Below are 72,089 nucleotides of genomic sequence, written 5' to 3' on the forward strand. Positions count from 1 at the left end.
TCAGCTGGAGAGTACATAATAGATTCTTACTCTTACAAGCAAAGGTCTGTACCTCCGGAAATAAAAACTTGTTGAATGTAGGACAGTTTGGTAATGTGAAACATATATTAAGAAAGCTATATATTGGCTAAAGAAGATCCTGGCAGTTACAGCTAGCTAAGAATCTGACTCTAGGCATCAGAATTTTTTGTCTCTTCTCTGGGCTGTACAAGTGACATAGGATATAATTTAAAAAATAAATTATTCAGAGACAGCCAATTATTCTATGTTTCTCCGATTGTCAAAAGCCCCCTGCTTTGGACCACCTAAATTAGGCGTTCTAGTCTAATTTGTCACCTAGAGCTCCCATGGCTAGTTTAAGGCATCACTGTATAATACTCTAAAGAATCAGATTCTGGGTAGTGCTTATTCATGCTTACACCTCTGAGAATCTTTTTTGTAAAAAGAAGGGAATCTATGCATTAAATGTCTTATCAAAGGCTTTCCCTGAGCCATACATCTCAAAGTCAGTCACAGGAAATTGATTATTAAAATAAATACCATTCTAAGTTCTAGCAGCTTGGCAAAGGTTCCAAAAAAGCTTCATTTTAGCACTAACAGATAATGCCAAATATTCTGAGGCCACGTCTTCTCACCTGATTTGCCTCTCACTTGTATTTGGTTTCTGTGTACTTTGTCAACAACACACCTTAGAGCTCCGTGGCAGCATAGCCAAGCCAGAAGTCTTATTGAGAAGACTGTTAAAACAAATCTCGGAGTTTGGTCAAGGCGATGACTTAGGAGAAACCTCGTGGACGTGCCCCAGCACCGGCTCTGTGAGCAGCTGAGGCGCCGTGGTGCTCGGCGCTGCCCGTTGCCRGCTGCAGCCCCGTCCTCGCGCTGCGGCTCGCAGGGGACCTGCTGGGCCCTAAATAGAAGGCAGGCATTGCAGGAGCCCCGTGCAAGGTGAGGCATGCGAGGCGCCTGCCCCAGTCAAACTGGTTCATTTAGGGTTGCACCAGCGTGGAGGAAGGAGGATTAGGTGTGCTTTTTGCTGCATGAGTCATACACACAGTATTTTCCTGTCAGTTCCTGTACTAATTAAAAAAAAATCCACTGCTGCAATTTATATTCAAAAGAGTTGCTGTAACAATGTGGGTGAAGATACTGCCTACTCTTTTTACTATAAATATGCTTTTTACTGCCTTTTTTCCCCTTCCATGCCTTTAGCTTACTAAACCGATATCAGTATTACCTACAATAAGAAAAAAAGAAGAGTCGACTCTTTTTCACCTCCTCTTGGCTTTGGTTCTTTGAAACTGCTGAAGCCTTTCCCTTCCCGCTCCTTTTGCCGCCACACAGTCCCAGCAAGTGTTTCCCAGGTCCATGTGGATTGGCAGGCTAATGGAAAATGGCAGCAAAAATGAGGCTTGACACAACCCAGCAACTAGGCCTAAAATGAGGCGTGAGGTAGCCGCCAGCTGCACGCACATGCTCAGCTTGGATTCCAGGCTCTCTTCAAACCAGGTGCGGGGTGTTAAATTATCTCCGCTCAGAAACTGATAGCTTGATCCTCATGCAGGAAGACGCATATATATCATCTGAGCATCACCACTACCAAGTGCATAAGCATCACTGAATAACGCAGTGGGAAACAAACCATCTATCAATCAAACCCTGCCAGTAAGGCCACAGTTCACCAACTTCCAGAAGAGATTTCCAGGCTGAAAAGAATTTAGCAACAAACACACTTGGACAAAGTTGCAGGAAGATATATGAAGCGGTGAAACGCCTGCACCTTCAGAGAGGAGGAAGGCGGACTGTGGGATGGGAAAAGAGAGCACTACATTAAGAGGTGAGTAATTTTTCTGACCATGCTTTCTTCCCCTGCAATTCTTTTTTATTTATGTATACACTACATACATAAATTTTGGAAGGGGGCAAGATCCAAGAGCAGATGTGATAACAGGCAATAACTGGTGCAGGGGGACCCTGCCACAACTCTAGTGAGCGCAGTGGGCGCTAGGGACAGGGGAACAGGGTGAGATGGAGACATCATCAGTCCACACCAACTTTTCCCAAATGATAATGAAGCTATCAATTTCTGAAAAATGGTCATACAAGAAAAAGTGACAACTCCAAAGTGGCAAGGGATACCTGCTGCGATGTGGAGCAATCTGGACAAGCTGTAAAAGACAAACAGCGGAAAATAATTTAGAGAGAAGAGAGGAAAAGTGATGGAGGAAAGGCCCATGAAGATGTAATATGTACAATGATCTATAAAATCAAGTTGTTGAACAAAGCCTCTTGTGGAGGGGCAAGACTTTGCAAGTCTGCTGTCCATTTTCTTCCACAGAGAGATAGCATTTATTATGAGAAAAAAAAAAAATGTGGCACATCTGATGATGTAGTATCTTGCTCTCTCACTGCTTCAATGTAGCCCTATTTCTTTGTCCGCATTGCCATATACCATGTATTCTCATCTGGTCTTGCTTCATTTCTTTCTCCTTTTTCTCACCAGGTCTTTCCCCCCTCATTATGGCATGCGACACTTCATTAATGCAAATGCAAATTGCGAGTGTCAAGTGGGCAGCCCGAGCCCAGGATGGGCACCTGTTGACTGAATGGTTGATATACTTGCAAAGCAAAAGAAAGCAGCCACTGCCTTTGTTCCCTTCCAGCTGCCAAATCTCTAGACCCCTTACATGAGGGTCTGAGTGCGTTTTGAGTGGGGTTTTCAGAGCGCCTAACCCCTGGCTCAGCTCTGATCTCACTAAGCTGACAGTTAATCAGCTGCAACATCTCAGATCTCTCGAGATTTGCAACTTCTTGATCAAGGCTTTTTTGTTTTTATGGACAGTTTTGAAGCTTGGGCATGCTGGAGGGAGATGTTAACTACCATTTTGGAAAGAGAAAGGAGTTTTGTAAACATATACTGTGATTATACTCACTCTTAGGTGCATCACCTTGTTTAAAGGCAGCTAATTATTAGTCTAAACTACCAAGATTTATTCCAGATAACAATCACACAACTCTCAACTGTTCATTGTGCAACACAGGCCACAAACACTCTGGACTTACTGTGGTTGTGCAAATGCCCTTAATTGCTCTCCTGGTTAGTCCTAAAAAGGTCGTATGTCTCCAAGGTAACAAATACAGGCCATTTCTCATTCCTCCAGTGGAAAGTTTGGATTTTTTGCACTTCTAAGAGGGGAGGAAGGGGGGGGGGGGGAAATCAGGTTGCCAATGCTTTACTGCCGGTATGTCAAAATTATATAACGATACTGAGTATGACGTATCTGTAATCATGTATTAATTTATTAGCATATTCCTAATAAGAGTGCTCTAAGGAAGAAATTCTTTAGGCTCATTATCATGTGTAGAGCTGGGTGAATATTGATACAAGTTTTATGTGAATATTGGTTCAGATTCTAATGATTTTTTTCCTTGGGTGAAAGTTCTCATCTATTTGGAGAGAACCAAATTGCTGATATTTGCTTCCAGTCAATCCCCAAGAAAATGAGCACACACCCCCAAACAGACAAATTTAAGTCTCACTTGCCATGAGGATTCAGACCAGGAAGTTTATGATCTTGAGCTATATTCATTCAGAAGACAAAATGCAATTTATGATCAATTACAACAAAGCAGATGTTGGATTTCAGAGGGCAAAACAACACATGAAAGAAATGACAAAGGTCAGGTCATTCCAAATGTGTAATGCTGAGAAAATTCAAGTTTTTCCAGAAAACTCAATATAAATTTGTTAGAAGTTTTTACTTTACTCTGTGTAATACTGAACCAGAAATGCACTATTGACAGGACACATGAATGTTCCCTCCTCATTTTAAGGCAGAGCCTTTGTTTCACAAAACCACAACTTTCAAGCATTCCAGCCTCACCAGGATGAGCAGTTGAGATTGCAAAGCAAATTGAACTATTCTCATGCTGCTTTGCAAAAGTGAGGGAAAGCATGCACGAAAGCTATGATTTACATTCAAAGTAACCAAATCATGTCATCATATAAGGAGACAGTTTCCTTAGAATATCTAAGACCACTTTGAATAAGATTCTGACCATTGTCAGCAAAAGTAATTTCATGCCCATAAGAGTTAGTAAGACAGTGACAACTTAGTAAAGACTTTTTTTTAAGTGTGCTAGGCTATTTTTTGAAATAACAAGCTTTCTCTGATCTCAGTTTCTCAAACTGTTTAGTCTTTAAACACGTGAGTGAAAAATGCATTCTCTTTTTGCACAACAAGTGGCTGATCACCTTTAGCATGACTGATGCCGACACCAATATGGGGCTACTTTTCCTACGAGAGCATTGCCGCGGTCCCTCCCTTCACCTGGGCCAGTCGGAGGCTGGGCGCAGCCTGTACCTACTGAACAGGAATGTTGATATTAGCAGAGGGAGTCTTATGAAGAACACAAACGCATGGAAAGGAAAAAAAAAAAACAGCAATGATTACAAGAACATTTATAGGCTGTGCATACATGACTGTACTAAAAGCCCTACAAAACTCACTACAATGCCGCTTGAGTCACTAACAAATTGAAGCACTTTACAAAATTTGTAGCTCTTCAATAATTTTGAATCACTCTAAAGTGCTCATGCTCCAAACCATAAAGTCTTTCTTAACCACTGCAAACGTATAAAAGGCACATCATCAAAATGACGGTAATCAACTCCTTCAATCTCAGGTGTGAAATTGTTCTGTATTTTTCCCTTGTCATTTTTGTTATTCACCAAGTGCAAAAAAAAAAAAGTGGTCATAAGGACACAAGAAAAAAGATCCATTTTCTACATTCCTATGTAATCAAAATTCAAAAAAACTTTGTAGATAAAAAAAATCACAGTTATCTTATGCAAGGTTGGCTAAGCTATCATAAACTTTATGTTTTTTAATATCCATCCCATGCACAAGAAAATCTGTGAAGGGGCTTAACAATCTCCAGAGAGATTTCCTTTAATAGTGAAAGTGTTTTATGGTGGGGAGAACAGGGCAAAGATGCATACTCAAAGCATGTTCTGCTGGGTACTGAAAGACATAATATATTTGTTAAGCTTAACATTTTTCCTATAACTCACACCACACAGCAGAGAGCAGTATTGAATTGTCTAGATCAGATGTTCATTACTAGAAAGTTGCATGAAGAACGGATATCTCACTTTAACCATTAAACCAAAAAAAAAATTGGTGTGTGGGAGGGGAAATTTCAGAATAACTCCAAATAAAATGAAAATATTTTTTACCCCAACTAAAAAGGTCAGCTACAAAAATCCAAAACACTTCTTTTAAAAAAAAAGCATTTGAATAAAAGATTTTTACTTCTGTATGGAAAAGAAAACCAAATATATATATAAAAAAAGAATTTTTGCCATAATTACTCATTTAGTTCACAAATATTCTTAGTCCCCCAAGCAGTGTAGGACTTTGGCTTTTGATTTTTATTAAAACATCGCTTGCCCTTATGCTGTTCACCACCGACGTGCGCACACACATTAGGCAAGTATATGCATTTCTTCATGCACTGTTATCACAAAAACGCTCGTGTCTCTGCCTGGCCGCGGTGGAGGCCTCGCGCCGCTCTCAGAGGCAGCTGCCCAGGGCCAGGTAAGTTCACTCCAAGAGCCAGCATCCAAGTTCAGGTTTCTCTCATGAGAAACCTCCCTGAGAACAGGGTTGAAGGGAGATGTCCGGTTAAAATGGATTATAACGCAGCAACACAGCATGGTGTATGAGCAATCTTACGTTTAAAAAATGTGAAACAGAGATGGCTGCAAAAAAAAAAAAACAAAAAAAAAAAACCACACACATATCCATGCGCCTCACCAGAACTGGGAGCAGCAGCTTTGCCCCCCTCCTCGCTCTCTGCCACAGCCAACTAAAGTAATCAGATAAACTAGGTCAGCATAAATGAACAAGGTGAGCCAGCTGCAAACTAAATGGGCAAAACAGCAATGAGCAAGATAGCTCGGAGGGCATATGCACCAGAGTTCAAATCTCCAGGGAACAGCTTCATGCAGCTCTAATCAATTTTTAAATGTGCTTATTCTTGGGTTTTACAAGCGAGTTTAAAACTAGTATTTCACACTAATTTTGGAACTGTATTTTGCATCAAATGACACAATAAACTTGTCACTAAATTGCAAAAATTTCAATTAAGCTTTCTTCCCGTGTTAAAATTAACCCAAAGCCATTCCTTTTGATTCAGCCAGGACTAAGCACTCCTTGGATCCCGTGTTTGCCTTACAGAGCTTCCATGCACATAGTGTGAAAATATACATATTCCAGTGACACACAGGTGAAAGGGAAACCGTGTCAGAACACGTTACCCTTGCTAAATTCACTCTAAATACAAGAAAAAGTGTGGGAGGAAGCAGAACCAGCAGAGGAGTCCTGCAGAAGACCGCTTGAAAGAAAAACAGAGGCACACCTAAGCAAATAGCATCCTTCGGGTATTTGGCGAGCACGAGCAGTGCCGTGGAAGGGAACCACATGTGCCGTGTGAGGTACGGGAGTGATAAAACTCTCACGTGCGCCGCCTTTACCTTCCCCTTGGCTACGGCGGGACGGGGCCATGCCCAGGGCCTGGGTTTTGGACGGCTCCCTCCCAGCACGGTCTCACCCCAAACCCCCACCTCAGCCCATGACGCAGGAGGGGAGCGTGGTATATTCTGGTTTGCCCCTCACCACAGGGGCAAAGCCCAGCCCCAGACCAAGGCAAGGGTGTCCTAAAATCACACTGCAGGGGTGGAGGGAAATGAAGAACCCAAATTTTAAGTTGGAATAGGCCCAACACTGCTGTGCCTAAACCCACTGCTGATTTGCTTCTGCTTAGCCGGCTGGATATATGCTCAAGTTTAAAAGTCACCAGCAGAGAAAAACAAGACCAAGGTCTCTGTACAGACTTAAGAGCTTACCTTGAGGTAGACAGGTTTGAAAACTTTGGCCTACAAGTCTCCCTCTTCATGTTTCCAACTACGTAGTGGTCTAATATTTACCCACTAAACAAACTATTTCCATTGCTAATTCAGATTCATTGCAATTTTGTTTGTTCAGCAGCGGAAACTTAATTTTAAAACCTTTTTAATTGAATGACCTGCTAGAAGTATATTAAAGTGATTTCATTATTTTAAAATTTCCTAAGGAAAGGTCATTTGCATAGTGATCATTTTTCACGTGCAACAGCACCAGCCATTTTTCAACCTTTAGCCTCTGCTGCTCCCTTCCTCCCTTGCACTCATTCACATTTAATTTTACACCAGGTAGCAGACGGCTCTTTGTCCATAATGGTTCTGAGAAGACCCTGCAACCGTGAACTCTACTTGAGGCATTTTAAAAAGTGTAAAAGTTTCAGATTTTGTACTCAAGAATTTCACAGCTTCACCTCATTTTCTCTTGCCCTCACTGTGCAAAACCATGCAGGTCCCCCAAACCAAGCACGCAACAGAAGGGGGGAAGCAAGATAAGCTGCGATAAACTACTAATATACAGACGAGAGATTTCTTGCAAATGATTCTGTGACAATAACATGGCTTTCTGAACCAACGCCCAGGAAAAACATTTTGGGCAGGAAAAAAACCCAGTTGACCGATACCTGGGAGTTTGGGTGCGTTATTTACGGGTGCCCTCATGCCACTGCTGGTCTTGCGGCCTGACGAAGGGGCAGCGGCACTGGGCTTCGGCATGTGCAGTCAGTTGACCCCAGTGCCTGGGGAGGTCCGGGAAACACCGCAGGGAGGGCAGGGGCGCACGTCCCTCCCGGGGCGGGGGTGCAAGGCAGCGCGGCACCGCGAGCGCCCGCCTAAGCTCTGCTTTTGTCCAAAGGCACTTAGTGACTCCAAAGCCCACGGTGTTTTCTGTCGGAGTGTGGAGACGGCTGGGCTGCCGGGGCATCCCTAGCGCTGGGTACCCACGCTCAAGCCTCCTTCTTCCTGAAGCCTTGTCCATCCACTGCTCCTTTGCTTCAGACAGTGAAGGATTATCAGCAAATCCATGCCCTCGTCAGTAAAAATGGAGATGGCCAAAAACGGCAGCCTAAACAAACATATATTTATGCATTACACACACAGAGTCAGGAAACTCCTTTGAGACAAGAAGCTATTTACAAACACAGAATTTAACCAGAATATAAATACGTGTAATGTTTGTATTATTTTCCAGAGGCCACCCTTCACAACCACAAGCTCATGAAGCATGCTGCATGTCTAGCCACGATGGAATATTGAGTGAGGAGATTGCCCCCCTAACATGAAGTGTACTCACCATTCCTCACACTGCTGAATCTTTTGCTGAAAAAATAAAAACCAAGACAGTAAGGTTATGGTTGAAGGCAGGGTGTAATGAGCTGTCTTTGTTCAGGGAGATACTTCAGTATGTGGTTGAAAGCTCCTTTCCTTATACTCTTCAACAGTACCTTGCCCTTTCCTCAAGGGGTTTGTATTTTTCAGGTTTGATTTCATTATATTTCGCTTGCGACAACTAGCGAAACATGCTTGCTTGATGTTGCTTCTAAAATCCAGTATTTTCACACTGATGCTGCCACCTGGCACTTTTATTTGAATATAGACTGATGAAACCATTAGTAAGTATATGTGTTCAGTCTCTACCAGTTGCACTTTCATCTACAACAGAACATGCTTTGAAACACATAAGCATTGGCAGAAAAAATTTCTTTCAATGTTTTGACAATTTTATTTTTATTAAGTATATGAAACATTTGTATGTGAAGTGTTTGCCATAGTCATTTTCTCAGATATAATAGCCCTCTCACAGGAAAGAGTTTGCAGAAAAAACCTTTTACACTTTTATGCACCTGAAACGGAAGACAAAGATGACAGAAGAAAAAGCTTCTAGAGAATTTGAAGATATTTTATGTAAGCAACACATGCCCTGGCCACTTCAAAACTTATTTCTCAGTATTTTTGAGAAATTTTAATGCAACCTAATTGAAACATTAAAAAGCAGAAATACTACTAAATCCACATTTCTATATGGAGGACCAAAACATAATGGAGGAATACAAGCATGAGCGTTTAGCACGTAACCCTTCTCACACTGCCTGCTGGAGCTGCTAAGCTCTCCACCAGCTTTTAGGGCACTTTCTCCTGCTCTGCTGAAGAGCTGCTGCTCTGCTTAACATAGGACAGCATCATAAGTATCAAAGGCTTTACTTTGGGCGTGCTTACTGCTATTTAATGCTTTCCACAAAAAGTTGCTCCCTTCTTTGCTACAGCTCTGCAATGGAGAGGAAAGTATCTTTAATTTTATGTTGTTGAGATGTTAAGAGAACACAGATTGAACATATCAAAGTCTTGCAAAAATAAAGATCATCCCACTGAAAGTACTTCTTGATTCTGTAATATAACTTTTTTTTTCTTTTTGAGTCTAAACAGCTTTGTTTTCTATAGAGGCAAACATCTGGAACCTGTGGAACTGACAGATTGGAGGCTTTTACAAATGGCCACAAAGCTTGATTTCACACACTTACCCCACAGGATAAATTCATGCTGCAGGGTGACTTAGCATGTTTCAACTCCTGCAACAGCTCTCTTCCCCAAAACGTTTAAGAAAACTGAATTCGCTCAGAAGAGTAAAGAGAGAATGGCAAATTATGGTAGCATGACAGAAACAAAAAAAGTAATTAGAGTAAGAAACGAAGATGGAATTCTTTCATAACCAAACAGAAAATAGAAACAACCAAATAATGGTACATAACTAAGGAGCATAAAAAGGCTACAATAGGCAAATAGGGACAAAACCAAGAAAGCTAAACATGTCTAAAGCACAAAGGAAATAAGAAGGAAAGATGAATAGCAGTCTGCTACTTAATAGGGAAGGCAAACAAACAAGCTGCTGGAACACTCCTTAACTTGTTTAATTTTCAGTGATGGGCCAGAATACAGGAAGAAAAGACTACAGACCGTTAAGAAAAGTTAGATGCATTTAATCAGGAGGGCATGATGAAATCCTCCAGAGTACTTGTTACATGGCTCATGGTACCACCACATAATTATCGACCAGCTCCAGAAATCTCACGGAGGATAAGAAGTTTCATGGGGTTGAAGACAGGGAAATACAACGTCCACGTTTAGAAAATGTGGAGTAGACTGGGATATTAAACCACCCAGTCTAACCTTAATACCCAGACAAAAACCCCAAACAGACTACTAATCAATTTGGAACCTCTGAGGGGGGGGGTAAAGCGATAAGGAAAGCTAACACAGATTTGCCAAGGACAGATCATGTCAAACCAATCTAATTTCCTTTTTTTGACATAACTGGCCTGATGGGAAAGCGGGAGGTAAGAGATGCTATCTTTCCAGGCTTTATTAAGGTCTTTGAGGCAATCCAGCATGAAATTCTCATAAGCAAACTAGGACATATGGATTAAGCAGGCACATGCCAGTTAAACAGCATATGCAAAAGTGAGCATTTACTATTACACAGAGAGCATGGGGGAGGGGCGCTTACATATAAACATACCTAGATATATATGTGTGCTCCTGTGAGGACAACAAGCTTCAGTATTTTCATTAGCATCTTAATACATGAGTGGAACACAAATCTAACGGACACCAAGTTACAATTACTTTGAAAGACAGTGTTAGAAATTAAAATAACTTTGATACACTGAAGAAATGGTCTAAAATTAAAAATACATCAAAATGCTAAGTACTACACTTTAAGACAAATGCATAAATACAAATATAGGAAATAATAGTCTAGTAACAGTACTGCAGAAAAGGATCTGGGAATTATGGTAGATCAAATGCCCAGATAACAACCGGTGTTGCAAAGTTCTTGCAAAAGAAAAGGCAGAGTTAATTCTGAGATATATTAATGGGACTGTCATATTAATACTCAGGAGGTGATTATCTGGGAGGTTTGAAAGAACTGGGCTTATAGCAGGAGGAAGAAAAAAAAGACAATACAGTAATAGCTTTCACAAGTATATAAAGGGGTACAGTCAGTAATAATTGGCTAAATCTGTAACTCTAGATAAGTGGGGGAGTGGCTAGGGTTGGTGCCCCTGTTTGCAGGCATGAGGATATGAGAAATCTCATACCTGAAATCTCCAGGTGCAGACGCAGTGAGCACCTGTGGCTGCTCAGCTGAAACCACCACCTCTGAAAAACACCACCTCTCACCAAAAAGCCGTGTTTAAGCTCTAGAGAGCAGATTATACAGGGAAAAGAAAATTAAGGTGGGAAGGGAAAAAAGAGTACACAAGAAAAACAATTTACTTTTTAGAAAATAGAGGCAACTAAGGGAGAAGGATCATCTGATCCAGCCTATAGAGAGCTGGTAGCAGACAGGGAACCACTGAGCTCCTACAGAAACATCCACAGCCAAGTGCAACAGCCTGCTTAAACTATCATCATTAGCCATCCACTTCTCAAGCACAGTTCTGGTGAGGAGATGAAGTTGCAGGGGGAGAGGAGAGGAAACATCTCCAAAGTAGAGTTTCTTGGCAGTGGCACAAAAGTCTCAGTAGTACAGCCTGTAGCCACCAAAAAGTATATAATCAATTTTAAAAAAAAATACAGAAAAATAAAATGGTCCTTAATTCCAGGCATTTAAAAGAAGTGGAACGTAAATTCAAGCTCAGATTTGGAGCCTGTAACTGCAATAGGAAGTCTCTTCCTACTGACAGCTTCTGCTACTTAGAAAGCCAAAAATCTAACTAAAATGTAAGTGTCAGTTCTTGTTCTCTCATCTAGCAGCTYCCCTAAGAAACCTGAGTCTGTTCTATTTTCCGCTGGTAAATTAGAATCATAAAATCATAGCAGCCAAACAAAAAGTTAAAGTACTAAAGATTTGCACCTCTGACTCTGTAAGAGTAAAGTTCTAACTCTACCGTTAACACGAAGCTAGATTCAGCAACTTTCGGAAAAAGAACTTCCAGAGAGTTTTCTCTTCCAAGATATCAGTATGCTATTAAAAAGGCAAAAAGTAACATTTATATTTCTTTACTTTCCTATTTATATGACCTCTTTTGCTAGATATCAGCAAAAGCTCCATTTTAGAATCTTTGACCCTTTACAATTTCTCAAAGGCATTCAAACCTATACAGTCTACAAAATGGCTACACAGTCCAGATTTCAGACACATTACAAAAATGTTAAATTGATTTTTCTCTTCTTAGTCATGTGGCAATCCAAAAGTTCAAAAATTCTCATCTTTAGTATAAAACTAAATTAAACAGTGGTTTAGTATTTTGTCACCTGGTTCTTCCATTATCATCCTGATTACTTTTTCTAGCTTTTCTTTGCAGTCACGAGAAACAAATGTGGGAGGGCTTAAGAAACAAGTTTAACACAATTAGTGATCAACTCAGAATTTGGCAGTTAGCTGGCTGCGTCCTTCCTCTGTGCCGAAAACCAAAAGAATGTCATAGACTAGTGACCCATCACTTCATTCACATTTTCAGATTACCCTATTTTTGAGAACAGTGACTTGCTTACTGAAAGCAGTTCATAAAAAGAATGCCTGAAGACCTAGTGAAGAATTCATCACTTCAGGTTGTAATCTAATTAGTGAATCACTCCGTTAAAACTGTCTATTTTCTACTACTGGAATTTACCTGGTGTCAGGTTCGAGCCACTAGTTCTTGTCCTGTCTTCCTCTGTAAGATTAAAGAGTCCTTCTCTACACAGCTTTTATTCCCCATTAAGGTATTTTAACTTCTGAATCTTCTTTTCATACTCTGCAGAGAGAATTCTTTTCATGTTTCTCACTAAAAATCATTTTTCTAGTCCTTAAATCCTCCACAGCCTTTCCAGGTTTTCACATTAAGTAAATGAATAGATAAAGACATCTCTGCAGTCTTACTGTGTTGGTGCAAGCTATTCTGGCTTACGCAAAACAAGCAAACCCCAACCCACCACTTTTGTTCCCGAATCCATGAACCCCATTCATCCCCTCACCTCCCGGACTGCTGTTCAAGCAGCCTATATGGAGCTGCCTGTTCACCATATTGTATTTCCCTGTAGCCATTAAACTCCTTTCCAGATTAACTACTTTTCCATGTCTTCCATTCTATAAACAGAGTCCAAATTCCTTGCTATACAACTCTGCCATGGTCCCCGCTCCCCACTTCTGTATCCCTGCTCTGCTGGGAAGCCACAGGCTGAGAGGGTCAGAGCCTTCTGCTGCACTGACACAATCCTGGGTTAATCCTGCTCCAGTAACAAGAGGCCAAGGGTATCTGCACAAGATACACAGGAGACATCTGGGCTGAAGATTTTCTATTTTACCTCTCTAATCAAGCGGATACTAAAAACAGGGCAGGATTAGAATGGCATGTGCTCACACAAGGAAGAAAATTGGATTTCAGGACCAAACTGTCCACTTATGACCTGCTCCCAACATAAATCAAGTGAATGGGAAGCAACTGGACATCTATGATCCTTAAGCAGCAACTATAATGTCTAACCCCAACTAAGGACCTGCATTCTTTTAGTTTTTGACAAATGCAGGACTGCTTCTCGCACGATACTTGATCTATCTATGAGTACTTCAGTAAATCACTTGAGTTCTGCACTGATAAAATGCTTTCATATTTGACAGTTGGGAAGAACATGGGGAGGGCTGGCCATCCAGAGTTGCAGAAAGTAGTTTGTGACTTTCATAATTCAAGGATAATGCTTTATTTCCCTTTCAGCAGGGACAGAATTTAAAACTGGCTCCATACTTTMAGAACAAAGATCAGTCAAGGCCCTGCCACTGAGAAATCAAAATTCCAGTCCTCTGAGAATAATGCTTCAGAGAGGTCTTTAAAGGAACAGGTATTACAAGAAGCAGAAAATAACTCTAGGGTTGACTCACTTCCAGAACAAGTGCGAGAAATTACATTCTACTAACATGAAACTGAGATTAATAGCCCATATATGGGGCTCAGGGAAAGGAGAGACTTCCCATTCTTTGGAAAGGTTAGTTGGTAACTGAGTGTTAGAAATACTGCATTTATCACCACTCTTCTAGATGGGATCCAGAAAACACAAACTGTTCTATTTGCTTGGAGCAGTTTAATTAAGGACACATTTGCTATGACTTATTCCATGTTTCGGTAGCTTACAGGAAAATGGGAGATCACTCTTTCTGAGGAATAGTCAATCTCTACTGTGCCCCTTTTGCAGCTAATAGCCTGTCTTACCACACAAGCAACAATAACCGTGTAATAACTTTTTGGAAAATTCTTCATAACATCTGAACCAAAATGGCAACAGCTTCTCTCATTAGTTTCTCAATCCTGTCCAACAGCTGGAACCAGACAGGTACCAGATGCTTGCAATCTTGGCTTGACTACACTTTCAGGCCTTCCTCTACCACAGAACTGTATTTTTATAAAATTAACATTTTAAAAGTTGGATAGTCCCTAGGATATTACACTGAACTCTACAGTGAATCATGCATGCTTGTCTTTTACAACAGAGATCAGATTTGCTTAAGTTTTGCCCACTGACAGCCTTTTAAATCAGTGGGGCATTAGGATAGAGCGTCAAACTTATGGGTTCAAAAGCAAGATTTCATATAAMCCTTGAAATCAAGGTTCACTTCTGTTCTGAGAGTATGCGGCCAAGACTTTCATAGCAGCTTCTTGCCACAGAGGAAACGAACAGAAGAGGGGGAACAGCAGCCTGAACACCTTTGTGATACTGATGGCCATGGCCAACAGCTCTGCAGGGATGGACATTTTTCCCCAGACAAATGTTTGACTGTCTGAGCTCTGCAGCACTTAAACACTCATCCTGCTCGTGGCTCAGAGAGAAAAGACACTGTAGAGTCTACAGCCCAACTAATCTGACAATGTTTAAGAGGGCTTTGCTGGGGCCACATTGAAGATTAAATGCAAAACAGCTTCCAGGGTACAGAGACCTAGCGCAGAACAAGCCTTGAAAACCATCCACAATATGTTGGCACCTACCAATTACCTTGAACTCTGAAGTAGCAAACTAGTTTCAGTACATTATTCAAAGTTTCCATCTTTACAGAAACACAGGCTATAAAAACTGTAAGACAAACATGCAATGCTAAACATCTATTCTCCTGGAAAGTTACAAGGATTTCAAGGTTTTCAAGACAGCCTAACAGTTTACGTGGAGAAAGCAGATGGCTTGAGAGGACTCCTTTCAGTTTGTACAAAAACCAGAAACCTCACTACCTTCCTCCTAACCACAATCTAAAACTCACCCTATTATTTGGGATGGGATAAATACTCTTAGGAAGAGGTCCCACAGTTCCAGTAGCTTGTACACTTTCAAATATGCCAAAAATCAAGACTACCATCCTAATTTCTCCCTTGTCTTTTCTAAAGCTGCTTGTAATATATATAATTACATGGCTTTGGGAAATTAATAGTTTTCCTCAGTCAGTCTGCATAATATACTCCAATGCTTGCAAAATTTTAACAAAAAGCCCTTGCTCAGAAATTGCTGTATCATAGCTCTTTTCCTTGGGACTGTGGGGCACTTCTCCCCTCTGCATTAGGACTTTTATAATTGAAGCTTTTTTGGTTAGAGCTTTGCTTGTAGCTTAAAGGAGACTGTTTTCTCATGGACTTTTTTTTTTTACTGACGCAGAACTACCTGGGAGCAATTAACCTGAGCAGTTATCGCATCATTCATCTGCATGTGCTGCTATGCGTGCACACATGAAAGAGAAATCCACACATACCCAAATTCAATATTCAAAAAATAACATTCTTCTAACCTTTTTTATTTCAAGTATATTCCTTGCTAGTCCTGAGACTTCAGTGATGACACAGATAAAAGAGACCTTGAAGTGTAGTTTTAAACATATTACTTATCTTTTGTAGTTATTTAAGATTACAAATACAACCCACGTTTAAGTGGTTACCTATCAGGAAGGGTGACATTCAAGAAGAATGGTGGTGGATAAATCCACCAATGGGTACACTGTCAAACTTGGAAGTTCTTCCACTCACCTTTATGCACAGTAGATATTTTTTCCTAGAAGTTAAATTATTTCCTAAATTTAATTCTGAAACTCTCAGAAATGAAAATTTTATCAAATCCGTGAGTGGTTCTTTGTGGACAAACAGCTGTTCATGGGATGAAGACTGTGCCCACATTGCTGCATTCCAAACAAGGGGGGGAAACATTCCCCACAGGGGTTTCCAAACACTCCACTTTGGAACAGTATAGAAATCGAGTAGATAAAGTTTATATGACAAGTGGGAAGCAGTATACAAAAAAGTTACACCAATGTACAATAACCACTTATTGATCTTCAGCTTTAGAAGCTGTCTTATTTTGAATAAGGGAAATACTGTCTAAAATAATGGAAGGTTTTTTTAAATCTAGAGTAAGTGCTATAAAACAGTTTAAGCCATCATTTCACAGAGGTCCAATGCAAGAGATGCAGAGGAGGGGTAAGGATGCTAAAATATTGTGTCATCATCACTGCTGTAGACATTAAATGCCTCACAGATTAATGCTTTACAAAGGCAAGCACATTGATGGGGGAGTTGATACACAGCAAATATCTGTAGCTTCTCTTAAAGGGAGTGTGGTAACAGCATTAGTACCTAACTAATACAAATTTCATTTAAATATTTGTGCTTTATAAAAAACAAAGTTAAATTACAACATCTCAACAGAATGCTTAGGGGGATTAAAGTATAATCTCTTCTCACTTTGCAGCATTTAATGCCGTTCAAGGTTTTTTGATTTTTTGGATTACAAACTATTTTCTGACTAAATACTGACTGACACACACTAACACTTACTAAGCAAGACAGAAAAAGCTTCTTAAATGCTCTACAGTAAAATAATAAGCAACAATTTCTTACACATAGTGCAAAGAAATGTTTAGTAAGCTTACTAGAGCAAGTTTTCCCAGTGTACTATATACAGTATAGATTGCTAAAGCCACTTTTTAGAGCTTAAAGCCCAACATGTTTTTAAGTCTTCCTTTAAGAAGGTTTCCTTTGGTAGATTTAAATTAATAAGTCAATTTACAAGCACTTCACATTTAGAATGCATAATTAATTCAAGAGTAGACACCTACTGTTTCATCACTTTTTTCCTGCTGAATCAGACTAGTCAGGTTTCATCTTTGGTTCATACCATTCTCCAGAAAAAATAAGTAGTTGAAAGTTAAGGAAGGTTTTGCTATTTGATACCCTAAAAGCAGTCTAAAAAATTGATACAACACAATTTGTGCTGTTTTGGATTCCCTTTGTTCAGTCCCAGACAGCTATGTTACAATCCAGCTCTTTTGTACACTTTGTGCCCCACATCCATATGGATGTGGTGAACTTCAGTCTTTCTGAGCTCAAGCAGAACTACTTACCTGGCTAAAGTTACTTATGAGCCTGCAGAATGGAGGTATATGCAACATCAAGGCTGTCACACAAAATTTTGTCAAAGCCAACCCTTCCAAAGCTGTGCAAGTCCTTCAGTCCCCAAAAACGGAAGAAAATTGAATATGTAGGTGGAAGTGGGGTGTTAAATTACCAAAAAGGTAGTGGGCAGAGCTGTTAGAATATCATTAAAGTAATATGAATGAAATTAAATATTTCTACAAAATCTTATTTGCCACAAATGTGTAATAACCCGTAACACATATGCGCATTCTATATACAGAAAACTAAGAAAACAACAGTTTCATAGCAAGCCCCATTTTTACATCTAGCAGTCACTTGCATTTTCTTTCCCAAAGACAACCTCCTATTGTTAAGCAAGGTAACTACAAAGGTAGGTGCACAAATTTAAAATATGTCTTCTAGAGACCATCCATGCTTAGGCACTTTAGTCTATGATGTACACAAAGACTGTAACTTTTCTGTAGGTTGTTTATTATTGGGAGTAATTGTATCTAAGTATTGTCCACACTAGCTTAACAAACAAAAAAAAGAAACAGACAAAAAACACAAAACCCCAGCTCCAAATCCAACAACTCCCCAGCTTTTCCAACAGAGATTGCTCTCTCCTGTTCATAGCTTGGGATGAACCTCTAATGCATAGAGCAAAAAAGATTTGTTTTAAAACCGTGGGTGATGCAACCCTAGTCAGAACAAGTGTATATAATGCAATATCCATTTGATATCATCTTCACTGTGAAGCATCCCAGTCTTAATACTTGTAAAACTAGAACTGTAAAAATCACATTTTTACAGTAATTTAGCAGAAACGGGAAGTTATAATTCACATAAATAAAATCAGAGTCCTTCCCATTTGAAATGAAGGGAGGGGAGCCCTTTGTTCTTAGGTTCGATCTAAAATAGGAGGTGTTATGTGCTCTTTGCTTAAAAACACAAAAAAAGACTATTAACAATAGAACAACAACACTCAATTTATGTGTGTTCCCAGAAACAGAGAGACATATTTAAAGTAAAATATTTACAGCCTGGAGCATGGACCCTGTACAGTTTATAACAAGTCTACCTTAAGAGAAATTTTAGGCTTAAATTATTTGATAGCATGTTTACATTAATATTTGCTCATATGGATGGAAAAACTGAAACATCAGATAGTTTCCTATGATTGCTATTACAGACTGTTTCCCCACATAAATTCTTCCTAGAAAGCCTTACATACTGAAAACATGCAAGATCATTAACAGGACAAAGGCATGATTGAAGACACGAAAAACAATTAGTTGGCACAGCATGACATGGGCATGAACTGTATTTACAAAATAGAATTTTTGGTGCATTTTTTCTTCATCCTAGCTTTTTTTTTTTAATCAAAAATACTGTAAATATGCATTCTTGAAACTCAGAACATATGAAGAAAGCAAAGTTACAAAGAACAGAAGAAAAGAGAACAAAGGTTGATTTTAAGCACAAGATATTTTAAGTCAGGTTTAAAAAAGACTTAGCAGCATCATAAAATAAATAAAAATGGCCAACTATTAAGAAGTTTGGAAAAAAGCTACTCTTTAAAACATTACAGCTTTCTAAATAGCAGAGTCATAAGGATTGCATGTTGAGAGAAATACTGCAAATCTGAATTTCCTCCTTTATTCTTGACTGACATGTGATCTGAAAAAAGTTTGGTATTTACAGGTTGATACCACACTTCAATATAAAACTGCATACTTGATAACACTTCAGTCTGGATATCAAGTTTTAAAAAAATCTGAACGTAGAAATATTTGAGTTCTAGTTGCAGGCACTGATATTAATTTAAAAAAATGAAAAGGTGATCCACGATATCAGAATTAAAAATAATTTCCATTAAAAATGTCGTTGAAACCAAAGGTATAAAAATACATATGCACTGGCATGCAAAACAATGTCCAGTGTAGCATTACTCTCCTGGCAGTCAACATGAGAGACTTCAAAAAGTTAAGTGCAGCATATACAGATTTCAGTAAAAGCAGCCTTGGAGTAACATCTTGGCCTCACCATCTCTCCCATACAGGAGGAAGACCTTTGCCAAATATTAGGAATGAAGATTAGATACACCATCAGTTTCAGCACATACACTGCCAAAGCCCCAAAGCATGGCAGACCTTTTTAAAGTAAAAGTTGCACAAGTGTAATTCTGAAGTATAGACTGACTACCCTACATCAGCTTGCTTAACTAGATCTAGCATTTGGCTACAATACTTGTTGCCTGCATCTTCTCTAGAGTAAATACCAGTATGGTCAAAATGCTGCTCTTAATTTATCGTTTGGGATTTAAGACTTAGGCTGCAGATGCTGAAAATAACAGTCTTACTCATTATGGTAAACATTCACCTTTAATATTTGATTTAGGATACAAGTGACCTGCTGTTGCCTTCCTCCGTTAAGATTTTACTCAGACATAATAGAAGGATTTCTCCAACAGAACACACTATTTTCTTTGGCCTCATTTTTATTCAAGATTTTTCATTTTCACTGTGCACTTAATTTTTCCATCTTAAGTAAAATATTTTAGTAACTTTGTAGGGACAAAATTAAGTGTGAGGTTGAATTTAGTTTCACTGACTAACAAATAAATGCACAAACTGTGTTGTATTTCGAAACATGAAGTATAGCATTTCGAATCTGGTCAAAAATCTTCTCAAGAAGAACAAGTTAATGTTCAAAAGGAAAACAGAGGCCTTTGAGAATAAAGAGGTATAAGGCCTTCTATCTTGTAGAGCTTTCCAACATTTCTATGAGACTTAAACAACAGGTTTCAGGACTATATACTTTTATTATTTTTTTTATCCATTAAATACAAGACCTCTATTACCACTTAGCTGTAGTTTTTGTGACAAAGCACAAAACTTTTAATTATTCCTGTGAGGTTAGTTAGAATTTCTGTACTCACCAACCATATTACATTCTGAAGTTATGTTAGCTAACTGCAATGCTGATATAATTCCGTGACGTTTTTGTTCACAGGTGAGTCTGACTTTATAATCCAGGGAAACAGGCATCTCTACTCTCATGTGTTCCAGTATTCGTGACTAAAAAAAACTGAAGAACAACTTCCATGTAAATGAATTTTCTAAAGCATGTCCTTCTATATGGGCATGTTCCCTTGCACTGAGATACTACTTGCTTTTTCACTTGTTACTTTATCTGTTGCTTCTTATGCAAGAGGAGAGGTCAGAAAGACCAATAAAAAATGTGCAACTGAAGTTACCACAGTCCCTTCAACAACTAGGAAATCCTAAAGCTTGGTAAGGTATCAAAAGAGGACACGTACTACCTGAGAATATTGAAAAGTGCCTGCAAAGTGAAAGAATAAGCTTGTTACAATCCCTTCTCCTCTTCCTAATCACTTTCTCTAAGCTTAGAAATAGCCAGGGTTATGTTTGGCCTTCTCTGAATCTGGCTGGAAGGCTTGGATTTATCACTATCCTAATACTTTGTCTAAAGGGACTTCCACTATAAATCAGAGTGCAGTGTTTAACCAACCGATAACAAGTTTGTGTTTAGCTATTCATATTTCAGCTAGAATTCAAAGTTATTTAAACTATTTGAAGGAGCTAATCCTTGACAGACAGATGAATTTAAATCAAAACCAAAACAATGAAAATCAAAATAGAATTTAATTTAGCTAGGTCAGTTCTAAACCACATGAGTTCCCAGCTTAGAGAAAGCTGTGGACAGGAAAGAGAGTCAGGCTAACAAGCACATTACTGGAGTGAGAAAGGGAGAGTAAAATGGAGGAAGGAAGGAAGAAATGTTGATTCTTTGGCAAAGGCGTCTTTTCTTTTAAAAATTCTTAGAAATTAAGTAAGTAGTGGGGGAAAGGCAAAACAAACTGCTTAAGATCCCAAATAAAAACTACTACCTTCTGAATCAGGTTTTACCTGCTTTTTCATTTCTGTAAGCTACTTCCCCTCTCCTGCCTCGTGCTGATAAAGTCCTGCAAAAAAGACGCATTTGCTGGCTGCTGTTTTAAAGCAACTTACTAAAGAAGTGAGCAGATACTTCTTTGAAGCTTACATAATATATGTGGAAGTCAGGACTATCAAGCCTGCTATTTTTCTTTGCAAGTCACTTCTGAGCATATCAGGTAGTTGTACCAAGTACTGCTCACCCAGTATTCTCCCTCCAATTCCCGTGTCACCTCACATTTCAAACACGTTTATTGCTACATTGTAGTTTTTAATAAGCCTCCTGGACTCATGCAAGGATTAAATGAATCCAAAGACCGACCATCTCCCACTCAGATCCAACTGCTGACCAGAAGGTCAACGATTCAATACTGCGGAGCAGCAATGGCCAGAAGTGATGATCTTAATGTCAGCAACATCCAGGTGCATATTTTCAGTTTGACCAGTGTGACCTCTGAAGAATAAGACAGCATATACACTTATCAAAAGTTTAGTGAGGTTCAACTACAACACAATCAACTACCTTTGCTGAATTGCTGAAAACTTGCTGATTTTCTATAACTACAGCTTGTTTTCAGTTATGAGCTTTCAAAATAAAAAAGTCTATGGCAACAGAAACTATCTCTTAACAGAAAAGTAGCTTTCCTAACATTATTTTGAAGTTTTCTCCAGTATCTATAGTTCATTTCTATCCTTCAGATTGCAATGGTAGGTTACATCTAATCTAACGAGCTTCTTGGGCCAAGTTCACAATCAGAATGAAACTGCACTATATTGTGGGTATTTTCCCTGAATGAAACTTGGATGCCTAACTATAACCACTTAAAAACCTGGCCTTATTAATTCCATTACTAATCATATATCTCAAACTAACAGAAAGCAGGTCCAGTATTGCTGGACCTGTCATATTTTAACATGTTATTAATCTGAATTGACATTTCCTAGGAATGTTTCAAGATTTGAATCTATGAAGTCAAATATTATTTAGCCAATTTATACAACTGAGCCTTTGTCACCATTATGAAAAGTTGGTGTAAAAAGTGAAGCTTGCAGCACCAGTAGCACCGAAATACTATATTGCAATGAAACCAGTAGGATCATGCAAGGTGTTCTCAGATACCCCAAAAGCATGCAGTAGGTACTAGCCGGTGTATATAAACCTTGTCCCAGTACAAGTAAATGCAATTTAATAAACTAATAAATAACTTAAAAGGCTTTCAAAGTAGCAGGACAGTTATCACCAGCTTAAATCCTTAATTTTCTGCATCCATTGACACTCTGTTTTCCCATATCGTAGGTTTGCAACAAATTAAATATTTGTTAAGCTTTTCCATTTATAAATGCTTATTATATGCCAAACCTTTACACAATTTCAAGAGAAAAAGAACAGTAACATAAAAAATAGCTAATATTAAAAACACTGAGAACTCCCATCAGCTTATTAAAAAAAAAAAAGCTACTCCATTTAAGTTTCCATTCCTGTTTTCTGATTACACAAAACATCTGAAAAATGTTGTCATTCTAGTTGCTTCCCAATGTTTCCATACTTAGTATCTATCCTACCAATTAAACAAAACTTGTAATGTCAATGCTTTGCTCCTCCTTGCTATATCTGCTTTATTATACAGCAAATCTATTTCTGAAGCCAAAAGACATTAGTTTTTACTATATGGCCAAGTTAACAAAGATTAAACTGACAAAAGATGATGATCTGACAGAGCAAAAATTTCAAGATCAAACAGTTTAAGTGGATTTTTTCTTCCAAAATAGCAAAGGTTAGTTAGTATAGTTAAGGACCTTTGTAGAGGCACCAAAAAACAAATAGCCCTTTCAATCTGAGCTTTCAAAAAAATTTTAATTTTCATTTCAAAAGGGATCTTGAGATTACTACATACACATATATCCCTGTCCCACTGCCTTGTAACACACATTCAGTAATTTAAAATAAAGATTCAATATTTTATAGGTTTCACATATATATTATATATTTAATATATAATATATAATATATATTTTATATGTACATTACATAGATACATACACTCTCAGTCAGCAGGATTAAACTGTTTTGTTTCGAAATGTTTGATTGGTATCACTAATCTACTTCAATTATTTTGTGAATTTAATGGAATTTATCTATTACCTGAAAAGAAGAAATTTAAAAGACCCAAATGGAATCCGTGGATCAATATCAGCACCAATACACATGGCCAGTACTTCAAAATGACTGCAGGGACTGCAATAATATATGTTTTTATAACACCTCTCCCACTGCACAAGTATTCCTGCATGTATTTAGGCAGCAATACCTGCCTGGTCTACACATCTATTCCTATGCTAAATTTAAATGTTATATAACTTTCTTTACTGTAATATACAGCATCTCTCCTGTCCTGTTGGATTATTTCATCTTCCATGGCAAAAAGTGATCAATAGCTATCCAACAGAAGTTTTTCTTTTTTTATCTCCTCTTCCCCCCCTCCCCCCTCCCCTTCACCGTATGGCTCAGTTTCAAGACTTTGCTTAGTAGGCAGTCACCATAAGCATAACCAGCACCCTAGTAACATAGCTCAGTCACTGGCTCCGATTCTTGAAATACAAAGTTTGGAGGGTGGCTCGCTGTTTATGGAAACCAAGATACTCGAAGGCGTTATCTTTCCAAGATGCCCACCAATACCAGCCACACAATAAGGTTAGTCAGTCCCAAAACCATAATTCAACTAGTTACCTACCATTTGGGTAACAACAGTAACAAACCCAGTTCTGATTTTAAACATTATAAGAATATTCACCCTGAGAATGCAAAGGAAGTGTTTAAGAATAAATTCTGATATGTTTTCTCTTCACACATAGTTTTTTTTTTCTTCATCTCCTCTTGGGTACCTGGGCTTGTATCTAGAATTTGACCTCATACTTGCTTTGCCAGCTGCTCAGTTCATGCCACGGTCAGGTACTGGTGATAGAAAAGCCCGAAAAGGCTCGTGGAGAAGAGGCAAGCAGCAATCCACCAGGTGAGGAAAGACAGGAGTCCCCGGAACAGGAGAGGAGTGAAAATATTCTTTAGGCTTCCCAAAGCCATTGTTATTTGTACTACAGTTACTTTCATCTTTCCATCAGCAGATGGAGACTCAGAATAAACTGAACTGGGAAGTGGACTGTTTTCTACTGGAGTGTCAGATTCTGGATAGATGACCCAAGAATAATTACCTGTTAAAAAACAGAGTAACAGATAAGATATTTGTAGAATTAGACTTTTAAGTTCTGCCATTTCTATCAACTCCATAGATCTTATATTTCTTTTTCCACATATAAAAATTGGAAAATTTTACTTACAACTTAGTAAATACTAACTGTATCCATCCACATGGCTTCCTGCTAATACTAGCAAGCCATTAGAGTAGGATTCATCTTACCTTTTGACATCCTGACATTTACATGTGAACCAGTTGCCTTGGGACCCCTGTCAGTGCTGGTGTGATTCATCTCACCAGATGTAGATGTCTACTTTAGGGTGGAATGAATCAAAGCCTAATAATGCCCATTTCTTTCTGTTGACATTTGGCAAAATGAATGCCACCACGGCGTGGTAGGCTATGAAAGACATCCCTCACAAAAAAAAGGAGAAAAAAAACAGAGTGACAGCAGGTCTCCTAATAATGAAAAAAAAAAAGTATCCTATAGCTTGTGTTCAAAAAGTTCACTGAAGATTGAAAAATTGAAAAAAGAATTAACAGATATTCATAAGGTTAAATCAATAATGCTTTACACAGCTCATTTTTAAAGTACTTTTAAGCAGATGAATATTTCTATGAAGGTAAACAGCTTAATTTATATTAAACAACTTATCAGAAATAAGTCAAATTAGCATATTGTTGAAAGATGTCAAAAACAGCAACAGATAAGCACAGCTTAAAAGCTTTTTATCAGTTAGTTTTAAATGGCAGGAAACAAAGTATTTCTCTGTTACGAATACCCATACTTTCCAATTCGCTTTAGCAGACTGAAAATATAAAAGCCCTATATAGAACAAAATACATTTTTGTTCATCAAATTTTGCCTACCTAGTGTTTTCAATAGCAGAGTTGTGTGAAGGAGCATTACCAATGGTGCAACATACTGCAGTGCAATAACACAAAGATAATAGAAAACCCGAGCCACCTGGGAAAACAGAAAAGAGTAACTCATGAATTCTGGGCTACCAAAGCAAACCTTTATGTACATGTTTAGGAAAAAACAAGCAATTATTTAAAAAATATTCCTATGCAAAAACAAAACAAAACTATTTAAAAAGTTTTCTAGCATGCTTTGGTATGTTAAAAGGCCTAATAAAGAAATTATCCCTAAAATGAATTCTAGTTGCATGACAAAAGATCCTAAGAGGAAATACTGAAAGAAAATAATTACAAATATCAGTTCTGATAAACAACACTAATTTTGCCTATGCTAACCAAAAATTATCATTCAAAGCTTCATATTTCAATACACTTAGAATTTTGCTAAGGCATCTCAAAGCTAAATATATGGTTAATTTTTAGAGTCCAAGTGAGTCCCAAACTAAATCCCATTTCAAAAATGGGGTAGTAGTCACAGTCCAAAGCCTCATCAAAAGTAAATCAAATTTTGGTTAATATTCCAATCCCTTTTCAAAGCGAGGTATTTGTAAGATTTCCAAATGTGAAATACTAATACTTTAAAAACAAAGACAAGAGAATTTTTCATTAGTAGTTGATCAATAACAAAGCATTTAAATGGTCTTTATTTCAGATATACATTATGGTTCATTGAAACACACTCAGATTTATCCCTCCTCCTGCTCCCAACCTGTTCCATCGTTCTCAAGATTGTTACATTACATATTTTGTATAAGCTGTTGACCTAAAAGACTAGATCAAATAAAGAAGGAAAAAAAGTCATAAAATCAATAGCAAGCAAGCAATGAAATAAAGTTAACTGGATTTTAGAAAAAAACAGAATACAGGGTGGCAAAAAAGATGAAGGCAGACATGACATTTTTGGAAATAGCTTTAAAACCTCAAAGGGATTTGAGATGAGCAAGCATCAAAAACTAACATGAGAAAAAAAAGTAGTAAAACACTGACAGAAGAAAAAGCATGAGACAAAAATATTTTTATCATATGCCAYCAATTATTTTACAAGAGCAAATAGGAAAGTAACGACCAGCATAGACAGACAGATAGGAAAGACTTTACTGGCAAAAGCACCAGAAGAAAAGAAAGGGGGCATAGCTAGTAAAACAAGACAGGGTTTTGTTTTGTGGCCTTGGGCTTCTTACTGGATAAACAGATTTAGGAAGCTCCACATAGAGAAGACATTCCTGTTTTATAGATAACATGAAATCTCCCCAAACTAAATTATGCATTCACAACAACTACAACAGTTCTGTCAAAGCCAGTTGTTGCTAGCTGTACTTCCTGTTTTTCTGAAGCCCAGTACTAGTCACTTAGTTTGTGACTAAATATTTGAAATAACGACTACTGCATAGTCCATTTACAACCTTAAGGTATTTGTGGAGACAAATACAAGATCATAAGGAGTAGGGACAATCTAAAAACAGAGAAGCTGCTCCATTCTACAACATACTTCTATATTCCTTCAGGAATATACTCTGACTCAGCATGATTCAAGATTATCGGGTACCACTATCATGAAAGACTAGAAATGTAAGTTTATTTTGCAGGCAACATGCAACAGCATTATTATTTTATAGCAAGCTTTAAAAAATTTTGCCTATTCAGTTTGTTGATAAAAAAGAAAAAACAACAAAAACAACACAACTCAAATCTTTCCTTTTTACTACTTGCCACAGTTAACAGGATGGGCAGTTTTGTATCTAGGCTAGTGCATTTGAGAGCAGTCTTACAGAACTAAGCACGCCTCGTTTTATCCCAAAATACAACCATCCTATCTTAAACTTTGCCCCAATTTAAAAATCACAGTTGAGATTAGGTAACCAATATTTTGCCATTCTGTCAAAACCTGAATTTTTGCCATGCTATAACTATAAATCACCACTCACCCTACACACTCGCCAGGTTCTATTCATGCTTAACAGAAGCAATCATCAAGATAAGCACAAGGCCTGCCAAAATATTTGTAAAGAATATTTCATGAAGGGATCTCTTAGAAGAACAGTGGATGAACAACTTAAGACAAAGCATCTGTATAATATGGATGACACAGCTCTGCATATTTTGGTTTCCAGAATTTCTCTGTAATGGTGCCATTTTTATAGGTGATATAGTTTAGGAAGTTTCATTCAGATTTCAGTTCCAGTGCCACAAAGGCACAACAAACCAGCTGTTTGTTTTCCTACTAAAAAAATTTGCACAGACAGAGCACTCCAAATACATACAAGCTTAATGCCATTATACTTACCATTTTCTGTAAATCAACTGTACTTATTCTGCCAGCTTCCTTTTTCATCTGATCCACACATTTCTGTGCTAAATTCAGGTAGGCCTGTAAATGACTGCGCATCATAGCCAACCGTAAAGCACACAACAGGATTATAATCCACAGCCGCATGGTGTCAAATGTATCTTCTGACATTCTGTGAATAAAAGAAAGGTAATGTTGTTTTCCAAAGGTCACCTACCACTAGAGGGTTATTTGTTTGTATTATCTGTAAAGAAATCTTAAAGCATAATGTCAAAAATACTTAACACAATTCACAGTTATGGAGTTCATGTGCAAGTAATACTCACCCTCCCCACCCCCTTACTGGTACTTCTTGGCAGCCCTGTTTTAGCATTAGATCCAAATTAGTACCTATTTGTATGCAAACAAGAACACTCTTAAATGCTTGAAGTCTGAGTAATGAAGACAGGATGCTAAAAAACAAGCTCTTTCAGATAATTCAAGTTTTAAAATATATACTTGTAGATACCCGATGTGTACATCAGCTACCTTAGATACATTGCTATAGCACAACTCTCATTTTAAGAAAAACTGAAAAATAAAATGGAAACACAAAAATTGTATGTTTTCAACATTTTACATAATAGCTCAGTGGTCACAGAGTTATCTTGGAAGCATCTTTTAAACCTAGAAAGCAATAAAAGTGACAACCAATCACATTAGTTTCAAGTCAGTAGTCTTACTATTTTGAATTAAATTATCTAGATTAATAAAGTGACAATGACAATCACCTATGCTACTCATACAATATTAATTTCAGCTACTATTCTTCCTGAAAATTCTTTCCCTTTTATGCTTTTAAATATTTTAGCTATCAAATTTTGTATGCATTTCATCTACACATATATCTTAAGACAAATCTCACGGTAGTAAGAGCCGTAGGTCAGTTCTCATACCAATGTATCTCAATTGTCTTCAGTGAAATGACTTCTCTCTTACACCTCTAAGAAAGATGTAAGGTATTAGATGCTGGCAATAAAGTAGTATTCTGCCCCTAGGAAGAACAGCACAGAACTCCACGAAGGAGATGCCAGAAGATAGCAGCTCTTTGGGAACCATAGCCTTACCTTTCTTAATCAGGTTTAAGACTCTGTGACTAATTCTCATTCTTCCTTAATTACAGAAGCCCTTTACAGCTCAGCTGGAACTTCTACAGTACCTTTCAAGACGGATACTAGTCACACCAACAATTTTAAGTCTTTTGCATTGTTTTAACTTTTACAGAATACTACTTGCACTCATGGTTTTATCCTAAATACTCCAGAAAGAATTTTTAAAGGGAATCTTACAAAGGAACGCTCTCTTTGCCCAAAGGTGGGTTCATAATGTAGTCCTTAGTGATTGGTTTTACCCACAGTAGAACCATAAGTAAAGGCGCCAAGAAGTTTATATGTAGCAATGTTCTGAAAGAAGAAAAAAAAGCGGAGGGGAGGGAAAAGGGTGTTATTAAATATAGAAAATTACCATTCTGTTGAAACCGGTGGTACAGATTCAAAAGGAGTAGTCCAATTTTAAAATACTGGGGAAAAGTAAATAAGAAAATTACTTTCCTATTTTTATAAGTAGGACTTAAGTCTCAAAAAAACAGGAATATAACATACTATGAAGTCACGTTGGCTGTAGTTTAACAAAAAGCGCTCTTTGGAATAAATCAAGTTTTTAGACATTCCAACAAACAAACCAAATAGAACTACATGCATTATACCACACTAGAGTCATTTGTTGAAAATTTGCATATGATGGCATAACACAGAATTGCAGTAGCCATTAAAATTTTAATCCAGAGGGTCAGTATCTCAAATGGATAATTATGGAATATATGCTGCTATATTAGTGAATTTTTTTTTTTGCTTAATTAAAAACATACTCAGATTAATTTCCATTATCTATACAGACCAGGAGAAACTTCTCACAGGTCAGATTTTCCAGTTTAATGCAGATTTTTATGTAGGAACCTTGACTAACTGAAACTTGGTACTTGCATCCAGTTAAAGATACTCTGACAAAAAAAAAAGGAAAAAAAACCTATTCCATTTCAAAAACACTATTCCCTATATATTAAACTACACAGTTAATGCAGAAGAAGCTCTTTAAGTACAAAACAGACATCAGCATTTAAAAAGAAGAAATAGATTTCTGTAGTTTTTCTTGAAATTAACATCCTTCTTCATTTGAACCCCATATCCCTGTCATTTCGCATTACTCAAATGAAATGAAAACACAGTTGAAGACTTCAGTGCCGCAGATCTGATGTTGTGCTAGTAGCACTTCCTCACTAACAGCTTCGGCTTGTCTATATTTCCATCTCCAACCAGACTGCTTCTACACTATAGAGAAAATAATGAAGTAATCAAATTATTCTAAAAACACAAGACCTTACTGATTTCAAACTATCGAGCTTCCTAAATCCATTAAAACTTTTGCATGTTTCAGAAGATGTCACCACACAGTTTAAATCATTGGTTTCACATGAAGAAAGAAGCACTGCTAGTTATGCAGTGTTGCTAGGGAACACTGCAGCACCAAGGAACAGTCCAAAGCATTTCAATAACTTGCGAAAGGATTTTACCTGAGCTTCTACTTAAGACCTCCTACCAGGTTAATGGACTGGAATGTGCCAAAGGGTGGCAAGAATCACTTTCTGTTTATTTCAGTAGAGGGAGAAAGGCTGAAGGGCTCTTGAAGCAGGCTCAGAAAAAAGATTGAATGTGTAGGGAAGTGGTACGAATGAATTAAGAGAACTCCAAAATATATCCAGGGAAGCATGTTGCTGCTAAAGGAAAAAATCAAACAGGCTACTGGAATTAAAAGTGACATCAGGTTATTTTTATTCTATTGTGCACAAAAATTTATTCCATATTTACATAAGTAAGAATCATGGTTATTATTCTGGCCAAATTACTGAAGTGAAATTTTATCATTTACCTAACCTCCAATTTTTTTAGTCACTGCTCCCTATAAGTTAAGTCTCCCATTCTGTAATTATGGCTTGTGTCTTTTATGCTTTACAAATGTATGAGCTTATATTTGACTGCAGGGAAAGGCATTGCTTTCCTGAACCCAAATTAGAGAGCTTTGTATCAATGACACGTCATCCTCATTTACTACTCCCCTTTAGACACTGTCAAACTACTGCAAACAGTCAATAATGATCTACTCATTGATAAAAACACATCACTTTAGGGCAAATACTGATCTCTTCAGAGCCCATTAGAAACAATCACTCAGAAACAATTCTTCGTTTATAATTGCATTACCTAATTACATGGATATCTAACCAAGTTTTAATCCATTTAATGTCATTTTTACATTGTTCCAGCTGAATAGGCAAAGTATTGGTAGACTTTAAAAAAAAAATTTGCTTGATGCTGCACGTTATCTTTTACAACTAGTTCCAATTTTCCCTAAAAATTAAGTTGGGCAGATTTTTTTTTTCATAAACCAAGACTATTAATTGCCCTCTTAGCTCTTGATTAATCAAGTCCTGTTTCAGACAGTTTATATTTCTGCTAGGATCTAGGATCCTGTGATCTAGGATCCACAGATCAAGAAAGATGCTGGAAAAATCAGAGGATATTTACAGAAAAGGCACAAGAACTTTTAAAATATTGAAAACCATAAAAATGAAAAGCTCAGGAGTTTAATTTACTTAGCTGAAAGAATAAAAGACTAAAGAGGTGACTTGATCACAGTCTACACATAGACAGAAACTTAAGAGCAGATGCAACAAAAGCCAACAGCTTGGAGCTCTAACTAGATGCATTCAACTACAGTGAGAGTGCAAGTCTAATACAGAGTAATTAATTAATTAACAATCTACCAAGAGTGAAGGATCCATTCTGAACACAGATTAATTTTTAAACTGAGCATTTGGGGGTGGGGGGGAACTATGTGTGTATATATGTACACACACACTTCAGTTTGAGTAGAAATAATTGGACCTGAAACAAAATTCACATCAGAAAGTAACTGGTTTCTTATGGAAGTGGCTACACTAAATGATCACAGTGGCCTACACCGCAGAATCTGTCATTAACATGTACTAAATATTTAGAGGTTGTGATCTATGAAAGACATTTGGAGTTGCTCCCTCAACCAGGAAATGCTGAATAGTTAAGTATAAGAAAACATTTTATTTCCAGCCTCAAGAACAGTTGAAAATGAAAACGTTCCTTCAAGCTGGTATAAACCTCTGACCCCTATTATATATTTTGGGTCATAATAATGCAAGACACAAAGAAATACTGAAAAGGACAACTTAAATTTACCTTTCATTTTAAAGACAAAAGTTTTAACAGTTGAACTTGCTTCCCATATGCTACTCTAATTTCAACATTTATTAACAGAAGTTTTTACTGTTTTAGATTCCCTTTAAATGTGTTTCCATTTTACTGCTTTTCTGAAACTATTTTTTCCCTTTCATTTTTTCCTCTGGATCTCACCCTAAACTCATTAACAAAGGCATGATGCTCACTTAGAAGAAGAATTAAAAAAAGTTGTGGCTGCACCTCTTCTTCCACACAGTTATTTGAATTTCCAAAAAGATATGATGGGGAAAAGAAAGCAGGAAGTAGGAACACTCATGTTGGAGCAGAAACGCTCATGTTGGAGGAAAGGAAAGGAATGCTCCTTTAACGGTACTCTAGTTAAGAGGCAAAGAACGTAACAGACTGGCAGAGGGCAGGTTGAGCAGAAAGAGGCAGGTGGCAAGTTTGCTGGATATATGAAAAGCAGGCAGCAACACAAGTCTTAGTCAGTCACTACCTTCTTATTGGAATAGTTTGCTTTGCTTATTTTCAGACATTAAATAGAGATTTAAGACTAGGCAGCATATACCTATGTGTGTATTTTCTCTTACTGTGTTATTTTTTCTGTTGCTAAATTCAGAGCATCCAGATGCATTTGAGCCAGTCGCAAGCCAGGGAATGTCAAAAAAGCACCAATAAGTGAACACAGAACAGCCAGGAACAATTTGAAGGTTAGTTTAGACACAGGACCCCTAAAAGAAAAGAAAGGAAATAAGCATTTTCTGAGGGGGAGGGTTGGGGCGGGCAAATCAGAGACTACTTTCAACTTAACATTATCTAACATTTAATCAAAAAAGCAAACAGTATTCTATGGTTTTACTCTAGAATACCAGCATTATTATAACCAATTCAGGAAATTTAAATAAACAATCAAGTCACCTATTTATTTATTAAAAAGAACAGAAAGCTCTTCAATGTAGGAAGACAAAAACTCAAACTAATTCCTACAAGATGTTAAATTTGTTAGTAGAGCAAAAATGAAAAATTTTATATTGTAATTGACAATCAGTTATTTAATAAAACTAGTTAGTAGAATGAATTTAATGATGAAATTTTTAATAGAAGAACAGATACACAGCAAGTTTTAATTGCTCAAAGACAAAACCAGATTTTTTTTTTTTTTTTTTTTACTTCTTGCATTCAACCTTTATCCATTAAATAGCTCTATCAAACTGTTATTAATCCAGTTATCCACAGATTTATTGATAACATACATGTGGCTAATTAACATGTCTCTTCCAAGCAACTAATATCATTTGTTTCAATGAACTATCTATTCAGTATATAATAGAATTGGAAAAAAAAAAATCAGGATCAACTGAATTACTGAATTAATAACCATTGATTACACAAAAGACAAAAAAGCTGCAAACAACAAAAACAGATCAAAGAGGAACAAAACCAAGCCTAGTGACCCACGAGTTTCAGATTCTTTCTTAATCTGTGCCATTCAAACTAACAAGAGACAACATCGTCAACTCAATCACTGCTATAAACAGCCAAAGCACTGCAAACATTTAAGAAAAAAGAAACGGATGCTAAAAGGAAAATTAATATAGAAGTTAGTAAATTCTGAATAGTTTAGGAAAAACAGAGCAAAGAATGGTTAAGATACACATGGGAATCAGCTGAAGGGCTTCTTTCTGATTAAATATCTACATCTATAAATGACAGACTATTCTAAGTATATGTATTTGAAACTTCTGTTCCTCACAAATAAAAAAAAATTATAATTCTTATACAATACTTGAGAACTTCTGAACAAGAAATTTAAAGTTGTATGCCAGCAGTGATGACACAGCCCATACAAGCATTTTAGGGAATATGTGTAAGACAGACTGTGGCAGAAGTCAGTTTTACAACATACATAGGCTATGACAGTGATTGTACATATAAGTAACATCACAAGCTATGAAGCATTCCTTTGTCAGTCTATGCAAAACTTGGATGTACTATAGCAAGCAGATGTATTTGCATAAGAGGAAAATACTATTACCACCTGAAAACATGACTGAAAGCCAAAATTTACTCCTAATTCCAACTTTATCACAGGCTCCATCACAGGCTTTTGCCCTCTCATGCTCTTGCATACCACAGAAACTGCAAAAAAAAATTATCCCCTGATTTAAGCACTCTTCTCAAAGAAGAAGGAACTGTTTAAGAATTACAATGAGAAAGAGGTTCATAATTTTGAACTATACTTCATGGTCTGCAACCAACTTTTAGGATAGAAACTGTATCAGAATTAAAGTCATACGGAACTTCAGTTATTTGCAAATACTAATGGATTATTTTCATTAATCCATCCCTTCACATTAATACAAGAGTACAAGCATATACAAAAGCAATGCATGCAACACAAATGCTTGCTAAGAAAATCCAAGTGGTTCAGTTATTAATGCAACATAATGAAGACCAATGTATTTCCAGAAACTTACTGGGATTCCAAACCCTGCTTTTCAAGAAACTGCATAGCACTTTCCGAGAAATTTGAGAATCCTGCAGAGAGACATATAATATATGTATTTTATCACAGTACAAACACAGAATGTCTTTTTTTAAATGAAATGCTAGGTAACAGAACATCTTTAAAACAAATTTTCGTATGTCCAACATAGCTCTTATATGTGCTAATTAGCATGCCACAATGCAATAAAACTTGGTTATTAACATGAGCAGTCTTTGAAACATCTCTTTGATATTTGTACATTTCATGAACATGAATAAAATCTACATTAATTTTTTAAGAACATAAGTAATTTTTTTTCTGTAGAGGAGCTTCATTTTACTATGCAAAGCAAAATGGGTTAAAAATAAAACTGGAATACAAATATAATTAACAAAACAAGCAATCTAGGCAAAGACTACACTATTTAAAACAAAGCAGGGAAAATATATAGATATCCTTCAGAATCCATATTCCAAAGCAAGATTTCCTAAAAATGTATCACAAAGTTCACTTTAATACAGATATTCTCAAAAACATCTAACAGTTTAAAAATCAAATTTTCAGGTCAGGTAATCAATAGGGCTATTGCAAACACTGAAGAAAGTAGTTACCTGATTCTAGTCCAAATTCTAGATAATTTTCTGTCACAATCAGGATTGCCATTGCTTTCACAAAGAAGAAGAAGCCAAAGGTGACACACACTGATCTTTCACCTCCATCCTCTACTTTGAAATAATGCGTGGTCAATGAAAACAGTATCTTACTATACAAGAAAAAGGTCAAGGAAAATAGAGTTTGTAAAATAACTATATTTAAGAATTATAAAACTGTATTTTGGTCATCTATACTAAGATTGTTCTAAGATGCAAAATGTTAAAAAAATAACATGTATTAGGCCAATCTGAGGTTAATTATGCTTTACAGTATTGGGAAAGTTTGATAAGCACAGACACACAATCACATAGTGGGTAACTAGGAATACACTATTCTGGAATATAGTTTTGTTTTGATTTAGGCTGACTGATAGCAAAATACGATGACATTCACTATCAACCAGGGAAAATTAAACCAGTTATGTCATAATTAAAATAATTTACAGAAGTTATACCAAAAGGAGACAAGTATATCTTCAACATAAAACATCAAGCTAAATGAAAAATATTCCATTGAAACTACACAACTCAAGATTTCATGTATTTTAATTTCAAAATTCAAAACATTACTTTTGACTATAACAATAGTGAACACAGGGAAGTGAATACATATTTTTTTAACCACAATGGAGCTATACATGTTCTGCCAGAATGCACAACCCCAAATGGGTACATTCAAGATTCTGCACTACAGAAATCCAGAGTTCAAACACAAAAATATAGCATCGTTCAAGTCGCTGTGTGTTTGTTGCTGAAATCATCTGGGTCAAAACACTGCTTCAATCTTGAATTAACTGTATGTGAATGTCTGTTTGGACATGCATATCCAACCACACACAAAAATACATGTATATAACAAAACTAGTTTTTTATTTCTTTGGGGAGAAAAAGGTAGAAAGGTGTTCCTCCTCACACACATCCCGATACTTTTTTCTTGAAAAATTCAGGCAGCGAATTCTGTCCTCCCTCCTGGTTTAAAGGCTAGACATTTTGAGAGACTTAAGGTGAGGACAGAGAGCTTGTTTGTTTGTAAATTAAGGGCAACAAAAAGCAAAAACGCACAATAAGTATTTAACACAAAAGCTTTTCTCTCAAATGTCTGCTGAACTTTCTCAAATGATTAAAGCTTCCCAGTCATCTTACAAAATCTGTATCCTTTCAGTTAGATTTCCTTTTCTGAATCTTCAGAACACGATGATTACTGGAAGCAGCAAAAACTTAACTCTTTGTGTAAGAGCAGAAAAGTTGTACTTTAAAATAAATGTCAAGAAAGACAGAATAGATTTTTTGTTTTAGAAACAAGACGCTTGCAAATACTCTTAACACCAGAGAGAGTAACTTCGTGCTGTGTTTGGGGAGGCAGGMAGGAGACACCAGGTGTACAAAGGAGAGGGAACAGGCTGCCCTAACAGGCACTTCCTGCAATAACGGGATAAAACTTCTTAAATATGAAAACTTCTCCTCACACGGACTGCAGACCTGCCTTGTAAGAAACAGTGACCAGTGGCATGGCATTGATGCTTAGATTATTACGTGACTACTTCCTAAGCAGAAAACGTATGAAAAGATGAAACTTGTGTTTCTCTACTTTCACATGCATGTGTTTAAGATTTTTCAACTATCAAAACTAAACACCCACCTAACCACATATTTAGTGTTATCTAGTAAATACAATCTATTCCTTTCCCATTTTGAAAAAAGGAGACTATACACTCTGGTATGATACCTTAAGTCCTTTCATGTAACCCCAGTGCCACAAATATGAACATCTAAGAGGATGCCTGCTCTGTTATCAAGCTGTTTAAAAAATGTTCATTGAATATTCTCATTTTTAATGCATTTCTAAACATAATTAGCTCCAAAACTATACAGTAGATTTACATAAATTTTTCATAATACACTGTCAACTCTTATTAATGTAAGCTGCAGCCCATTATAACTGATTTTTTTTTCAAATTGCAAGTGATATCAAGTTCATATTTAAATAAAATACTTGGAGATCACTCCAGACATTACTTGCTTTGAAAAACCAAAAAGAAGGAAGAGGAAGAAAAATAAATAAATAAAATAAGTGTAAACTATACACATTTTTCCACTACATCATAACATAGTCATATATATTTGTACTTTTTTAAATACTGCAAGTGTATTTTAGGATGTAGAGTACATGAAAATCCATTTTAGGGGATCTATTCAATAAAACATTTCAACTGTCATCAGTTAATCTCTCACAAAAGCATATGAGTATGCAATACTGCACTTCATTAAGCAGCACGCATTTAATATATGCATTGCTGTATTTCATCTATATGCAGAAAAGTATTCATATATGCACGTTAGAGTGGCCTAACCACAGCATCTAACTTGACTCTTAAGTTTACAGTAATCAGGTTAAGCTCCCTTTATAGTTAATAGAAAGAACGGGCATATCTAAAGAAATACTTACCTCATCCTAAAAACAGGCACATAATAGGTCATATAGACTGTGTTCTGAAAAGGTCCGTTTCTCTACATTGACCATTAAAAGAATGTTAGGATGAGCAAGATAATTCCTATCCTTATAAACATTTTTCTCAAAACGTAACCTTAAGATATTTCACCAAAAATAATACATCCTTAAACGAAGTATCCTTACACAGTTAGGGACATTGAGCACAAATCAAAAATATATTAAAGTCAAATCTTGAAGTTATACAAAGTATTTCTTAACAGTTTGTGACCAACAGTGCTACCTCCAAACAGATTTTAAGTCTCCTAGATACTTTATATTTTCAATTATGGATTGTGCCCAAAGCATCCGAAAACAAGTAACTGGGAAAAAGAAAGCACATTGATAATTCCAATTACAGTGCAGGTTCAGATACCTCTAGACAAATTAAGGATTATGCAAACCAGGTAACAGAGTTCCAGTCACATGTGAATAATCACCATCACTACCATTTCAGGGGTGGAGAAAGTCAAAGCATTATGTCAAGGAAATGAGTTCTTTTCATGACTTCCTTTCAACGCTTGACCTACGTTTCAAGATCTGCTGAAGAAATAAGCCATGAGTGCTATGATAAGAGTTTGTTTTTTTTTTCTTTTCCTTTTTACTTCATTTATTTCACAAAAGGTGGTAAACTTGCAGAATATATAGAATTATTTCTAGTAAACATATGCTATCTCTTATTTAAGATGCTATAATTTTAGAATTTTTGAATCATTTACTATACAGTCCATCGGTATTTATACATATGGTTAAAAAGATCCACTTTCATGTCTAGTAAAATAGCTAGAACTTTTGGATTCATAATAGAAAACCAAATAAAGCCCTCTAAATCATTTCTAACTATAGGTATGTAGAAAAAAAAAAAAACAGTTTATGGCTTCCAGAGGTTATATCAAGGTCTGATGATAACTTTTCCTAGATCAATGTTCAATCAAGTTGAAGAAAGTCTACTGCTTTCCTTTTCTATCCCATTGCTATAACTACATGTAAAGACATATTTCAAAAGTAGCCAGTAAAGTTTACTAATCTTCCTAACCAGGTAACTCGAATGATCATCTTTTCAGATGACTGACAGCTTCCCAACTAAGAAATACATTACTTTTCCTACTCTGCATTAATTTTCCTAAATACCTTGCCTTTGCAAGAGAAAGAATTGTATACAACACTGTTTAAAGGTTTAAAACAGATTTAAAAAATTAAGGACATGTATTTGTGTGTTGCATAAAGACAACTGATTTAGAATGTCATTCAACTGTTCTCAATAATGAATCTTACATAGCTGCATAAGCAGAGTAATTTAAATTAAACACATACTATTGTTAAGATGGATCATCTCTCAAAACTGTCCACCTTCACTCTATCCTCATACATGTTTCTCCCCTTTCCCCCCTCCCCAGAAAAGTGTTTTATCATGTTACAAACTCATCCCTTCACAAGTACCCTGGCTGCAACTACTACACGTAAAATTGTGAACGACCATTTAGTCAATAAATTCTTAATTTTTGTTCTGACAAGAAGCCACCAATCCAAATTTCAAAATAACGGAAATCAGCTGTCTTTGACTAGTGACTACGTGCAAACTGTATAGCAAGAACCAGAAGGGGTAACCTACAACATAGTAAGTTCTCATAAACATTAGCTACTTTTGCAAGAAACATTGCAAAATACATTTTTAAAGCCAAAATTCACATTTGGCAGGTGGAGACTGATAATCAAGAAAAAAAAAACAAAAAAAAAACCACACAACGCTTCTATAATACCTTTTCTTCTCCTCTTTAGCTACTGGAAACGGCACAGTGTGTGCAGACTATCACCATGAAAAGCCATCAGTGAAATGACCCGGTATCCTGCAGCCTTTCAAAAACACTAAATACAGGGTGGTACAGCAGGCCTGCTGAACTGCTGCCTCCAAGGAACATATTGTCATTGAATCTTCCTGAAAGTATTGCTAACACAATAAGAGAGTTTTTTATATTGAAATTATTTATCTACATTGTTAACCATGAGGTAACCAAGAATCCCAGAACTGCTGAGGTTGGAAGGCACCTCTGGAGGATCATCTAGTTCAAACCCCACTCAAGCAGGGTCAGCCAGAGCAGGCTGCTCATGGCAGTGTCCAGTCAGCATCTCAATATCCCCAGGAATGGAGACTCCACAACCTGTCTGGGCAACCTGCTCCAGTGCTTGGCCACTCTCACAGTGAAGAGGCATTTTCTTATGTTCAGGTGGAGTTTTCTGGTACTGTGCCCACTGCCTCTCGTTCTGCCACTGGGTACCACTGAGAAGAGCCTGGCTCCATCTTCTTTACTCCCCCTCCATCGGATACTGACACACATTGATAAAATCCCCCTGAGCCTTCTCTTCTCCAGGCTGAACAGGCCCAGCTCTCTCAGCCTCTCCTCATACAAGAGATGCTCCAGTTCCTTGATCATCTCCATAGCCCTTCGCTGAACTCACTCCAGTAGCTCCATGTCTCTCATACTGGGGAGCCCAGCACTGGATGCAGCACTCCAGACGTGGCCTCACCAGTGCTGAGTAGAAGGGAAGGATCACCTCCCTCAACCTGCTGGAAACACTCTGCCTAATGCAGCCCAGGTGAGAAAGAAAGAATCAGAAAAAGACCCTAATAGCTATTTGCATTTTCACACTACTGAGAAAGAAAGCTTGCAACTCAATCCTTTTAAATACCTGAGTTTGGTTTTGCCTCTGAATGCATGACCCATAGATGACCAAATGAAAGCAGTGATTAGGACTGCATTTAAATACCACTGCAAGAAAGCAATGCTTCAGTCTATTTTCCCATATAATCCATGCCAATAAATAATTTACAAGTCTGTCACCTAGAACTGCAATTACTGTAGTATTCCTTAAGCTGATTACACCCAAGATTTGTTTGAAAGACAAAGCAAATAGAGGGTGTTGCCACCCATACACTTAAGAATATATTATGGCTACAGTGTCTTAAACTTGTTTTTCCGTGAGCTATAACAACCTCCCCCTCGTTCTCAAAATGGGATTGGAAGGTGTTGGCCTTCATCTCGATTTCTCAACCAGTATTTACCTCTCTCTCCTTCTGTCACGATTAAAAGAGAAATACTTCACTCCAAGAAATAAAATAAAGGCTGCTTAAAACCATACATATAATATCATTTAAAGTGCACAAGAGTCAGGCACTAATTTTCTTGTCACCATCTAGTAGATTAGAAAAACACCTTTGCGCTGCTCTGTCCGCTGACAGATAAAAGTCAATGGAGAAATGCCTTGTCTGGAAAGCAAGCTATTGCTAAACAATTTGTTCTTTCATAATCCRAGTCAATTCCCCCATCTAAAAAGTTCCTACCCATTACCAGGAAAATTCTGGTTCTCATTTATACAGCAAGCTACTTTGAAAAGGAATTACTGTCCTTACTGTAAGGGCAGCACACACTTGAAGAATTATTAAGTACAGTCAAGCAGTAAGCATATCCAGAACTGCCAGACAAATCTAACCAAACATCAGAAGTCAAGGGTTTTACAAGAGATCACTAGGAGATCACACCAAAAGAAAAGATCACAATATGATCTTCTATACAGAATAAGAGGCATTTCCACAGAGGAAAAAATTTTGAATATTCAAGTGCTATACTAAGTCTAACTGAGCACTTTATCTAGTTATTAGCTGTTGAGGGTACAAAAGAATTGGACAAACTCATTTTCTAACTCACCTCTCCATAACCTGCTTTCCTCCAGGCCCTTAATCAATTCCATCAATTCATCACCTCTCACATCTTTAAAAGGCTAATTTCCTCCCCAAAGTATAAGTATGGATTGGTCTGTGAAAAATAACTAATTACCACACAAGCATCTATGTCCAATACTGTTTTCTCCAGTACATCACAGCTGCTTCTTTCTATAGTTTGATACTGCTTGTTTCCTAAACACTTTGCTTGTCTCCCTCAGTTTCAGAGGGGAGTTGAGCTGTTCACTGAACTTTGAAAACCTAGTACCACCTCAGCTCCTAAAAGTCTACACATTTTATTTTCCTATAAGCTTCATTATAAGAGTATCTTGAATTTCATCTAAAAATACAAATGCATGCATGCATCTTTGCAAGAAGTGATTATTCAGCTAAGGAAGTATCAGACTAAACATATGAAAAACAAAAAGCATGTGGTAAATTGCAAACTTCTGCAAATGTTTTAATACTTGCAGATACAAAAATCTATTCCTGATTGCCCAGCTGGGCAAAACCAAATTAGTTTAGAACCGTTATACATATTACAGGCAAACACTGACTTTTTGATCACATACGTGGATTTTCTTCCATAGATGGTCTGGTATTAAGATTTGCAAGTTACTTATATCAGCACATACAAAGAGCATGTATAGCATATACATTATCTGACATCAGCACTAGCATACACATCCTCTATCCAAATGTTAAATACGTATTTATTCTGCAAATCAGCAATACACAGCTTTCTATGAATTGCAGAATGATGTAAGAGCTATTTGGAACAGACAGACTGATTCAATAAAATAGTAAAGGATACACTGCAAAGGCCAAGACAAGCAGACACCACACTACGCTGATATTCATTTCTGGTGAGGGTTTCACAATACTGTAATAGGCTTCAGTCACCACATACACAACTGTAGCTGCAACAGTGAAATCCACCAGCCACTGATATTCAGGAAAATAATGCAATGCTGAAAAATATAAATTTACAAATCTTAAGACATGTAATGATATTTTAAAGGAAGTTACTGACATATACAGAAAGGGGTGACAATTGCAAATTATTTTCAAGGCTGCTTCTTGAGGTCCAGATCATTCAAGTTAAGAGCAACAGCAAAAAGAGCAACTTCTTTTTTTCCCCACTCAGCAACCTCTTCTTTTAACCTGAACTTCACTCTTCACCTGTTGCTTGATATTGGATTCCTGTTCAGCAATTATTGAGGCTACAAGGTGTTACTGTTTAACCATTTCAGCTTTTCTAAATCAACCTGCTAATATCAAGAAGCATAGCTTATTTAGATCTCAACTTCAAGGTAGAAAATGGTCCTCTACTTAAATCTAATTACAGTTCTAAGCAAGAGTTTTGTTTCTCTATTTAAGATTAAAAGCCCATTGACAATCATTTAATATACTATATATAACTGCTTTCTCTTTTTCTTTAAAAAACTCAAATCTAACACTGATGGTTTGTTCTCCAAGATTTTGTTTATATCTCCTGCCTAGCAATAAATCATTATGTAAACTCCATCCTGAAAATTCTGGGGAACATACTGTACCCCAGGTGATTTGCAAAGAGAGAAGTTTTCTTTCTCCCATAGATGCTAGGAATTGCAAAGACCAATTCTTGATAATATAGAGCAGTCTCACCTTCCCAAACGGCTTCCTGTATTAACAAGGTTAAAAAAAAAAACAGAATATTACTGAGCATTTTTCATTTGTCTACAAGGCACCTGATGCCAAAGGCAACAAACCGGCTGAATCCTTGTATTTCAGTGAAAATCTGGTACTTATTTTGAAACAACAATTTGGTTAGATTTAATGCACATTTGTATATATAGCTTTTTAAAGATACTTAAACCCTACACTATCAGTATCTATTAGCAGATGCTTGTTTTGCTCTCAGGGAGATGCTTCAACACTATTATTTGCTTCAAATAACACTGAAACTTGTGAATGCTTTGCTTGCTTACATGCTAGTTTCAAAAAGCTGTGTATTTCTGTTACAGGTTAAGTTTTCTCAGCACTATTTTGGATAGTTTAAGCTGAGAGATCTCCCGCTCAGCACTGTGCCTTCTTTCTATATTCATGCATACAACACATGCATGCAAAAACATAGCTAGGGAGAAAATATGTATCACACATACTTACATATCCTTGTATGACTTCTCTGTAACAGAAAATTGGTTATGTTTAAAGAATCAAAAATTAGCATTATAAAAACATCTATTAACTTTCAAAACATTTAATGCTGCTTATTTCTGCAGTGTCACTTTTGTTTTCTGAATATTTTACTTCAAAGTTTCAGATGTGTGGGTGAAAGGTCTAGGTTTCAATGCTACAGTACATTTCCTATTTTAGTTGAAAAGAAAGCGCATGTTTCGACATCTGCCAGTTGTCATTTTCTTGTACAAAGCTATGATCACATTTTTTATGTCTGTTTCAAATACACTGAGTGATGTGATCCTTTTGGTGTTGTCTCATATTGCTAGGGATGCCTGATGCAACAATAGATGTGCTTTATGCCGGATTTCACCTACTCATCCTTTTCTGTAACACTGCTATTAAGATGTCACCCATGGAACAACAAAGGAGATTTAACCCTAACTCTTGCCTTCTCACTTTATAATCAGTTGTGCTTTTATTCTTTCATTGTCTATCAAGAGATATTCCAGTGTTAATTGCAAATAAACACTTGATAGAAAACAATGTGCCATAATGTCAGGATATATTTGACACAATATACTGCTGTTTGCATCCATTTATTCTTACCTAGAGTGTCCCTTTCAGTCACAGACTTTGTTTCCAGATGAAGATCAATGTCTTTTGGAATGGTTAGGGGCTTGTTTTCAATATGACCGTTATATTTTCTGTAAAAAAGTAAATAACACACATGGATACAACAAAATCAACTTGTTAAATTTGAAATGTCATTATATAATTAAGAAGCATGCAGATCACTTTTTCCCAAATGCAAACATTTTTATCTAGGTAAAGAAGCATTAACTCAAGTTCAAACATGCACATATCTTGAGAAACAACTGGGTATGTCAGTAATTATTAGCTTTACCTTGCAAGGCTCTGAAATATTACTACTGTTACACATACACATCTAAACAGCATCTGTATGCCGCATCCCGAGTATGTATTAGGAGAGTATCACCCTCTACTCCAGCACACTGGTTTCCTCTGAAAGGGAACTTCATAGTTCAGGTGGGCAATAACCTATAGGGTGTTTCAACAGGTTCTCCCAGTCTCAAGAGTTTAGTGATACGACTGCAGGTACAGTGCAGAATATATCCACCCTGCCATACAAATACACAAGAAAATCAAAGCTAATTTGAGACTTTGCAATTGAGGTTTGGCCAGGACACTAAAAGGCAGCTGCATTAAAGTCTCTGAACTGAAAGACAGACTTGGGAGCGTCAGTTCATTGAACGTGCACTGCAATTAACACACTGTAAGCCAGCTCAGAAGATAACTGAGGTGGTTAGGCAAAACGTAACCAAATTTCTGAAATTTCCAAATTCCAGTATTAGGTCTTTTGGTCACAACAGAGTGCTTAGTAAGCATATCACCTGAGCTGGAGGAACCTAGATCCTTGACAGATCTATCCTACTAGCCATCAAGCAAAGTCAATCTTAAGACAGTTTTCTAATCTAAAAAGAAATGTGTAAAAATACCATAGAATTATTTCAATTTATACCCTTGTTATGGTAATTAGTTAATTTGTAAGGAAATGGCCTGAAAGATCACCTTTACCAGCCAGGGTAGAAAACTTACTTCACTACTATATTAAAAATACCATACAACAACAACAAAAACATATCATTAAAGCAGACCAGAAGATGTCTTGCTAGGCAAAACAAAGCAAAACAAAAAACAAAAAACAACAACAACAAAAACACACACACCACAGAACACAAAATCTCTAAACAGTTAGAAAAACAGCAATCTCTGCCACATTTTAGAATAGCATCTCTGAAATCAGAAGAAGAGAGGTTGATTTTCCATTCAAAGAACTGTCATCAGGACATAAGCATGAAAACGAACTTAAATCAATTGTGAACTTAAAGAATGATGTCCTACCAGCTAATGTGTAAGATGAGAATACAGCATAAAGCATCAATAAATATTATTTTTTCATGTCATCTTAATTCTTAATATCCCCTGAAGCACAGAACTTTTACAGAGCAAATTCAAAAAAAAAAGAGATAAAAGTCTAAAGCCTTACTCAGAAAAATCATGTGTCCAAGTCTAAGTTAGAACTCCCAAACACTGCATAGCCACTTGAATATCTGCAGATTTCTGTGTGCTTCTGCTTCCCCCCCGTTACACTCTTATGTTTTCCCCCTGTGCGCACCCAGGAGTACCATCATCTTGAGTGAGATGAGCATTTTGATAACTGAAGTCATCTCAGCTCAACAAAATTTGGTGCTCCTATACTTTAATTATCCCAAGGGACACACACAGAACATACCTAGCATCACTGACAGCCTTTAATTCAGAGTAATTCATAGTAGCTATGGACCTTTTCTTTAGCCTAACAATTTAATATAAAGCAAACCATTCTGAAATAGAAAAACTATCTGATATTCATGTGCTATTATAACTTACAGCACAATACACTGAAAAGTAGTATGCATTGAATAAAATGGACTGGGAAGATACAAGCTGTTTCCAAGTCTAATTTCCAAGCAAGTTCCTTGGATCCCCTTTTGCCAGTTCTCTACTAACTCAAATTTGGAAAAGTATTTAAGTAAGGAGCAGGTATTATATTTTACAAGATTTTGGGCTTGAAAAAAATCAAATTCTTTATCTTGAAGACACATGGGAAAAGTCAATAGATGCACCTTTATTTCAGTCTCACATCTCCTTGGCTCTGCATTCCAACACACACAACCTAAAAAAGTATATCCAGAACAAGTAAATAGGAGCAATTCCTACTTTAAAATAGGCCTCTCCTCCAATAACAGCAGCTTCTTCAAAGAACAGAGAAGTATATTCATTGACTGAGAAGTCAGGTTATTACACATCCTATTGTTACAATAGGAGAACAAAGGCGGCAGCATTTAAGTCTCAACTCTCCGAAGTCCCATACCCATCAATAAGATTTACCTCTATACAAACAACTACATACAGCTATTACAACTGTATTTTAGTTACACATTAATGTACTATGACAATTAGACCAATCTTATAATAATTAAGTGACCCAAAAGTTGAGTGTGTAGACATGAAATTATAGCATTACATTTGAAACATTAAAATGCAGAAGTTTAAAAGGACTTAATGCAAATTGGTGACTTGTGAAACAGTTTCCTACTAAGTTTCACAGTAAATTTTCCAAAGATTACAAAATTTAAGCTTACATGTAAGTACACGTTAACATGCCACACTTCCACTTGGCAGAGAGCATATGATTGCTCTGGTGAAAGAGAGAATACACATAGTTTGGATGGCAGAAGGTTGCCAGAGTTGAAGAAAGTCATTAGGAGTAGAGTACAATTATTATTTGGTAATGTGATTGTGTATTTCTGTTTAAGGCTCATATTGGTGGAATGTGTCACTTACAGTTATGTAACTGAAGTTATTTTACGCAGGACTAAATACCACTGGTTAAATGAACAGTTATAAATTGTAATGATGTTTACATTAACTATTTTGTTTCAATTTGTTACAGAACCATTAGATAAAATGAGTTTCTGAATTTAGAAGAATATTGTGACAAACAAGTAAAATTAAAGTCATTTAATATTAAAAGGAAAGACTTATTTTTACTGCAAAATTTAGCAAATAAGGTTGCTACCCATGTAGCTTAAGAAAGAAGAAACGGAAAATTTTTGCTTTGATTTTATAATGAATAGATAATATGTTAATCCACAGATTGCATATAAGTTAGATATTAAGAACTGTAGGAGAGTAGTTCATACTGGAATAAAAGAAAAAGGACTAAAAGAAATCTCCTGTCACACACACACAAAAAAAATTTTCCCCCCTTTTCCCCCCCATAGCCAATTTAGAAATATTGCATAAACATTGAAAGCTCCACCACCTCAAGATTAGCCTCAGTTCTTGCCCCAGTTATCCTTCTGATAAGGCTGTTCCAGAACTTCACGCCTGATGGTTAGGAATCTGTTTCCAGCTTAAGTTGACACACAGCAACACTATCCTTTCTCAGCCTTCTTTTTGCTAGGTTAAACAAGTCAAGCTCTTTTAGCCTCCTCTTGTAAGACAAGCTTTCCGTTTCCTGGATCATCCTAACAGCCCTCCTCTTCACCTGTTTGAGTCTGAATTCATTTTTCTTGAACATGAGTGATCAGAACTGTACACAGTAATCCAGATAAAGTTCTACACCAGTGCCTTGTGCAAGAGGATTAACATTTCCCTATCTCTTCTACTGGAAATACCTCACCTAATACATCCTGGGAGCACATTTACCTTTTTCACAGCTGTGTAAGAGCAGTGGCTCATAGTAATCCTGTGTTCAACTAATATAGTCAAATCTTTCTTCTCTTGCTTCAAGATAAAGAGCTTCAATCCTATAGAAGATTTGCTATTCTCAGTCTTCACCCAAATGCAGAGATTCATTTAAAAAAATCTTGCCACCAAATTAGCGACTTTACAGATCACTYTTGTGGACTGGGAATCATACAGTCCCCAACAATTTGGGCATGTTAAGCTCTCTGTTAAACCAAAAGAACACAGCTCAGACAGAGCTGCGGCAATCAAAGTAAGCAGGGCACGTGCACGCAACGAAGTTTTAGACTCACACAAAGACAAAAGTTAGCCAGTAAAGTTATTATATGGGTTATGCTTTAAAACAACAACCAAAAAAACCCCACACATTAAAACAAGCATTTACCTATCTTTTTTACTCTTCCCTCTTTGTTTTCCTGCAAGAATCCGTAGTTGTTCTTCAGTAGGATGCTGATACCATCGTAAACTAAAGAAAAAAAAAAAACTCCAGTAAAACAATGTCAGTATTAGCCATTCAGAGGGTTTTTTTAAAATCTACATATCAACACACACACATACACACACAAAAACATCATTTGCAGCACCTAACCAAAATACATTTGTAAGTACCAACGCTGCTCTGAACTGAACAATTGCAGCCGAACTTCAATTCTCTTCAGCATGCAAGATAGTTTTAATTAGAAAGATTTGCCACTATCAACGCACCATTCAAGTGAAAGCTCATGTTTCTTAAAACTGATTTTTCAAGTTGTCATCAAATACAGCAAATAACGCTGTACCTATTTTAGTGAAAAAGTTCACTAAAATAACTATATTATAGTTACACATCAGAACCATATTCTAAATGATTTTATTAAGGATAATTATTCTTCTCAACAAAACAGTAATTTTCCAGGATCTAGAATACCTATGATCAAGTAACCTTTACCCATCTTTTTTCTTTCACAGACATGCTCTTAATATTTACAATCCCGTCCTACACAACACCTCAGTGATATTTTCAGCTCTCACTCAAAAGAGGAAACATCGAACACCACAGCTAACAAAAGCATAGACAGTTATAAATTAAAGGTACATAACTGTAACCTAGAAAAATATTTGCACACTCCATTATTGCTTTTATGGATTTAATATTTAAGCACTACTAAGAAGTCATTAATTTATATGTAGCTGAGTTGTACATTTTCCCACTTTCACAAGCAAATGCTCCATCACGTTGCTCATTTATTTGAGAGACAACTAGTGGCAAGAAAATTCTAGAGGGAAAAAGAAAAGGATGGCTAAGTCTCTAGGTGGTACATTTTACACTACCTTCTAAGCATGACAAGAACCTTAGTAGCCAAAACAAAGCCTTTACCACATATGGCAAGGGAGCGTTGCCCTTCAGATGAAGGACAACTATTACTCTTATTTCCACTCTGAAATGCTGAGGTAAAGGAGGCCAAGCATTAATGGGAGCAGACTTGGAAAAATTTATCTGTATTTACCTGGAAGTCCTTTTCTCAAGTAGAAGGCTATTAGTTTGCAATGCAAAGCCCAGCTTTCAGCATAGGGTAATAATCAGAGTCAGTAAGGAAATCCATGACTGTCAGCATTTCCCAAGTTAAGAAAACTTCCTCAAGTAGAATAATTCAAACCTACATTGGTGAATTAGGGACTTTGCTAAATACTCTTTCAAAAAAATGGCAAGGCAAACTTGGGAAATAACCATCAAACCAAAGCAATCCTGTCACTGGATAACACTTTCAATTTCTCTTTGGGAAAGGCTGCCTGTCCCAAGCCGAAGTCAGATCCACAGATTTTTATATTTGCAGAATATGGACTTTTGTATAAGCATAAAAAATTGCTGTTCTTCAGGCAACAGTGCCTGCACAAATACAGAGGGAGGTCCACTGCAATGAGACTCTCATATGGAAAGCAGAAACTTTTTTAAGTCCAGGCAGACATAACAAGCAATATTATTCTTTTCCCTATCTTCCTTGTGATGACATGGACACCATGTGCTACAAGAAACACAATATAAAGACTAGGAGGAAGAATAGATAAACACATGTATCGCTGGGCATATGCTTGCCTGGCAGATTTTGAACAGGAAACATAGCCTCTCTGTCCTGACATCGTCTCTGACACTAGACTAGCCTAGGGTGGGGGACACGACAACAACTAACAGTAGTATGGCAAAAATTCAATACACATTGCAGGAAAAGCTCCCAATTTCAGAAGTGTGATTGCTAGTATAATGAAGTGTTAAACAGGCACTTGCATAGAACTCATAGACACCATCCTAAAATCATTAAAAAAAACAAATCTAATGGATAAGTAAGAGTTCAAGCTGGTAATGTTATACAGAATGTAATACGGTTAACAGGGGTTGCCATACAGCACAACAGTATCTACTGACACAAACTACATAATCAGTTGATGCTGGGATTTGTTCAAGAGAAAAAAAAAAAAGTTTAACACAAGCTAATACACCACAGAGATTCAAAAAGTTGTACAACAAATTTCCCCTGAAGAAATTCATTACCAATTAAAACACTGAAAAAGGGCAAAAGCTAGACACTTTGCATAAACAAGGATTTTGGGGGGTGGGGAGACCTTTTTTTTTTTTGAGGGACCGGTAAGAGTGAAAATTATTTCATTCATTCATTTTCATCATACGTGGTCCCAGGTGAAACATTTCCTGTTTGCAAAAGAACTCTAATGCAAACCAGAGACATTGTAAGATCTAGAGTTAAATAAAAATCAGAGCAGCTACCTTTTCATCCAAAAGGACAAACTACAGAGATACTAATTTCTTCCCATCCTTATATGATCTAGAGAAACAAAGTGTGGGAAAGCACAAAAATAGTCTTCTGCTTGGTCATTCACCATCTCCCAGATTTCAACTTTACATACTGACAGTACAAGTAATGATAATCTCTTAAGTATGAAAAGGTTCACTTGTGTTGGAAGCTAATTTTTCACAATCTTTCCTGCACAGATAGACAAACAGTACCTAATACAGCAGCATAGACAAAATTCTTGTTCTGTGTAAAGGACTAGGACAAATCAAGGATGCTTAAACCACAACTAAGTCTTAATTTCTCGACAGGACTATGCTGTGAGTGATTTATACTGAAAACTAATGGTACATAGGTCTCAAAATTTTTTTTAATTAATAAATCCTATACACCTTGTGTTTAGAAGCTCAAAACAAAAAGATTTGAACAAATGCTTTAATAAAGGCAGAGTTAAAAATTTGTAATTCATATCTGCTGTAGCTTATGCTTGTTTAAAGCTGAGATCCCAGAACTGGTTGCCCTGTGGCTCTGACATATTCAAGTTAGTCTGAATAGGAAAAGCAGCACAGATATGCCCTAGTTAATTTGAATGAAGGTCATTAATGAATGCACAGCAAAACATCAGTTTTCTCCTCTCTTCCCAAAATAGACTGAAAATAGAAGGACTGAAGCAGCTGAGCAACTTAAAAGTAACATGTTGGTAAAGCCTGATTATTCGTTAAAATGCAAAGGCCTACACAGATATCTGAGCTGCCAACTGAGTTCAATAAACATGAATATTCAAATTCTGTTCAAGCTTTGAAAACCACACAGATTGAAAAACTATTTACTTAAATTTGAAAGCAAATATAAACTTTCAACAGTCAATGATGATCTGTTCATTGAATAATTACCTTATATCTATTCTAACAATTCTTTTAAATTTTGAAAGTTTGTGTTTCCTTTTAATGGGCTTTGAAAGTACACATAATAGTAATATTGAAATCAACTGGCTTTTCTGTTTTTAAAATGGTAATGTGTTTATCCCTCCTCCCCTTTTCCCTCTATCCCATAGAGATATTTTAACCAGTCTTACCTAGAAAAGCCTACCAACCTTCTGAACGGGGGGGGGGGACACACACACACACAAACACACACACACAAACACACACACACGCCAAATAACTTAAACCAGTTGTGGTAACCAAAGACTAACTGAAACATACCTACTGAAGCAGGACTGCTCAAGTGAGCGAGCGAGCAAGCGTAAAACCCTCCACCACCCCACCCGCACAGGTTTGTCAAAGAAAACATTGTCAGCAAAAAGACAGCACAATGGAAAATGGGTTAACATCAAAGATTGTTTGTCAGCTAAACTAAGAAAAATAGTGCTTTTCTTTCTGCCATTACAATTCAGATTCTTGTTTCAGTGAACTTTATGTCTTGTTTTTATTTTTGGAACGCAGGTTTATTTCTGAATCTTTACATAGTCCTTGTATTCAGAGGGTTATTCACAATGACTGAAATTACAATGCACTCAAATAATTAGAAGAACACTGAAAAACAACAGTGAGATTTTCAAGGATACTAACATGAAAGGCAATAATACTCCCATTGACTTCAGTGGGAGCAGAATTATGTAAGCAAAAGTGCAAAAATCATGCCTTATGTATTTATCAACTATGGGCGTGCAAAGATAGAAAGAGGAAAGGATGATGAAAAGAAACTTGTGAACAGCAAACTTTCTGCTATCATTGGCAAAAGGCATGCCTTCAACAAGGATACAGAACCCAAAAACTTCACGAGAATGAAGAATACAGACATAATATTGAACAATTCTCTAAAAGCAGCAATTAAATATTTAATTTTTTATTTGTGTTAAATAGAACAATAAAAAGTAGAAAACGTCATTTGAAATATCACTGATAAAAAATACCATGGTAGTTGCACATCTCAAAGAAATAAATGAAGTCAGCAATTTCATATTCATTAAAAATTTTCAAGAGTTCACTTACAATTTTAAGTTATTTTTAGAGCACAAAAGAGGTGATCATTACTCTATAGATGTGGTCAACAATGAGACATTGCATAATGATTAAGCCTATCATTCCTATTTATATTATCTACCCGTCAATCACTACATTTTCCATTCTACCTACCCAGTAATACCTAACACACATCTAAACAACATTAGAACCATTTTTGATTAGCAGCTCTTTGGGAGATGAACCAACAAGTAAATGGGGAAAATTAAAAAGAGAAGAGTTGGTAATTTCAAGATCTAGAAGAAAAAAAGGCAGTGGAAAAATTATACAACACTGGTTAAGATTCCTAAGGAGCACATACTTATTCAAGGATACTCCTTCAGATCAGAGAGTGGAGATTTGGCATTTTCAAGATTTTAACAATTATAAAAGACAGCACACTACCTTCTAACAATACAGAGTGGTTTTCTTCTTGGAAGAAAAAAAAGTGTCTGTAATTTTTTAATATTTAAGATACTGCTTTATATGCAAAATAGCTCAGTCGCATAGGGAGTGTTTGCCTTGCAACTCATTATGCCTGTTTAATCTACAGTTATGGAGTAGTATATTGAAATTTACGTTAATCTTGCCCTATGAAATATTAAAAAAAAAAAGATTTTTTAGTAAATACCTAAGCACTTTTCATATGCAAGGCTGATCAGCCAGTGGATTATAAAGAATACTGAGGCAGCACAAAGAAAATCCCTCCATTCTTGCAGTGTCTTGTATTCAGTTTAGCTTTTCAACAGCAAAATGTGTAGCTTGGACCTTTAGAAAGGTAAGAGCTGGACAGCAGCTAACTTTATGACTGACATGATTTATAGCAACAAACTCAAGTCTGTTCTTTTATACCACCACTATTTTATACTTTGAGCCTGTAAGTCAGGTATCACAATACTGTAATCTTGATAATGTTCAAGAACAGCAGATCAATTATTTTTCAAGAAAACATCTGAATTAGTCTGTTTTGCTGTTTGTACTCTAATACATAAATGTGTTACCACATTCACACACAGTGTAACAACTGTTTCTTATCTTACCTGCCACTACAGAGAAGCCAACGAGCAAGAGAATAGTGAGGTATGATCTTCTGTATGACACTAGCCATTACCATGGTAACCACCAACTGTACACCTATCACACCCTGTAGAGGAATAAGTTAATAACAAGTCAATATGTATTTTTAAAAAAAAAAGTGCTGAAATACCATTTGTTTATATTTTAAAACACTTTCCTATTAGTAGGGATAACATTTATTTGTTTTAAAATTGGAGAAAAAAATACTGCATCAGTTTTCAAGAAATTCCTTGGAACTTGTTATAGTCACTTACACATCTTATCCAAAAAAGGCACTGTCAGGTCACAAGGCTAGTAACATATGTACTATCTGAGAGCTCACAAATACAAGAGTTTCTCTCTTTAACAGATGTTAAAGCCACATGTTGATGTGACATTTCATAAGACATTACGCCTTAAAATTACATCACAGATTACAGTCTTGCTTTTTGTGGTCTCTTCAATTCTGACATGATCTAACAGCTGACACTGCACAGACCTACTAGAATTAACAATTTATAACATCAATGTCTTAAAATTACCACTTTCTATTAGTATACAGCATTTGCTCCTTACTGAATTTGGGGAAGGGAAAAGAGGGGGCAGAGGAATTAGCATAGCTCAGTTTTAATGTCTGATTCTTGACTGGTCAAGATCTGGAACTTGAGAGAGGCCAGCAGTATTCTGATCCCTAGTCATTCAACAACCTTTAATTCAGACTGTTTAAAAAAGAATAGTGTAGTAYCGCAGAAGTTTAATTGCTAGCAAGTTTTTTTCATGTACTGCTTTTCTTTTTCCTTGTCTAAAAAGTAAGGAAAACATGTATACTCTAGTAGTAGGCTCTTTTCTTTTTTTTAAATAAAGCAACATCTCTAAAGGTCTAAAGCTAACAAGCAAAGAGTGAAATGTTGCATCATATTACCTCTATCCTGCATAAGAAAAGCTATCAATTCATACTAACACCATGTTTAAAATCCAGCATGAACCTTGTACCTTATACCTCCTCTATTTACATATAACTTTTTCATGCTTAAAACATCACAAGCAATAGTAAGAAGAAAAAATACTGAACACAGATGTACACATGAAATTTACTAGAATACACAAGAGAAAAGACACCAAAGATGCACCAAATGAACTACTTTCTCTTCTTTTTAAATTGATCTGTTTTTCAGAATACCTTCTCATGAAAAGGAGTATACACATTTTCAAGCAGCACACAAAACAGCACATTTAAGTAGTGGCATATGAATGTTTATACATACATTCATTCCTACATTCATGTCCACATCACCCTGTACCCTTTGCTTACCAACCCAATCCACCACTTTTTCACTTGATTGTGGGTCATCATCTCCTTCCTCCTTCCTCACCAGTCTGTTGGCAAAGATAATTTTGCCCCACTTGGTCAGGTGGAACCCATCTCTTCCTAGGAGTCCTCAATCCTCAGAGAGGGTCCCATGGTCATAAAAGCCAAATATCACAATATCAAATATCACACCAGCTGTGCAACCAGCTATTGACTTGCAGGACCCATCCACTCCTCATGCATTCCCCCTCATTGGCAAGATGCCCTTTAGTCTTAAATATAACAGTAAGGAGAGTTCTTCTCTTTTCTCCCTTCAACAATGTTTACATTTAAATAAATCAGAAGTTGTGTTGTCAGTACCGTTTTTAGGGAAAATTGTAGACAAATCAAACGTCGTAGGCAATGCCCAGTATCACTGTTAATGAAACATGATCAAGAGAAATGATGATAGCATAAATTACTTTTCGTTATTTGTAAATACGTAAAATAAATACACTACCAAACATCTCATAACAAAATGTCAAATATCATTTAGAAGAATTTGTTACTTCTTTATAACCTGAAATAACATTTGGGTTTTTTTGAGATATCATGAAGTTTTTTCAGTACTCAAGCCTCTGTTTGCCAACCATTCATGTCTCCTTGAAATTTCAAGCTGCCCACAGTTCTTTGAGACACCTCAAAAACTAAGACCTCGCACCTTTGTTTAAGTTCCATGTCATCAACACCAGGGATCAAGATCAGGCTTAAAGTATTATTTTAAATACTTTACACCGGGGATTCTTGTTTTCTTGGAGTTGTGTGCATTAGACTACCCAAAACAATTATCTAGCTAAAGGGAAGTGTATTCAAAATGAAATCTACCTATCCATCTCTTAGAGATGAGGAACTGTTTCACAGACTGAATAAACTGTGCAAAGTTGCAAAAGAGTTTGAGAAAAATGATAGAATTTGGATTCATTTCATAAGAGGAAATTCAGCACTCTGATTCCACATACATCCATGTCTCTACCATGCTTCAGCTTCACAGCTCAGAATTTGAAATCCAAATTCACAACAGTAGAGAGAAAAGTCAGCTTCCTGGTGATCAAAGAGTGACATTTCTGTCAATCTGTATAATGTTGAGAAGCACTCAGTCCAAAGAAAAGAAGACTAAGTAAGATAGTTCAGTTTCTCTGCAAAACAGAGGCTGGCAAGCAACCTCATCATCAAAGATAAGCCTGAAATAGTACATCCAAACAGGGACTATACTGTCTAAAAAGCTGCTGCCTTGCTATAGTTCTGTTACAGAGGAAAGTCTTTAGTCCAGGTCTCACAGTCCAGAGCACTGTGCTCAATTCCAAAACCTTCTTAATAAGCAAGGCACTATTATTTTTGCTTGTGCAACACAACTACACACCTTTTGTAAGAAAGATTTTAATTAAACTAACAGAGAAAAATGTATAAGCAGTCTCCAACACAAGTATTATCAGCCACATTAAAGGGTAAGATAGCGAGACTTTCATACAACGTTGAAAAAAGACGATAGGTCAAAAAAAGCAATTGGAGAAGGCTGAACAAAGCATAACCTACACTTTGGCTTTCACAGTCGATACATTTTACACTACATACCTGGAGACATTGTTGCTGATAATCAGGAGAACAAAAAGTAAGAATAAGTAATTAAGATAAAGTTACAATACCACTTATCCACAAGTAAACTGTACTTTTAATACACCTACAGCTACCTTAGCATAATAATGGCAAAACAAACAAGTTCTTAAAAGTACCGCTTCCTAAATGACATTTTTCTTTACAGCTTGAATTGATTTAAAGAACATGCAGAGCAAAGATAACCAAGAYTAATAGTTTTATACCAAGGCACCACTTCAGTTTCCTCATTTTGACTTTGCCCAAGATTATACTCCCACAATAATAGCTCTTTCTTTTTTGTCCTCCAGACGTTCCCTTTATCACATACCTAGATCTTACAAATAAACCAACACCTAGTTTTAGACAGGACTTTGAAGCTGCTTGCACTTTAATAATAAACATGTCCGCCACTGCAAGACCAGAGCCTTGATCTGAACTCATCACTTGTATGCACCAGGACTACTGCAGAATGGGACAGCAGCAATATAACTGCATGCCCGGAAAAGCACCTAGTAGGACTTAATTTACAACTTTACCTTCAGAAGCGCAACACCAACCACTTACTTTTTGAAATGGCAATTCTTGAAAAAACAAGATTTTTTTACACAAGAGCATTGGAGTATTCTGTACATGTTAATTCAGGGTGTATCCATCTCTTTCAATGGTAGCACGTAAACATACTAAAAGGTTCTGAATCTTCAAGTAAGAAGTGAAAAGGCTTTTACATTAGCAACAATTAGAGATTAGCAAGATCTCTAGGAGAATATAACAAATACTCTTATCTTCTACAATCCCAAAAGTGCAATGGTATTTGTGAAGTCTAGAAGCTGAACAGATACAGCATATTTGAAATGCCATTTAATCAGTGACAAGTTACTGCTCTTGCTATTAGATTGAACTTTTCCATATGCAAAAATCTTTCCTCCATATGTATTTGTGCATGCTTAAGCTGCATCCCAGAAAAACAWGGCAGTGCTTTGCTGAAATGCAAATGTAATTCAAAATGGTTTACTACATAGCATAAAATACTATATATGGTGTCTTTTCTTTGACCATCCTACAAAGTCTTAAAATTAATACTTCCTGTGAAAAAAGACTAATTTCACAATTAGTCATTCCTATAGTTGGAATGATATCTTGATACAGTTGACAGTCTGATATTTAAAGACTCTAAGGCAGTTACAATCTCATGGTCTGTAAGCATCAAGTATTCATAAAGTTAGTTTTGGAAAGACACCTGCATCAAGCGGCCTCTTCAAAATTTGTTTTCTTTTCCCTTCCATTTTTCATGGCCAAGTCTTCCTAAATTTGCTTTTTCCTACCCCTGTCACTGTTTAAAACATACAAAATGCATAAAGTGGCAACAAGTACACACAAGGAATTCAGGACTACCACTGCAATCCTCACCTTCATGTGTCCTCCCACCTGAAGGTCACCTCCCTCTTGACCAGTCAGTGTCTCTCCACATGTTCAAAGGGGGGGGGGGGTGTCACAAACTGCTAGATGGAAGCAGTCAACAGCAGTATAAGTCCCTTTGAGATAAGGTGTTTTGTTTAAAAACAAAATTACATTACAGTCAGCCAACTGTAATTTAACAGAAGCAGTCTCGTTACTTTTTCCACTGAAGTTCTCTGAACATAAAGATTTTAGAACTCTCTGTTAGCGACCATTAGGCAAATCAAGTTATTGCTGTAGAAATCTCATGACCGGAACAAAGGCATTTTTTAAATCATACAACTATCATTATCACTGAAGCAACCAACAGAAAATGCCTATTATGTGGAATACTAATACTTATTCAATGTTTTATTAAATTACAAGTAGAACTAGTCCAGAGAATCTGATCTACTAAAAAAGAAAAAACAAGGTTGGATTATATTATTATTATTATAAGATTTTAAAAATCCAGTTTACCCATATTTCCCCAATTAACACATGAACAAGAACTATGGAAGCTATCACTCTCCAGAACATTTACTTTTTAAATAAGTTTTGCCATCACAAGGATCATTACAAATATAAATAAGAGCATAGTCTTTAATACCTCTGCTGAACAGTCTGAACATCATGGCCTTAAGTAGTATTAGGATGTTTGTGCAGAATTTAGAGTTGTTAGCCTAACGGGCATGCATAGATGAGCCCTGACGGCCACAAACTTGGAAGACTGCAGCTAGCAAACCGTGTTGATGATTTAATTTATAAGCCTTCTAATCCAGTAGAAACTGATGAACATTTCACTCTACTCTTGCTCTGGAACTGGAGAATACGGCCTCCAAACAGTGTAAGAGTAGAACCTCAAAAATAACTTTTTCTCTTTCCTTATGTCATAGAATCACGTGCAAGAATTACTTGCCCATTCTTCCAGCAACTAGTAAAGAAAATAGATTCTGGTTTTTCAAGCCCACCAGGCAACAGAAACAAGCACTTGATTTTTTTTTTTTTCCTGAAAGATCTGCATTGGGTGGACAAGCTATATTTGCCTGCAAAAAAACAGTTTCAAATGAAGCACTAGTTGATAGCACCCATGTATTCTATAAATGATATGAGTGTTTCAAGAGCTTTTGATTCAATAATGTAACCCTTAAAGAAAAAAAAGGAAAAGATATAAGAAGAAAAAAAACTGAAAAACTACACAGTTCCTTGCAGGTGCCAAAATGTATACAAATAATAGATATACAAGTAAAACCAGACCATTAAATATTTAAATATTATAACAGTTTGAGATTAAAAATCTGGTTTTATTCAAGGCCACTCTGAGGTACGGCCCCTAAGCAACACTTGAATCATTTAAACAACACCAGCGCCATCATAGCTAAAATGACACATTGGTATCTATATCCATGTGGAAAGGAAATACATGCATTCATGGCACCCGGAAAATGTGCTTTTATACCATCATACATATATGGGGAACCATTTGTAATAGAGATACATCTCTTATCTGTAAAATAAGTATACTAAAAGTGGATCTGACCAACCCAGCTGTTGCAAGTTGTAATTAAGACCTAAACACAGAGTTCAACACATCTTTTTTTATAGTAAAGGAGAYGAGATCATAACATGCTCAAGTTTCTGTTACTTAAACTACAGTTATCCAACAAGCCTATGTCATTAACAGCAATTACACCAGTCAAGTTTGTTCCTCTCTTCTTCTGTCTATTTTACAGGAAACTCATTCACAGTCAGTTATGCCAAGTGCAATAGTTTGTCTGTGCTGAGACACTTATCAAAGAGTCATCTGAACCTTCAATTCTCATAAAATCAATGAATTTGCCTACTGCTACAGCATATACTGATGTACCTAGATCTCTGAAAATTAACTAGTAGCAGTAGAAGTATTTGATAAAGTTTTTAGATACATTCAAGATAACGGCTAACTCAAATCATTAAATGCTCTGTTCTTGGCTACAAAGTTTTAAATATATATATATTCACATACATATATTTATATTTAGAAAAATACACCTTAAATCTGTTACAGACCATAAAATGCAGCAACTTTGCCTATTTTTCAGTAGGAAAGAAGTGAAGAAGGAAACAACCACTGGGACATAAAATCACCTCAGTATAAAATCTTAGCCTGAAAATGGCACTGTGTTTTATTAAAGAACACTAGCAGCCGTAGTAGCTGTATCACTTCTTTGTTTTGTTTTGCTTCCCCTCTGCACCCGCCGCCTCCAAAGCTAGCGCTGCTCCTGCGACAAAGGTGGGGGCCCAAGTCACACGGCGGCAGAAGGGCGAGGAGGCCCCCGCCCCAGCGCACACGGGGGCCGAAAGCCCCCATGGCCCGGCGGGGCCCCGTCCCAGACCCTGCCCGCCGCCGCCGCCCCTCGCGCCCCCCGCGCCACCGCCACGGCGGAGCCCCCTCCGCGGCCCCAGCGCTCACCATGGTGCTCCAGCCGCCCCCGCCCGCCGCCGCCGCCGCTCCAGCCGCCCGGCCTGGCCCTGTTCCCAGCTCATAAATCCGTCGCCGCCGCCCGGCCGGCCGGGCCGCCTCCGCGCGRCAGCCAAGCGCCCCGCCAGGCACCCACCGCGCGCCGGCTACCACCGGCGCACACCTCACCCCGCAGAGGTCATGCCAGGACCCCGCCGGCGAGAGACCCGATTAAGCTGCCCACCCAAGTGCCTGTGCAGACAGGGCTGTGGCGCACCACGGCTGCTCAGTATTAGTCAGCTCTTCCCTTGCCAGGCCGCTTTCCACAAGCGGAGGGAAATTCGGGGAGGGAACGCGCCCACCGGGGAACAAGGAGGGCCGGCGTGTAGAGCTCTCCCCGTCAGGCGCGGCGCGGGCAGCAGGCTCGGGGCAGGGCGGCTGCGTGACCCCGCGCACGTGACACGGGAGGTCACCGGAGCGCTGACCTCGCCGGGGCGAGCGGGGCGGCCCTCAGCCCGCCGGGGGGAGCTGGGGGAGCCCCGGGGACGCCCGGGCGGGCGGGCTGCCTGCAGGAGCGGGCAGGCGGTCTCGGGGGGCGCTGGGGAGGGGACGGGCAGCGGCATCGTTCTCGGGAAAGGCGGTGTCCGCTGCGGAACAACACAGGCCCGGGGGTGGGGGGGAGCGGCTTCAGCCATGAGGCAGGATGGCGCCTCTGCGCATGCGCCGGGCCGTTCCACCTCGCCTCCTGGGCTGGCGAGGAGGAATCCCCACGGCGCATGCGCAGCGGCGCCGGGGCCGCGTCGTGCGTTTCTGGGCTGAAGCCGGAAACGCTCGAGACGGGCGGTGGGGGCGGGGCGCGCCGGGTGCGTGCGCGCGCTGCGGGGGGGCGGCGGCGGCCACTCTCCCGGCGCGAGGCGGTGGCGGTTGGCGGCTGGCGACGGTTGAGGGGCGGCTTGGGTGCGAGCCGCCGGCAGCCGCCTCGCCCCGGCCAACCGCCGCCCCTGCCGGTTTTCTCATGCTGCCCGCCTGAACTTCCCGCCGTGGCTGAAACTGCCCTGGCTGGGTCAGACGCGTTTGGGGAGCGCTGGCTGTGAGTGGTTGGTTCGCCCCCGTGAGCCATCCGTTTCTCTTTGAAGCCAGGCCCTTCTCCATCTGCAACCCCAGGGCGGCTCAGGGTTTGCACCCGTGCGTGGTGCCCCCACAGGGCCCTCTGCGGTGCTGATCCCTACCTGTTGGTTGCAGGTGGCACTGCTGCAGGAGCCTGTATGCCCTTGTCTTCTCGTGAATGATGAATAGGCAGGGAAATTTAAGATAACCACCTTCTGTCTAACATGTGTTAGGTTATTCTGAAGGCTTCCAGATCCCAGTCAGACAGACAGCCTGAAGAGATCAAAGCCTACCAACAAGAGAGGCATCAGACACACCACTTTCCAGGTTGGAAGCACCCTAGTCCGCCAATGCCAGTGGCCTATGCTGTGGTCTCAAAAGATGACATGTCTTCCAGTGTGTATATCACAACTTAGACAAAGACCTTTTTACTGAAGAGAATTCAATTAGCCTAGAAATAGCCTCTTAAAGAGTGCCTACAGATTGATTTGGACTGTGGTCATCCTCCCTGAGCACAAAAATGAGTGTGACTGTTGTATCGTGGCACTACCTTTGCATGAGCATAAAAGGATGTATGCTACTGGCATTTCACCTGGAAAAAATGTACCATGTTTCTGCCTTTAAGCAGCTCTTCAAGCCAAAAAATACTCACCCTTTGATCCCTGGTCCACTTATATATAGCCCCCCTCATAACAGGATGTGCCTTGATACTGGTTCCAGCATCCCAAAAGAGCAATTTTAAATTGTCGTATTTATAACTGAATTAGCAAAATAGTTTTCTTGTAAATCCTCCTATTTTAAATATACCACCACAGTACTTCATGCATGAACTGGAAACTGAAGCACAAATATTCTGCTTGAATGAATAAATAGTATTTTTGTAGAAAATATTTATCTTATGTCTATTGGTATTTTGACTAACTTTACCTGCCTTTCAGAGAATCTCAAGAGGGGGATTCAGAGTGAATCTAAATCTCACACCACACACAAATACCTAGGAAAAGATAATTTAATAACATCTTAACAACTGTCATGGAGACTTGTAAACTGTGCCATTCTGACATTTTTAATTGTTCCTTTGAAATATGTAGCAGCTAAAGGAAAAAAAACAACAAAAACCACTCAACATTGCAGTAATAAAACAATAGAGAAATAGAGAAAAAAGACTTCAAAGGAAATCCACTCAGATACAAGAGATTATAGTACCAGAGGCTGAGACAAGATGTTTTTGACCTATTCATATCATTTTAGGTAGCAAGTCTTGGGCCTCCCAATTTATTAGCACTAATTTAATGAAGTCTGTGGCAAATGTAGCATGGTAAAGCAGAGCATTGTCAACTTACAAAAGTAAAAAATGCTAAAAGCATTCTATTTAAACCATTAATGATATATTCATGGTATTCAGAGACTATCAAAGAAAATTAGTAAGTTCTTAAAATAGCAAGAGTTATAACTGAAAACATTAATCTTGTTCTTAGTGTATGAACAGTAAGAGATCTGATGCACTTGGAAAGCCATCAATTCAAAACAAATTTAAAACTTCTGAATCTAAGGCCCCCAAAAGATGTATATCTTTTAAAAGAAATTCATAATTTTCCTATGGAACTCTTTGCCATGAGTTTTCATTGCTGATAGGAGTTGGTGGTATTTTATAAAAAATATGCAATTGAAATTGATAACAAGCACAGCTCTTCTGTTAACTAAAATCAAAATTGCTTAATAGTTGGCTTATTCTCTAACAAACATGGTTTTAGGGCCCTAGTATTTTAATTCCAGTATGGCTTAAAGGATGTTAAATGAAAATAATCAATATTCACACAAAAACAAGAAGGTCGAAGTTGTAATCACTATGCAAAAAATTGATTTTTTTAAAGGACTTCTATGGGCTGAGTAGGACCTTTACAGCAAGCAAGACAGAGAAGATTGTACCATGCATTATTAAGTGCGGCTGACAAAAACACGATCTCACACTAGTGTTTTCCCTAGAACCTCTGATACCGCACAGCTGGCAAAATTTACAAAACCCATCAGAGTAGACCGACCCAGCCTTGTTACCAGTGCAATCTGGACACAAGGCTAGATTAAACAAAACACACATGCCTCATTCTTTAGGAAACAGGCAGGACCTCCCAAAAGTACCTAGTCGTTTTCTAGAGCATCAAATGCAGTCTCATTTTTCAGTTGCTTTTATGCCCCTCAGTTTTGTTTATTTCATGCTGTTAAACCCTCTTTTCCTGTAAAATTTCCATTCCTCTCCTTCACCAAGGTTTCTTTGACAGCCACACAAAAAAATCATATTTTTGCATAATGTGCAGCGTACTAGCATGACTTAAACTCAGCTTTAGATCTAAGTAGATAGAAGCATGCCAGTTTTGCAACAGGTATGCCAAGATCACGCCATTTGGGGTTCAGAAAAATTCTCTGTGACTTTTTTCCTCCTGTAGGAAGGAGCAGGATTCACTTCTCTGACCAGCTCTGAGAACTTTTTCATTACAATCTCTACAAGTTCCTTCTTTAAGCTTGTTATAAGAGCTGATCTCTGACCCGCCTTCTTTATGATGAGCATTTCACCTGCTGTGATTCAAGACAAACTGTTTCATCAGCCATTGAACTTAGTATGACTGAAGTAAGGGCAGGCCACAAGTCTCATTCTCCTGCCCTGGCTACAAGGGTAATAACTTCCAGCAGAGGGATACATGGACACTGAGGGAGACATTATCATCTTAATCAACTCCATGACATTTAATAAGAAGATATCTAACAGAGTGACACAATTAACAAGTGTTGTCAAGCATCATCCTCACTTTTATATCCAGTTAGAGCTTTGAATGGAAGCAGGCCCCTTACATCACTGGGACTACTATGAGCTGATTAAGTCTAAAACTTAAGGAAGCTTAACATGACCGTGACACAACTGTTTCTAGTCTCCATCACAACAATATCATGAAATAACCACTTTGTAACTGCACTGTCTGATATGGCAGTAATCTTGGTCTAGACAAAGGCAGAGTCTGAAAGAAACAGGGAGGAGGAAAACTTCTATCAAAGAGATTCTCTTTTTTTCTGTCAAGTACTAAGGAGACCTAATCTCATACTTCTCTGAAGGACAGTACTCTACTGGAAGGAGTTGGAAGATTTCAGTGACTTCCTGAAAGTCCTAGTGATTGAAACTGATAAAATGTTATAAACTCATTTGGAGATGCATCTTATTTCACAGCTTCCCACATATGCAAAATGCTCAAGAAACCTTCCTATGGAAAAACCAGGAAGTAGTGGAAATGCATACAAATGACAGTTTGGGAAGTCTGCAGCATAATGTTAAAGCAAGGTATCTGAACTGCTGAAATAAACAGTGAATATATATATATATATACGTATATATATACATATATATATATGTATAATAACATCCAGAACCCCTAGTGTACAGGACTGATAAGCAGAATGTGAGTTTAGCTCAACAAAAAATAAGTCACCAAATAAAAAAAAAAATGCCGCTGCTTAGTAGCATTTTAGAACAAGTTGCAGGAAGATGTACTGGAAAGAGTAAGAGCTCCACATCCCACAGTATGCCAGAAGCTGAGTTGTCTAGCATAAACCATAATCTAACACATAACGGAAATTACCTGTGTTCTTGTAGAACAAGCACAGAGATGTATTTAAGGAACAACTTCTTCCAACTGCACCATTGTTATTCCATGAAAGAATAAACAAGAGCTGTTTAAGGAAAGGAATATTCCTATTTGTTTTTTCTAGATTTGTAAAAGTTCTGCCTCTCATTGCATCTATGTACTATCAGAAAAGCTGAAGAGCATCTTTGCTTGCTCTGTTTTTTCAGAAGGATTTATTCCAAGTAGTGAAGCAGAGCTTGTAAGACTTCTAATAGCTGATATAAAGTGTAACATCAAGTGTATCAGTTACAGTGTATGTATAAATCTTATGGTTCACATTTGGATGGCCTAAATTCCACCTAAGTCCCTCTGGCTGGTTAATGAAGAGATCTAACTGACTCTGAAAGTCATTCAGAGGTCTAAGTCAGGTGCTGAATAATCTGACCCCTACTCACCCACCAGAACTTGGATGGAATTTCGGCCACCTGATAATTGTCCTGTATTTTCCTTGGCACTGGCAGAGCTCTGAGTGCGCTAACAGGGCTTAACTGCCCTAACCAGTACTAGGATATCTCATGTATTTGGCATCAGAGTATATCCATTAGGTAAAGAAGCTCATTATTAGTTTGTGGAGAGGAATCTGAGATAAAGTCATATGAAGTTCTCTTAAAATCACCAGGCTTCCCTAAAGGTGAATACATGCCTGTAAACACAGGTCAATTTACAAGACTAGGGCCTATAGCAAGAAGAGAATAGAACATACTTCCTCTGTGAAAGGAAGAATAGAAACAAAAATAATTGCAATATGTTCTGTTAATTTTTAACTTTCCGTTTTGTTGGCTACTTTCCATTTCTGTAACATAAAGAACATCAGATACTCACTTAAAGGCTAATTCAACACACAAGACGGCACTGAAGAAAAATGGTAATAAAACTATTAAAATGTATTCCAGAGAGGACTCACTAGTTTCTTTTTTTGAGGGGAGTATGTCAGACTGGGCAGTTTCTATTTAGATGAATAATTTTGACTCTTCTGTGTAAAATAAGAATACCTTCCCAACATTTTAAAGTAAAAATACATGCATTTAGGCATAAAAAATGTGTGAGTGGGGATTTAGTTGGCATTTCTTTTGACTTAGGCAGGTAGCTGCTCAGCTTATTTAAACTAGTTTTGTGAATAGTGGGGCTAATGAAGCTTGGTTTCCTATGGATTTCTGTCTCATGATTGTTTGACTAAAATGCAAGTTTCTGTTTTAACTGTTTCTCTGGTTGGGGCATTTATGACATCTCTGTCCTACACACAGCCACCTATTTTCATTAAACCTATAGCACTGTAATTATCTTTGAGAATTCTGCTTCACTAATTTGGTTGATACAGGCCAACGTGTTTGAAACTTAATGAAAAAGCACTTACTAAGAAACACACAGGCAAATTCACACATCAATACGAATTTGCATATAGACACACTGCAAGACCATATATAACTTATTTCCATAGGAAATCAGGATTAAAAAAAATGTATTTGTGCCAGCAGTATGTTTGTTTTACCTGTTTTACCATGCCACAAAAAAAATGGTATGAGTATAAAGCCTATGGATTCTTTTTTTCATGTGTGTGTAGTATCTAACATCACAGGGCCTAAGTCTGGCCTGGAGTTTCTAGATATTAATCTCCTTCCCACCTCGCATCTATCTGTCGTATTTTCAAATTCTGAGCAAAGGATTTTAACTATATATGAAAATACTTCTTTTCATATATTGGTTCCCACACCTACACACACACACACACACACACACACACGTGTATATATATAAATATATATATGTATGAAAAAATTGTATTATCTAAAGCTCATGCTCTTCCAAATGAGAAGGCAATAGATTTGTAGGCTCCATGCTTGCCACTTAAAACAGAGCACTCCTATCTGCTGTGTGTCACTTCTGAAGTGGTTACTGTTCTGTTGTTCAATTAAGCTAACTTGAAATGTACTTTCTGATAGTGAATAAGAATTTTCTTCTTTTTTCTAAAAAATCAAATTATTCAGCAGAAAGTGCATTCTTGCTGAGCAGCGTAGCAGAGCTAGAAAGGCCTGTGGTGTGTTGTGACTTTGCTTAACCACTACATACTAAAAAGAATTTTAACAATAAATGTCTTTTGACAATAGTATTTCCTTTTAAAAAACTCTGAGTAGTTTTGATGTTTTCTTCTTTGTACTGTACCTTAAAATTTCATCCACATTGTTTTAATATACACTAAAGTGTTTGAAAAACAAAATTACAAAAGCAGCAATCGGAATGTAATTATGTCAGCCACAGGCCAGTATATTCTGCAGTTTTCCAGAGTAGCATTCATGTGTAAAAAATCTTATCATGAATGAACGGACTACAAATTGGCCAAGTGTTCCAGATGTGTAATGCAAAAATATGAAGTTCGTTGGTATTTTGGTATTAGAGCTAATAGCAGATGATGAACAGTGAACTCATATCTGCAGTGCAAGTGAGGAAAAGAGCTTATGTAGGTTTGCAGCAACTGGACCATTGAAGGTCTTACAGGTCAGAAACAGAATTTTAAAATGACTCCTCTGCTTCACAGGGAAGTAGTGTAATGAGCAAAGTAACTATGGTATGTTCAGAGGCTTGGGAGCAAGTTAACAACCTGACAGCAGCATTCTTCAAAAGCTCTGCAAAAGTGCCATAGGCCTACTCAGTGTCTGACTTTCTCAGGCACCCAAAAATGTATTCCAAGCACTTGCAAGTATTACTGCGTGCCTTCAACTGATTCTCTTTGTAACAAAAGTAAACAAAAACTTTACGCTCAAAGAACATTCTTCTCCTTTATTTTTATGAATCAAATTAAATAAGCAGCATTTATAACGCTCAAAACTAGGAACCCTCCACCCCCTATTTACAATCTGCGCACATGTCTCTGCATTCCTCACAAGAATGATGATTTGTAGAGCTCTAAACATGAAAGGGGCCCCAGGATGAATGACTGTAAGTGGGTGGTGATCAGGCAATGACTTTTTTCTTCTTCTAGTCCCATGCTGTCAAAGGGGAGACTAGGGTCAGGAGACAAGTTTTCCCCCTTCCAGGTCCCTCTGCTAGAAGAGGAGATCAAGGTCAGTGATGAATTTTCTACTTCCCTGTGCTGTCTAGGAAGGAGACAGGGCTGGCTCGGTGAACTACATGCTGAAATGCAAGGGCTGCATGCCTGGAAAACCAAGCAGCCCTTTGTTTTCATTTGTGTGTTTTGGCTACCTTTTTGAGAACACCCCTGAAAATCACACATGCAATCCTCCCTTCGGAGAAACCCCTTGAAGTACAACAGCAGGAAAATCTTTATGCTGTGGGCCCTGAAGAAGTTAGCAGTTGTTGCAGCTGAAAGCACTGTTGCCATCTAATGAGTGCGAGTTAATAAAATGAAGTGGTAAACCAACATGTGAATTATGAAGGTCTTCCCTCACTAATGGGAGTTATCCACTGTCCCATAGATGCTCATTATGTGTTGTTTATACCTGATAGTAAAGTCTTTTGTTGCTTCAGTAGCATTAGCCGGAAATGTTGTTCTGTGATCATAGAATAACAGCTATTGAGGAGTTTTGTTGCCTGTACTTATTTCTCTCTCTGTATTTTTCCTCTCTCTCTCTCTCTCTCTTTGCCTCTGTCTCCTTAAGTCTGTGAGAGTGTTATTTATAGGAGTAATTTCTCACTGTTTAAAATAAAGAAAACCTTGAAAACATCTTGATACTGGCTGATATGAAGAAATAGGAATGTTACCATAACGGACTAGATTAATCCCCAGTGTAAATCCATTTACTTCAGCAGAGCTACTCTAAGAATGAATCTGGGTCAAAAATGTCTAAAATAAATGTAGTCAAGATATAAGGCTCAAATTAAGAAGTGGAACAGAACAACACATCTGTTGAGTGCTTTCAACTATGCCCTCGTGTGCCTTATTGTGATTCCCAAGTAGCCCTAAGGTGAAAATGTGAAGAACTCTGCCATCCTTCTGTAATATGAAGTGTCACAGAAGCCGAGTTAGCATTAGTTTTCTGGTATGCAAAGAAGAGATCAATGAATTTTATAATCTGGCTTCGGGTAAATGATGCTAAAACAGTCAGTGTTTTGGTGTTAACTGCGAATATACAGTTCTGAATAACAGGATCCTTGAGTTTCAGGAGATATTTGAAAAAGCTGAATGTTTTCAATCATGCCCTTTCAATTCTTTGACGTTAAAAAGGAATAATAAAATAAAATGTGAAAAAGATTTACAAAAATAAAAAATTACAACATTTACAGATTTATAAAAATAAAAATAATTCTGCTAGCGTACTCTCTGGTATACTGGTACCTCCTTTAAAATTATTCTAGTAGCAGCCTGTAATATTATAGAGCATATGAAAACTAACACATATTGGAAATAAACATGTTTTTTATTCTTAAACATTTAGCCTGTTTTCCTAAAGAATTAAACCATTTGCAATGTGTGTGTGTGTGCGCGCGCGTGTGTGTGTGCGCACGCGTGCATGATTGCTTGTTAGCATCCTCACTTGGATACTTTAGAGCTTGTTGGCCAATATCCATCAAATCTGTAGATATCTCAAAGATATTAAGTTCCTACAGATGCTCTGAAAATGTGAAGCCAGGGTAAAAGACAGACCCTCATTATTGCTACCAGCAAGGGTAAGGCTATGATGTGAACTCACCCTTTATTAAAATCTACATGGAAGAGCTCATGTTAAGCACAGGCAAAGCATCAGCTGACCCTCATATCTTATTCAGACATTAGCAAGTCCAAGCACAAGACACAAATGCAAAGACTTCATTAGCTCTGCTGCTAATGTGATATTTGTATTCAAGTAAATTTTAGTCTGTCGTTTAATAGCACACTGAAAAATAAAGTTTCCTGTTCAAAAATCTTTTTTAGAATTTATGCCCCATCTTTCATGCAATAATTTGAAAACTGTTCTTCACGAATGTTAAAGAGCAAGCCTGCAACTGGCCTTGCAGATGGTCAGAAGTTTTCCCAAATATGTGTGTGTGTGTGTGTGTGTGTGTGTGTGTGTATGTATATACGCATACACACACACACATATATATATATGCATATTTATATGTATATATGCATGTGTGTGTGTGTGTGCATGTGTGTGTATTTACAGGAAGCTTGACAAAATGCTGTCACTGGCTTATTGGTTAAGATTTTGAGAACGGGTGTCTAAGTTTAGGATATTATATTTAGACTCCAGTGAATACTACTGAGTAGAATACTTTTTTGAAAGCCGAGGCACTTGGGTGACAAAAAATGGATTTATCAAAATGAGTTTATGCACCCTTGTGCAAATATTGATCTTCAGGTGAAAGAATTGTATCAAGCAAGCCTTTGCCTTGCCTTGCCTTGCCTTGCTTTGCTTTCCTTCTCCCCCTTTCCCTTCTCTATCCCAGGTAAATAGAGAGATGAGCCTTTGCATAAGTTGGGAAGGATGAGTCCAGCATACTTGTGGCATGAGAGAAAGTGTGTTTTCTCAATTATGGCCCAAAGACTATGACCATCTAGGTCGAATGAGAAATAATCTACGTCAGAGAGTTCAAAATCATGAACCTGCTGGTGGCAAAGCACCCAAGAAAAAGAATTTTTGCTTCATGTGTCTTCATTTCCTGGCATGTATATGCATCTACATTCTCTGTTGGTGTAATTCTCTTGGAAAACTATAGGTTCATAGTAGTTTTCTAATCAAGATTGCATATGCCAGCTCACCACAAAGGATTCTGATAGAGTTTCGCTACTGAAAGTCTTCACTGACTATCAGAAAAAGAACAACTAATGCAACGCTTAAATAACTCCTTTGCTTTCAAAATGCTTCCCTATTCACTATAATTGTTTGGGGTTTTTTCACCTTTATGAGTATCTTATAGATATTTCAAAGCATGTTGGTTTGGTTACCTATGGAGAAAAAAAATGAAAACTAAGTTCCTACACAAATATTTGACCTCGACTTACTACTGAACAAGGAGACATCCATAATGGGATATTAGTTTAGAAGTGTTTTGCAAATAGCAACATCAATTAGATACAAGCACTAACAAGCCAAAAAGGCATGAAAGTAAGCAAACATAATTGCAAATACACATGTATTTACACACACTTAATCCAATCTACACATATAAATTGTAGAAGATTGTAGATGACTTGGGGAATGTGAAGTCCAACCCTAATAACTGACTAGTAAAAGGCAGAACAATGTCAATATTAAACTAGGAGGAAATGGCAGCCATACCAGCTCTTCCCTCTTTAAATCCATGTTCAAGTCTCATAAGCCATATTCTGAGTCCAGTCTACCCATCTTCCATTTGAGTCTCCAGTATGTAGCATTTTGGGGACACTTACACTAAGGTCCCTCGGACTCAGGAGAATTTTTGAAACAGACCATAATTTAGGAACATTGTAAACAGTATTGACTCTCTTGGTAAGTAATATCTTACTTAGAAACCATATTGTAATAAACATAAGGGAATTAGAACAGTTTGCCTGTGGGCATGACTGGAAACATGTACCCAAGACATTTTCTCGCACCATTTTAATTCTATTTTCTTCTTTCTGTCCCTGTCTCCTGAGTGGTTTTGATCTCTGCTATATCTGCATGAATGCTTATGTAACACCTATTAGTAGTGCATCACTTTAAAAAAAATGTGAGTTTTTTTAGCAACAGCACTTTCTTGATGCTTCCATTATGCTAAAAAAAAAAAATTACAATAGCTTTAGACCTCGTTCTTCCATGTATCTTTCATTCTAACGTCCTGAAAAAGCGAGAAGAGACCTAATAACTAAGTACTAATTATTGTTACAAATCAAACAGTAGTCCTGGGAATTCAGTCACAATCTCTTGTGGGCAGAAGGATCTTTAA

General features: G+C 37.4%; 1 protein-coding gene across 5 annotated transcripts; it reads right to left on the bottom strand.

Annotated features, from left to right (window-relative positions):
• Positions 1–23,114: 23,114 nt before the first annotated feature.
• TMEM161B (transmembrane protein 161B) lies at positions 23,115–60,627 on the bottom strand. Of its 5 annotated transcripts, none has more exons than XM_026067237.1 (12): positions 60,478–60,627; positions 53,635–53,738; positions 48,194–48,274; positions 44,101–44,198; positions 42,146–42,302; positions 35,084–35,235; positions 34,462–34,522; positions 32,575–32,715; positions 29,006–29,119; positions 27,675–27,849; positions 25,340–25,436; positions 23,115–24,485 (listed from the first exon to the last, which is right to left on the bottom strand). In XM_026067237.1, exons 1-12 carry the CDS (start codon positions 60,478–60,480, stop codon positions 24,214–24,216), a joined length of 1,455 nt encoding a protein of 484 aa, XP_025923022.1. In that variant the 5' UTR covers positions 60,481–60,627; the 3' UTR covers positions 23,115–24,213. The 5 variants fall into 5 exon arrangements, with proteins under 5 accessions (XP_025923022.1, XP_025923012.1, XP_025923038.1 ...); XM_026067227.1 differs by lacking the exon at positions 60,478–60,627 and adding an exon at positions 57,999–58,034; XM_026067253.1 differs by lacking the exons at positions 32,575–32,715; positions 60,478–60,627.
• Positions 60,628–72,089: the final 11,462 nt, after the last annotated feature.

Source organism: Apteryx rowi, unplaced genomic scaffold, assembly GCF_003343035.1.
Source record: "Apteryx rowi isolate R43461 unplaced genomic scaffold, aptRow1 scaffold_104, whole genome shotgun sequence".
Taxonomy (NCBI): Eukaryota; Metazoa; Chordata; class Aves; order Apterygiformes; family Apterygidae; genus Apteryx; species Apteryx rowi.

Coding starts and splice junctions, on each gene's coding strand:
- TMEM161B (XM_026067227.1), bottom strand. Junction 34,523..35,083: donor AGAATTTGGACTAGAATCAG/GTAACTACTTTC, acceptor GTCTCTCTGCAG/GATTCTCAAATTTCTCGGAA. Junction 25,437..27,674: donor CAGTTGATTTACAGAAAATG/GTAAGTATAATG, acceptor CTGTTTTCCCAG/GTGGCTCGGGTTTTCTATTA.